Below are 72,089 nucleotides of genomic sequence, written 5' to 3'. Positions count from 1 at the left end.
ATACATTTTATTTCTTTCCCTCATCTAATGGTAATGACTGATATCACTGAACTATGCCCAATAACAGATTACATTTGCTGAGCACTCACTATGTGTCAGGTACTATATTCAACTCTTTGCATGGATTAACTCAGTGGATTCTCAGAATAACCTAAGAAAGTTAACATTGTTATTCCTATTTCTTAGGTAAATGTAGAAAGATAAGGTGATGTACCTACATTGTGACATCTAATAAGTGGTAGAGCCAAAATTTGAACCCACAAAGTCCCTTTTTTTTTTTTTTTGCGGAGCCATGATTTAAGATCTACCTATTCATCTCTATTTGTTTTAATATTTGGCTTTTACAAGCCTAGATGTGATTTTCTTTATATTAATTCTGCTTGGAATTTACTGAATTTCCAAGATTTGTAGGTTGCTGTTTAATTTTGTTTTTATTATTATTATCAAATTCAGAAAAATTTTAGCCAATATTTCTTCAAAGTATTTTGGATCATTTTATTTTGGGGGGGACTCTCAATGCATATATGTTAGACTGTTTGATACTATCCTACTGGTCATTGAGATGCTGTTTATCTATGTTTAAAGCTTTTTCTCTCTGTCATTGGTTTGGATGATTTCTGTTGACCTGTCTTCAAATTCACTAATTATTTATTCTGTTATATCCAATCAACTATTATCCCATTCAATGACTTGAATTCGGCTATCATAATTTTCAGTTCTAGAATTTCCATTTGATTCTTTTTTTTTTGTTACAGTTTCTATATCTCTTCTGAAATTTCCCATATCTTCACCAATTATCTTGATCTTTTCCAATAGTCCTTTAAACATATTTATCATAGTTATTTTAAAATTCTTGTCTGCTAAACCCCACATCTAAATTGTTGAGGGTCCATTTCTGTTGACTGATTACTCTCTTGACTATCGTGTTTCTTTACTTGTCAGGTAATTTTTGATTGGATACTGATACTATGAATATGTTGACACAGTATATATGGGATGCAGTTTCTAGAGTGTTGCATTTACTTACAGCAGGCAGTTACATTACTGACATGTCACCTTGAACTTTTGGATATTTAGTTTTGCATTTTCTTTGCAAGCTGTATTTCAATATTTTCTTAATCCTAGGGCGAATTTTTCTTGAGACATGGTTTTTACTCCCAAGCCATGGCCCTTCTGAGATTATAATGAATAGCCCAAGGCTTTTCTCAAATCCATCTATCTCAGTGACATTTGAACTCTGAATTTTGTCTCCTCCATGTTCTGCTCAGCTCTTTCAGCCTTCCAGACACTGTTTTCTCATTTAGATCTTTGGGGTCTCGCCTGCACACCCACTGTTCAGAGGTTAGTCAAGGATTTGGGGTAAATTTATTTACAGACTTTGGGGTTTCCCTTTCTGTGCCTCTCTCCTTTTAAGGATTTGCCTCTCAATTTCTACCATCTTGGTTGTGCCAAACTATTTTCTTACTTCTCAGTCCAGTAACCCCGAAGCTTTCTGCTTAAATTCTGGTTGCTCAAGGGAAAATCCATGTCGATGTGGAACCTGCTTGTTTGTGGTTGTTTTCCAGGTCTTTAAACCTTTTAAAAAACTATTTTATTTGGACTTTATAATTTTTTTGAGGGAGGATGAGTCTGATACCCATTACTTGATCAATATAAGGTACTCTACAATTGTCAAAACTGTACCTTCCTCACCGTGCACACAACTCTGGGGCCATGCTGTAAACTAGTGGTTTTCAAAAGTTCAACATTAAATTAGGACACATACCCATCACACATCTGAGACCACTCATTATCTGCTGAGAGAGATAACATAATTTTACAAAAAATAATAGTATTTTCTAAAAATATTATAGTAAATAGAATAGCATTGCTTTACATTTTTAAGTAAATCTTTTTAACATTTGGCTTAATCTAAGGCATATCGATTCTTATCTGCTTCTGCATTCAATATATTGTAATATCACATATCATGCAGCTTTTGAAAATTCTACTATACACTTATAAAAGAATGACAGTGGAAAAGACAAATAACGTCTTTGCATTTCTATGAAATTCTCAGGACTTCTAGGGTTCCCCACAAGCACACTTTGAGAACCACTGCTCAAAGCGGCTATTCTCGATATTGTGCCCATGGGCTATAAAACATAGTTTAAAAAAGAATTCTAGTATTTATTTATGGAATGCCAACTTTGTGTCTGCATTGTGCTAGACTCTCTACTTAAATTTTCAGAACAATCCTTCATGGTAGGCATAATTACCTCCTGCACAGCTCCACTCCCCACCCCACCCCCACTGCCCCTGTTTCTCCACATTTTGGGGAGATGCTCGAACTGAGACAGAGAGGCTCAATCATGTCCCCAAGGTCACACTCTAGCAGATAATGGTAGATAATTGGGTTGAATTCAAACTCAAGTTTATCTAACTTCAAAGCTCAAACTCTTTCCATCATCCCTGTCTCCCAAGATGTTTCCCCTCATTAAAAACACTGTATGAAGGAGAATGGGATGGCACCCATTTCTTCGAACTCCTTCCTGAGTGATCTGCTTAAATGCAACATGCTCTCATGGTTCTTTGTGTGGCCAGGAGTTAAACTGCCCTAATCCCTTCCCCGGCCACTATCTGTGCTGGACACTCAAAGTTCGTGCATGGGTTTCACTGCCATTAATTCTGATAAAAAGTTCAGAACATGCTTTTAGCATATTGTGTCACACGCTTTGGCAAAAGGGCGATTACTCTATAATAAATGAAAGGATCGCAGCCTCTCATGAAGAAGGGGCAGCAATGGTAGATCAATTCCTTAAAAAGATTTTCTTTTTATTACTGTCAAGGGGTTAGATCTAGGATAGTGTAGCATACAGATAATAAAGGTGAAATACGGGATACTTTGCAGATAACTACTACCCACTTTCTTTTTCCTGACAGTTATGGAGGGAAAGGGAAACCACAGATGTCTGATAAGACCCAGAGACATCCTTTCATTATGTGTCTTAGGAGATAGGAACAAGTGAGAGTAGAAAGAGACATAAGAAAAAATTAGGAGGATAAAGAAAAAAACCAAACACTCCAATGTTATATGGACGGTTTCTGATTATTGCACATCTGTGGACAATATTTGAGATTTATTTCTTCTCTCTGGGGATTCCTTGCTGGGCTAAAGTTGATGTCTAGAGCTATATATAGCTTCTGTGAAAGGATCCCTTGGCAAATTAAATTCCACAGTTTTGTCTTCATTCATAATGCATACTTTATACATTGCTGCAAATAACCATTGGAATTTAAACTTGAAAGTGACAAAATAGACCAGGACTGAGGTCTAAATAAAATTGGAACATCTGACTACTCTGAAATCATCCCTGATCACTTTCCCTTTAACATTAGACTCATCTTTTCCCGTTGAAATGATTCTTTTTCTTTGAGAATATTTTAGGATTATCCACAGTGAAGAATGAAAACAAAGATGCTATAGCACAATTTCTCAAAATAAGTCTTATGCTAACATCTATATGAAACTAAGAAGACAATCACTATAAAAATGAAAAGAGAAAGGTAAAAGGAAAAAAAAAAACCCAAACGATTCCCCACTCCCTCCCCATACTGTCCTAGCCTTGAGAACACAGTAAAAATCCTTTATCAGTGACCACAGTAATTGTGGGCACAGATTCAACTTTTCCACACAATTATTTCAAGGTCTAACCTTAAGGTTTCTGTAAATACATTTCCAGATCTTGAAGTTTTCCAAAGACCTTCACCCCCATTAAGCAGAAGAACTAAGACACTTCAGTGTCGAGATCACTCACTCAGAATTGTGTCAAGCTGAAATATGGAAGCTAAGATTCCAGCTGCTCGTAATTGATGAACTGACCAACTTCTCAGTCAGTTTGGAGATCTGCAAATTGTCTAGATTCCCTTTAAGCTCAGGGAAAGACTTTTTCTCTGTATTTGTTTATAAATGATCAGCATACTGTTTGAAAGAAAGAGAAGTAGGATATAGATGATGAAGAAATCATGAAACAGAGGACATGACAATATTTTAAAGATGTAAACATAAAGTAAACAGAGAAAAAAGGAAAACAATTATCCATAATCTCACCATCTTAATATTATCATTTGTAGCATTTTAATTTTCCCTTTCTGATCTTTTTTTCTTTGACTCTCTTTGCCTTTTAGAAAAATGGTCATATGCATTTTCTGATATTATTTGTATCTTGTTTTTAAAAATTAATAACATACAAGCATTCACAAAGTTTCTACATAATCCTAACAATCCATTTAGTGGATATACTATAATTGATCATTCCTGTGCGACTGTAAATGCATGTTGTGTCTCAATTTGGATACACGTATGTCTACAGAGTCTCCTCATGCAGACTGCTTGCCTGTTTTCTTGTATCCCAACCTCACTGTTATTCCCCTTCCTGACACAGGAAGCAATCCTAAAGTTTTTATAATAATGTGTTTGTTTTTGTTTGTGTGTGTTCCTGCAAAATGTGCATTCTTGTTTTGTGTGCATGCATTTTTATTTTGCATAAATGGTGTTTGCTTATATATCTCATCTCTATTTCTTACTTTCTTCGTTGAGCACCAAGGTTAAGATCCATCCACATAGCTAAAGGGAGACCTATTGCTTCTAACTGCAGTAAACATTCCAGAAGCCATGTGAACTATCCACTTTCCCAGCGCTGGGATCCCACACTACCTCCAACTACCCACTGCCACTAATAACCACATGTTTGTATCCGTCCCTTTCTGGAACATACTTGTACGTGTCTCTTTTTGGATCTGTCTGGGAATTTCTTGGGGATTTATATACAGGGTGACATTGTGGGATCATAGAGCTCATATATTCTTATTTTGACTAAGAACAGCCAAACTGTTCCCAGAAAGGCTGTGACTTTTTACATTCTTACCAGTAGTGCATGAAAATTGTGCATCTCCACATCCCTTCCAATGCTTGGAGTCAGCCCACTTTCTAATTTTTGCCTGTTTCAATAGATGTAAAGCGATAGCTATCTCACTCCTGGTTTAATCGTCAATCTCTGATTACTAATAAATTTGAGTGTGTTTTTATTTGCCTATTAGCCTTTTGGGGTTCCTCTCCTGTAAATTGCCTGGTAATAGCTTTCTCCCATTTTTCTACTGGGGCTGTCTTTCTCTTTTGATTTTCAGGACTTCCTTGAATATTCTAGATATCTCTTGTTGGTTTTAACGCTGCAAATAACTTCTCCTATTCTATGATCTTTCTCTCGTCTTTGTCCATAGCATCTTTCGTGGACCAGAGATTCTCACTTTTGATGTAATTAAATTTATCCATTTTATGCTTTATGATTTGTGCCATTGAAGTTCCCTTTAGAAAAGTTGTTTCCTTCTGATAGGTCATAAATACACTGTCCTATGCTTTATTGCATTGACTTTATAATTTCATATTTCACAGTTAGGTTTTAATTATGTGGAGTTTAGTTTTGAATACTGTGATAGTTAGGAATCCGACTTTGTTTTTCCCTACAACATATGTCTGGCTTAGCATGTCTTTGAGATTCTTTCACTTATTGCATAAATCAATAGTTAGTTCCCTTTTATTACCAGTAAGTATTCCATTGTATAATTAAAGCCATGGTTTGTTTATTTATTCACTTGTTGATGGACACTTACTTTTCCCCCCGGATCATTATAAATAAATCTGCTAAGAACATTTTTGTATAAATCTTTTTGTAGATACATGTTTCCTTCCTTCCTTCCTTCCTTCCTTCCTTCCTTCCTTCCTTCCTTCCTTCCTTCCTTCCTTCCTTCCTTCCTTCCCTCCCTCCCTCCCTCCCTCTCTCCCTCCCTCCCTCCCACCCTCTCTCCCTCCCTCCCTCTCTTTCTCTCTTTCTTTATGAGTAAATCTCAAGGAACAAAATTACTGAGTCATAAGGCAGACATATGTTGAATTTATAAGAAACTACTAATGTGTTTTCCAGAGCATTTACACCATATTACCCTCCCAGATCCAATGTAGGAGAGTTCCAGTTGCTCCATCTCCTTGTCAACATTTGGTGCTGTCAGTCTTTTCAATTTCAGCCAAACTAATGGGTGTGAGTAGTTTCTTTTTGTGGTTTTAATCTGTATTTCCCTCATAACTAATGATGTTAAACATTTTTATGTGCTTATTGACCATTCATATACATTCTTTTATAAAGTATCTTTTTTTTTTGCCCTTTGTCTCTTTTCAAAATTGGGTTGATTATTTAATATTGAGTTGTAGGAATTAGTTGTACATTCTAGACTCAAGTCCTTTGCCAGATATTTGTATTGAGATTATTTTCTCCTAGTCTGTGGCTTGCCCATTCTTTTTCTTGATGGTATCTTTTCATGATCAAAATATAAAATTTTGATGAAGTGCAATTTATCAACTTTTGCCTGTCATGGTTAGAGCTTTTGGGGTCCCTGCTAACAAATATTTGGGAAGATATTCGCCTGCATTTTTTTTTAAATTAATTTTTGTATATGGTGAATGATAGGAGTGTGGTACATTTTTGTTTACATGTAGTTACTCAGTTGTGCCAGCACCATTTGTTGGAGAGACTTCCCTTTTCCCATTGAATTGCTTTGCTACCTTGCTAAAATTCAATTAACTGTACAGGTATATGTCTCTGGACGTGCTCTTCGGTTTCATTCATCGATTTGTCTGTCCTTACACTAAAACCATACCACTTTGTTTACTATAACCTTTTACTAAGCCTTAAAGTAAGAAAGCTTATGTCTTCCAACCTTGCTTTGGCTACTCTTGGTTCTGTGCATTTCCATATAAACTTTAGAAATCAACTTGACAACTTATGCACACATATATGTATGTATATATACACACACACATCAGCTAAGAGTCTGAATGTGATTCAATCAAATCTGTAGATTAATTTAAGAGCCTTAACAACCTCAAGTCTTTCAATCCACGAACATATTTGTCCATTTAGGTAGGTGTTGTTAAGTTTCCCTCAGTAATATTTTGTAGATTTTAGTATATAAGTCTTGCTCATATTTTGTCATAGTTATCATTAAGTATTTCATGGATTTTGGTGCTATTTTAAGAAGTATTTAAAATTTTTTAATTGATAGTTATTCATTATTGTCATGGAGAAATAAATTGAATTTTAAAAATTTTGACTGTGTATCTTGCAAGCTTGCTGAATTTGCTTATTAATTTTATAGTTTTTTGGGGAAGTTTCCTGTATAGATGATCATGTTGCTTGTGTGTAAAGACAGCTTCTCTTTCCTTTCTGATTTATCTGCCTGTTATAATAATAATAATAATTTATTTCACTGGCTAAGACATTCAGTATAATGCTGAATAGAATAGAAGTGGTGAGAACAATGTTTAGTATTTCATTATTAAGTATGAAATTAGCTGTAGGTTTTTTGTAGATGTCTTTATCAGGTTGAGAAAGTTCCCTTTAATTCTTAGTTGCTAAGACTTTACTTCATGAATGGGTATACAGTGTCCTTAAATGTTTTTTTCTAAATCTACTGGGGTGATCATATGGTTTTCTAATTTATTTGGTTTGGTATACTGGTGAATGGTGAATACTTTGGTTGATTTTTGAATGTTATATCAACTTTGTGTTCCCGGAATAAATCTTTTGTGATAATATGTTATCCTTTTTATATATTATTGAGTTTACTAATATTTTGTTAAGAATTTTTGCATCTATATTAATGAGGGATATATTAACATGTTAGATTTTCATTATCATTCGGTTTGAAATATTTTCTAATTTCTTCTGTGATTATTCCTTTGTCTCATGGATTATTTAGAAGAGTGCCGTTTAATTTCAAAATCTTTGAGCATTTAAAAAAATATCATGTGAGGCCGGGCGCGGTGGCTCACGCCTGTAATCCTAGCTCTCTGGGAGGCCGAGGCGGGCGGATTGCTCAAGGTCAGGAGTTCGAAACCAGCCTGAGCAAGAGCGAGACCCCGTCTCTACTATAAATAGAAAGAAATTAATTGGCCAACTAATATATATAGAAAAAATTAGCCGGGCATAGTGGCACATGCTTGTAGTCCCAGCTACTTGGGAGGCTGAGGCAGAAGGATTACTTGAGCCAGGAGTTTGAGGTTGCTGTGAGCTAGGCTGACGCCATGGCACTCACTCTAGCCTAGGCAACAAAGTGAGACTCTGTCTCAAAAAAAAAAAAAAATATCATGTGTATTAATTTCTAATGTATTTCTATAGTAGTCAAAGAACATACTGTGTATAGTTTCAAATTTAACAAAAATTGTTTTGGTGAATGTCCTATATCCACTTAAAAAGAATTTGTATTTTGCAGTTGCTGGGTGAAGTTTGTTATAAATACCATTAACTTGCATTCATTGTTAGTGCTATTCTCTATTAGTCTGATTTTGGTCTCCTAGTCTATCAGTTACTGAGAGTGAAGTGTTAAAATAACTCACTACGCTTGGGTTTTTTCCCCACTTCTCCCTGAAGTTATTTTATTTTTCAACGTGTTCTTGGGTTTTGTGGTGATTGGGTTCAAACACATTGAGAATTGTTATGTCTTCCTCATTAATGGGCCCTTTTATCATTAAAAATCTTCCTCTTTATCTATTGTAATATTCCTTGTCTTTAATTCTTTATCTGATATTAATAGAGCCACACCAGTTGTTCTATAATTTATAATATATGGTTATGAGTATGGTATATCTTTTTCTGTTTACTTTTTAAAAATTTAAATTTTTTAAATAAAAAAATGTTTATTGACACAATAATTGTACATGTTTATGGGAAACATAGTGATATTCTGATGCATACAATGTATAGTGATCAAATCAGGATAGTTAGTGTATCTATCACCTCAAACATTTATTATTTCTTTGTGTTAGACATATTCAAATTCCTCTCTTCTAGCTATTCGAAAATATAAATTATAGTCACCTTACAGTGCTATAGAACACTAGAACTTATTCCTCCTATCTAGATGTAATTTTGTGAAAACTGTGGAATCTTCACAAATTTGCACTCTATTTGTTAACTTTGAATCTACCAATGCCTTCACAGCTTTTACAGTTAAAGTGAAGCTCTTGTAAAGAGCAAATAGTTCCACTCTTGCTGGGTATTTCAGTTCAGGGAAATTAGGCCAAGAAGAGTCAACTCAGAATAGAGAATGCATTACCCCAAGATGGGTTTGGGAAAAACTAGTAGGAAAATGAGAATTGTTTTAGTTCACCAAGAAGGTGTCTGTTAATTTGCAACGAGGAACATTTTAATCCAACTATCCCGATGGTCTGAATTTACTAAACTATTTCTTAGACTCTAGTATCATGTTTACTTGACAGTCCTGATCTAAGAATACCTTACAGGGTGGAAGTCACTTAATCTCAGCCTCTTGGGGTAAAAACAACAAGCAAAAAACATAAAATGAGAAATATTTGATTATTTCTCTTTACAACTCTTGCTGTCACTGATGATGAGCTCACCGGATAATTAAGGACACTGGCGATAATCAGGGCTTAAGATGCTGGAACAGAAAGACAAGATTTCATTATTTTCTAATAACTTGTAGTCTTTAGGCTGTGGACCTCCTAAGATCGATATTTTTATTTCTGTGAGGGCAGCATACATTCATTTCGTTACACCACTAGCATTTCCAAAGAGGCCACTGTTTCACACAAATAGAGTCCCCTGCACTATATTATAATGAATTCTCCGCCAAGATGCATAAAGTTCTCAGAAAATTGCAAACTCCTATTTTATTCTGTATGATTTCCAGCAGTTTCAGTGAATATTTTTTTTAAAAGAAAAAAAAAATCAGCTTGACAACAGTCGTTTTTATCACCTCTGCCGTAAAACAGTAAAGATCTGACGATGGCTCTTCAGGTAATCAATTTCCACGAACTATTAATTATTGTTGTAAGACCAAGTAAGTCTCCCAAGCCTCAGGAACTCAACAGTTGTGTGTAAACTATAATTTGCATTAAAAATAGTCATCTCAGGTACAAATCCTGAGATCATACAAACTGCTAACGTTTATACAAGATATATGGTTGGTTATGCAAACTGTGTATGTGCTACCCTATAAAGTACTTAATAGTGCAACTAAGGTTAATCATAGAATTCTTATATATCACAATTTTAAATTTCATTTCAGAATTTAGTTTCTAAGTTCTCAACCTAACATGGAAATATGGTTTTCAAAATTCTCAGTTGCAACATAGTACAGATGGACCTTTTTGAAGGAGATTGCTAAATGATTAGAAGAACACTCATTTTAAATTTGGGCTTTTCAGAAACATATTGGATCCTAAGTTAAAGCACTGTTTACGAAACTTTCCCTGAATTGTGCTGCAGTTTTCCAAATGAAAAAGGTTCTCTGCCACACTGTATTTGAAATCTGAAGGAGGAAGATTTTGTTGTTGTCTTCCAGCTATACATTTGCATGCCTCTGACTTTTATTCCCTCTGCTGTCTGAATTTGAACATGAAAAGGTCACATTAATGTGCCACTTGCTAGAACAATGGCCGAAGTCCCCCTTGGTAGCTGAAAATCTAGATCATGAATCTTGATGGAGAAAGATGTCATTCCATAAATATGTAAGATGTCCTTAAACCGAGAGATCTATCATTTTGGCCTTATTTGTCAGATATAGAGGAGCAGGGCCATTCTCCTGGGACCCTGGGGCTCCCAGCTAAATTCCTCTTCCGCAAAGAAGACTTTCACAGGAAGCTGGCCCGAGGGATGTTTATTTCCTGGTTATGTTGCCAAAAGAATGTGCAGTAAAAGTGAAAGACAAAGAGGCATTATTTAAACTGTTGAAGGGAAAAATCCCCGCGATCAATACCGCCTACAACCCTAATCTCTTCGATGGGTGATGCCAAGAAATGTGAGTAGAAGATCGATTTTGATATGTTTTTAGTTTAGGAGCGAACGTACTTTAATTCTACTCTGTGGAATTTCATCTCTTGCTATTAGCTAGGAATACAAATCAGAGGTCAGAGCTGAAAATTTGGGCTTAGAATTAATTTCTTCATTCGTCCAGTGTAATGCCTGCCTCCCAAGCATTTAAGCGTTTTGAGATAACATGTGCGAAATGTGCAGCATAAAATTTTAAAGCCCACCTTCTATGAAAATGATTACACATAATACCAAATAACTACAATTTATGGTTCTCTGGGAAAACAGGAGGAATCAAATTATTCATGAAGTCAGATTTAACATGGTTATCAATGAGCTGTAGGAGGCTAACTGACAGGTAAAAATGCTACCCGTCAACACCAAGTAGATATTGTGACCTAAGACCCTTTATACGATGTGCCCCTCCAGTAATCGAGCCTGCCTTCTAAACTCTACAGTCGAAAGGCCATGAGAATACGCAGTGCCCAGAACGTGGTTATATTTAGGGAAATGATACTCTTGGCCACCACTTGCATTTGCAAATGTGTAGCAGAATATTTATCAGGGAGGCAAAATTAGGGTGGAAGGAATCTCTTGAAAAATTCAGTTGCAGAGGGGAAAAAACAAGTTGTTGCCCCCACTTTCCTTTATGACCATGAAGACGCTTGGAGACACTTTCCTCTTCCGCTGTTCGGAACTTCAGCCCTGAAGTTCATTCACAGCAAGGGGGAGCAGGCTGCCAAGCCTTGCCCGCCGGCACGGGGTCCCCTCCCGATCGGGGACAGAGGCCACGTCCGACAGAGGCCTGTTATGCTGCCCAGACGTTGACCGTGAAATGCCCCCGTGCACTTCCTTCTGGTCTGCAGACAGCCCGGGGCCACGCGATCGGGGCCACGGGGCTGAGCATGATGCGTGGGTCCGAGAAACAGAAACAGCCAGGCCTGTTGGAGAGACTCTGAGGGGACACCCCCGTGTTTCCTTTTACGGGCTGGTCCCGGCCTCACCCCACACCCGGCGCACTTAGGACATTGCAGTGGGGCCACCAGCCGGAAAATGGAGCAACTTGTCTTCGCAAAATCTGTCCCAGAACATTTGAGGGAAATTAATGAAGCACTTAACACTTGAACATGTAGCTGTTTGCTTTTTTTGAGCAACTTATTGGCAGGAGCCCACGGGAGGGCATGACCTGTGGGGTACAGGTGGGTTCCAGGTGAGTCTGGGGCAGGATGCTGCCCACCCACAGCACGTGGCCTCGTGCATGTGGCACACGAGGTCAGCGCTGCCACCGGCTGCCTTGGTCCCGCTCACTGCTCTCCTGCAGGTGTCAGCTGAGGCTGCGACTCAGGACTGGTTCTAGGTGCAGGGCTCAGCCTCGGGACCTCACACGGCAAAGCCAGCTCTTCTGACTGGCCACGACTGGCCACGCTGGGCACGCTGCCTGGCCTCTGCACAGATGGGACTATTCCACCCTGCCCCTGGGGCTCCATGATGACCGGAGAGGTGGCTGAGTGTGACGTGGGAAGCTACTGAGATGACTTTGGGTGGCACAGTGATAGGCCATAGCTCCTGGCAACTTACACAGGGCAAAGTTACTTCCTTTCCAATCCCCTTCAAATCATTCTGACTTTAGCCAGGACCAAAGTCCCAGTAGGGTCTTAGACTTTGACACTTTTGTAATGCCAACCTCAGCTCAGAGGCTTCGACAGATGACAACATCACTCCAGCTGTTAATAAAACATTGTTTTGTGTCCGTGGTATTTGTTTTTATAGCTATTTTTTTCCCTATTTGTGTCAAGTGATATTTACCTTCCATTTACGCGGTGATATGAAACTTTAAAATCAATGCATTGTTTCACGAAAGGTAATCGATCAAAAGAAAGATATTAATTAATTGCTTGGACAGGTGCCGCACGGAATTCACAAAGGTTTGGAAAACACCGGTGCAAGACCAACGGTGCAGACTTGGCTTTGAACCCTGGCTCTGCCATTCCCTAATCATGCAGTCTTGTGCAGGCCACTTAATTATTGTTAATCGCATGTGCTGTGCAGGAGTTCTCTTTGACCTGGGAGATAATAGTCGATGATTACGTATTGTTACTGTTATTGAATCGCTGTGCTAGAAAGTGCCGCGTCTCAGTCATGCTCATAGTTTCCCTCGTTGCCATGACCACTGCGGTAGACGAGGGTGCAGAGAGCCGCCAGCGCCCAGGCACTGGTGAGGAGTTTTGGGTGGAGATCCCAGGGCGAAGGTCAGGGCAGGAGCTTCTGAGCTATCACCACACCACTGGCTTCCTGACCGTGTCACAAAGACGACTGGTTGTCTGTTAGTTGGGCCAGGGGCACAAGCTCCTGGTCTCCAACCCTACAGAAGGGCAGAGTTTCTGACAGCAGAGGATCCGGAGAGGGGTCTCCGAGAACCCAAGAGCTGGAGGCCCAGCCCCCTGGTGCAGATGCCAGCCACAGCTGGGGCAGTGCCCTGAGCCCTCCCTCCCTCCTGGGAAGGTCTTTTGCTACAGGAATTACACTCAGAGGAGGGGAACTGCTTCTCCCAGGCTCACACCCACTGCCCTGTGAAGCCATATCTAAGGCTTGATGCTCAGGAAACCAAGGCCGAGCACCCTCATGCCAACTCGGGACACGCCTGCAGGGCCCTCTGTGGTGACAGCAGCTCTGCAGGTGACGTCCCCCTGCCAAGTTCTGCTTCTTCATCCCCCAGGTGCGTGGCTGGGAGCTCTCCCCCTGTGACTTCTTGCATTCAAATCTCCCCCTCAGAGTCTTTTTCTGCAGAAAGCAACCTGTGACAAGAGGAGCCAGACTTGCTCAAGGCCACCTGCATGCTGCTGGCAGAATGGGGCCCTGAGCCTGGCCCCTTTGGCAGCATCTTGCAGCCCTAGGCTGCGTCTTAGGATGAGAAGCAGTGTGCTTTTAGGAGTCACCATTGTTAAACTTGTGTGTGTTCAGATTCCAGGTGCCCGAGTAACATTTCATAGCTCATGGCAAAGAAGGAGGGAAATAACCAAAGCAAATACAAACGCTTTGGAAAAACATCATAGTTTCAAAGTGTAGTCTCGTGATTTACTTATTTTAACATTTACTGTGGGCCAGGCACCACTCTGGGTATAAAAGAGAACAGTGAACAAAATGGACAAAGCCCTAGCCTCCGAAGGCTTGTCTTCTAATGCAAACAGTAAACAAGGTAGAGAAGTTGCCTTCTTAGGGAGTTAGGGAATGATGTGTGTGTGTGTGTGTGTGTGTGTGTGTGTGTGTGTGTGTGTGTGTGTGAGTGCAGTTACAGGAGGGGGTTGAGGATGTGACATTTGAATAGAGACTCAAGGAGGGAGTGGGGGAAGGATGTTTCAGCAGAGTGACACACTTGCAAAAGTGCCAGGGAGGATGGAGGCAGGGGTTGAAGGGAGAACAGCAGGGTAGCTGGAACTTCTGAGAGGGTGGTCAGGGAAGGCCCCTCTAAGGACGGGGCATTCAAACTCAGGAACAATGGCTAACACAGTGCATCTGTCAGGGATGTGGGGGCATGAAGCCAGAGAGGGGAAAGTATTAAAGGCAGAAGGAATGCTAAGTGCAAAGGCCCTGAGGTTGGAAGGAGGTCCTTGGAATCTAAACTAGAAGCCTTGTTGTGGCTGGAGTGAGGAACACAGCACTCACTAGGCTCCTGGGTCCAAGGCGAAGACCACCTCTCTCAGCTATTAAGAAATATACTTGATTTCTTGAATTGCAGGGACTGGCCCAGTGGGTGACCTGACAGCCCCCAACTAGGGGCCATGACTGATACTAATTTTGGGCCATGTCCTGGGGCCATGATTGACACTGCTTTTCTCAATTATCCAGCCACTGCTCTGGTTTGTTTTTGGGCAAACCTCTAACCCTTGCTAGGGAAAGGCAAAGATATAAAATGCAACCAAAATGTTGCATTGCATGCATTGCATGAGAGTACAAAATGTACTCTCATATTTTCTTGAAATAAAAAAAAAAACAACACCCAGCTTTATAGAAGTATAATTGACACAAATTACACACATTCAAAGCATATAATTTGATGGTTTGGTGGCATGTGTGTGCACCCGTGAAACTATCGACCACACTCAAGACGATGAACAGAATCGTCTCCCCCTAAAGTTTTCTCGTGTCCCTCTCTAATCCGTTCCTCGCTGCCTTTGCTGTCCCCGGGCGGATCTGCTTTCTGTCATGACACATGAGCGCACATCTCACAAGATTTTGCACAGACAGACGCACTCAGCATGTGCTCTCTTCCTGTCCCGCTTCTTGCACTCAGCAGAGTTATTCTGAGATTCGTCTGTGTGGTTCCGTGTATGAGGGTTCACTCCATCATAGTGCTGAGTAGCAGGCAGTCCATATACGGACATGCCACCGTTTCTGTCACCTGTTGATGGGCATTTCTATTTTTTTCCCCTAGCTTTTTGGCTAGTACAAGCAAAGCTGCTATGAACATTTGTGTACAGTCTTTGTGTGAACATATGCTTTCATTTCTTATGAATAAATACTATAAAATGCAATGGCTGGGTCATACAACAAGTCTGTGTTTAACTTTTTAAGAAACTGCCAAAATGTTTTCAGAGGTAGTCGTATCATTTTAGGTTTCTACTAATAGCATAGAAGGATTTATTCTCGTGTCTCCAAATCCTCCCCAGCATTTGGTATGGTCACTCTTTTTCATTTTAGTCATTCTGGTGGGTGTGGAGTTATACCGCACTACGGTTTCTATTGATATTTTCCTAACTGGGTAACAACGCTAATAACTTTCTCGTGTGCGTCTTTGTCATCTGCACGTCTTCCTTGGTAAGGTCTTTGTGTGCGTATTTTTCCCATTTTTAAATTGCGTTGTTTTCCCTCTTATTACTTAGTGATAAAAGTTCTTTACATAGTCTAGATACACGTGCTTTGTCAGGTAAATTTTTACAAATATTTTCTAGGAGCCCGTGGCTTGCCTTTTCATTTTCAAAGCAGTGCCTTTTGCAGAGGAAGAGTTTTACATTTTAATAAAGTCAATGTACTGATTGTTTTTATTTTATAGCTCATGCATTTTAAAATTTGCTTTTGTGACATTGAAATCTTTGTTCTACCCATGTTGTTAGGATTTTCACCTATGTTTTCTCTAGGAGTTTTATAATTTCGCCTCTTACATTCAGACCTATGATCCATCTAATGTCAATTCTTGTGTACGATGTGAGGTAAGGGTTGAGGGCTTTTTTTTTTTTTTTTTTGCATATGGAAATACAATTGTTTAAACATCTTTTGTTAAAAAGATTATCCTTTTCCCATCAAATTGTTTTGGTCTTTTATTTGGAAAAAAATTGGGTATGGGTTGATTTCCGGATTCTATTCTGTTCCATGGATCTCTGTGTCTATCTTTACGACAATGCTACCCTGTCTTGCTCACGCAGCTTTTCAATAAATCCTGTAATCAGATAGTTTAAGTCTTCCAACCTTTTCCTTCTTTTTCAAAGTTGTTTTGGATATTCTAGGTCCCTCGCACTTCCGTATAAATTATAGAGTCAGCTCTCCACTTTCAACTCACCATCCTGAACGGTGCCGGGTCCAGGCAGGTTTGGTTCACCTGGACATCTCCCACAGGTAGCAGGTGCAGCCCCTACTATGAAAAACATCAGGCGGTGCAAGATGTCTCATGTCTCTGTCTCTCTTTCCCTGCCCCCCTTACCCCTAACTTGTGGAATCATTCAAGGAATACTTTAGCAATTAAAGTTCTTATTATATAATCATCATCCATGTCAAGCATATCTTCATGGTTGAGTCTCTTTCTCCCATCTAGATAGCAGCAATCAGGATTTGCACTGCAGATGAAGACCGTGGAACACTTAATTTAATGGGCTAGAAGGCTTCCTGGCACGTTTTGAGTAAATTGTGCTACAATCATGCAGAACTGGATTAATGTCTGTTTTATAAATAAGACCCAAAGGGTAATCACTTTGTCTGCAAAGTGTAACCGCCAGTGTCACCCGGTCACATCTCCGTCTGCTGTGTTGGGAAGCATTCTTGGCCTTACTGTGTTAGTTTTCCCTCTGAAGTGTTAAAAATAAAAAAAAGGACTTTATGTGACTGGGTCCAAGAAAGCCTTGTGTCATATCCTGGAGCTGACAAACACAGAATCCAGCCCCCCTGGCCACACCAGGACACAGAGGGACTAGGGTCAGAGCTGCGAGGTGCCCAGGGATGAAATTTACTAGCCAGTAAGTGGTAAGTTTTGTATCCCAGGTACTGTACGCTCTTTGCTCTACTCCTGGCCCCGCTGGGACTGCTGGTGGTGGAATGTTCAAAGACTGCAGGGTACCTTAGTGCTCAAGAACTCTCATGTTGGCCGGGCGCGGTGGCTCGTACCTGTAATCCTAGCTCTCTGGGAGGCCGAGGCTGGTGGATTGCTCAAGGTCAGGAGTTCGAAACCAGCCTGAGCAAGTGCAAGACCCCGTCTCTACTATAAATAGAAAGAAATTAATTGGCCAACTAATATATATAGAAAAAATTAGCCAGGCATGGTGGCGCATGCCTGTAGTCCCAGCTACTCGGGAGGCTGAGGCAGGAGGATTGCTTGAGCCCAGGAGTTTGAGGTTGCTGTGGGCTAGGCTGATGCCACGGCACTCACTCTAGCCTAGGCAACAAAGCGAGACTCTGTCTCAAAAAAAAAAAAGAACTCTCATGTTCAGCCTGGTGTCATGCATTCCCTAAATTCTTTTAAGTGGACTTAAAAAAATTATCTTGGCTTTCCTATGCTACTCTCATCCTCAAATCAAACCAACACAATAATAATTTTAAAAACCCTCATTTCCCGAATTGAGTTCACATAGTGGGTTTTCATTAATTGAAATTTTCATAAATCAAACTTTTCTTTCGGGAGGTCCCTACTCTGTGTCAGGCCCTGGGCGGTGATAGGACAGCGTGGCCTTACAGCGAGGAGGACAAGCCCGGAAATCATTAAAGGGTGAGTGGAGCTAGAAGATGCTGAAAGGGCAGGGAGACACCCCTCCGAGCTGCAGGGAAGAGGAGGCATTTGAGCTGCGTCTGAAGGTTATGAGCCGCACATTTTTATCAACGTGTTATGACAAACAGTAACAACATCACATAGCAGGGGCCGCTTTATGGGGACCAGGCATTGGCTGGGTGCGTATCCCCAAAACGATCCAGCGCGTGTATATGGTGTATTCATTGTCTATGGATATTACCCCACTTCACAGATAAGAAAACCGAGGCTCAGAGAGGGGCTACATAGCTTTGCTGAGGTCTTGCAGCTAAGAAGCTGAAGGGCCAAGATCTATCTGCACCCAGGCAGGCTCATTTCACAGCCCGGACATCAGCCCAGAAAAATCCCTTTCCTTATGTCAAATGGACTCATGCTAAATGTTGAGTAGAAGCATTGCAGAACCTTCAGGATAGGCTCTTTTCATTGAGACTGTTTCAGTGTAATTATGTTTAAGTGTGTTGAAGAGCCACAGCTCAGTGCGTCCTTCCCGTCGGAAAGTGCGAGCGCAAGTCGGCGAGGACCGGCTGGCGGCCCTCTGCCCTTACATGCATCCGGGACGCTAAATAAGACCTTACGAGCTGCAGTAACACCCGCCAGTTATCTGTGCTGTGGTGTAAACAATGAAATTCTTATTATGTACTCAGAATCCACAAAGCCATTGCCATGGAAACTCTGTTTTCATGTCATATCTTTAATGAATAGGTAATGAAAGAAATGCTGCATTTACAACTTCATTACTAGTTTTTTAAAAAAGAAGAGTGCACGCGCACACACACACACACACACACACACACACACACACACACACCCCTCGCTGTAATTTTGAATTATGGTCATTGTCATGTTCCAGAACACGGTGACCAGCACAGAGAGATTGTCAAGGCTGTCATTTTGGATCGAATGAATGGAGGGAAGACAAAAAATATTGCCCAAACCCTACCCACCATGCCAACAAGGTAGGGTGCTGGTTTCACTCTTTGTCTCATTAGGATTTTAATTATTTTGGCTCGAAATAACTCCCCACCCTTAGAAACAAGCAAGCACGGTCAGGAGTGGAAGGGGGAATTTAAAACGAACTGCTTCTTACATTACATCATATATATGCTACATAAATGCCCCTTATATATATCGAAACGTCACTACGTACCCCATGAATACATGTAATAATCATTTGTCAATTAAAAAATTTTTGTTTAAATCTAAGAAAAGGGAAAAACAGCAACAACAAAAGAATGAACTGCTTGTTCCTTAGGCACTCCTGGCTGACCTGCCTCGGGTTTGTTCTTTTTTGTTTTTGTTTTGAAAGGGTACGTTAAAAACAGATGGCTACCTCACGACTTTCTGATCACAGAAGGTTGGCAAGATAGGAAACTGATTTGCTGTTGAAGGGCTGCTTTAATACAACATAAAAGATCGTCTAATCAAGCGTCTAATCGCTGAGGGGCATCAATTTTAGTGACATCAGTGCAAGCATCCTAAAAAGGGCTTTGACAAGAATTATTAACAAAGAACTACGTCGGCTGCCTCCTGGCTGCTTGATCAAACGCGTGCCAGGTCTGGGGGGACGGCAGGAGAGCCACAGGACAGTGGGGAAGCAGGAAGGGGCTTTGATGCTGTCCCAACACACACGTGCACATTCATGCATACTCACACGCACACACGTGTGTGCACCACCACCACCACCTTCTGGAACATTCCGCCGTGGACAGATGTGCTGTTGCCACTGCCCTCACCCCTCTCCACCCCATGCAGTTGATGGAATGTGCATGTGGGGTAAAAAAAAATCTCAGCTGCAGTTCAAGCTGCACAGAAACAAATGCGAAACCCTATTCTCCCTCTGTCAGTCCATGCTGTCTCCCCACCCTCGCTCCGGTCAAGCTCCTGGTTGCTTGGGAAACGTTATGTGTCTTCCTGTGCAGTTGTTTCTCATGGCGCCACCGAGAAGCAAAATCCAGGTTGCGGGGCAGCGGATCCTACTCACCAGACCCCAGCATTTGGGGGGTTTGTGATAGTCTCAGCAGTGCCCAGGCCCACCCAGGTCCATTCCTAGAGCAGGTGTGCTAAGAAATTCACAGGTAGGAAAGATCTCAGGGGAGACATGCAGATAACTTTCAGGTGCGCTTGGACAGAGGGGCCTGTCTGCCTGCAAAACATATCTGTTCATTGAAGCTCTTCCTCCAGGAGCTCTGGACAGGGGGTGTTTCCAGTGTAGCTCTAAGTACTTGAAAGTGATAAAGTTGCATTTCCTGAATCACACGCTATAGGTGAGCGGCATCCTGCTGCGGAGAAGTGCACAGGTCGGGCTTCCCTGCTAACTTGCTGTGTGGCCGGGAAACCCGCCTCTCTGGGTGTGGTTTCCTTGTCTACACACCGAGTGGCTAGGACAAGACCATCTCTGAGATTCCAGTTTCACAATTTTCTGTTTTTACTGAAACACAGCGGGACCCCACCCCCAATCAGGCTGGTGCGCAGAGTCGCGTTGCAGAAGCAGCCGGACTCGAGTGGACGCTGCCGTTGGGTTGGACCTGACCTCCAGGCTCCTGGCTGGACTCAGGCCCCTTTGTTGTCTCTGTCCCAGTGTCCTTGGATGCCTCAAGGCTCATCTCTCCGGGGGGCGGCTTGTGGGCAGACCTCCGCGAAGCCTCCCTGGGGGAGGTCGCCTGTGTCCTTGAGGCGCCCCTGATGCGAACCTGAGCGAGCTGCACGCCAGCACTTTACATCCGCCTGCGTCTCACATGCTCTGCAAATCAAGAGCCCGTTGCCGGATGTGGTGACAGACACGGAAACGTCATGGGTCGCTGACTGTGCGGGGAGGGGTGAAGGACACGGCAGTGGGCTCAGAGTCCCACCTGCTGGATCTGGGGTCAGCTGTGTGATCCTGGGCAGGTCACGCGAGCCTCGGTCTGCAGGTGAGAACACGAACGCCCCACCCGACCGTCTCGCTGGTGGGGCCGAGGACCGCCCAACATACGAGGTGAAGTTGATTTACAAACTATAACATGCAGTGCAAAAGTGGGAGCTTATTATTCTAGGAAACCAGAGCAGACACATCACCCCCCACCCCCAGGAACTCGACAGTCTTCCCGGGCTCGGTGACGCAAGCCCCCGCCGTCCCCGGCGGCACACACCACACGCGAGATCAGGCGTGGCTGTGCCCTGCCACGCTCCTGCACTCGTCCTCCTTACAGAGTGGCCTTGCCTTCTCTCGTGGCAGAAGCCACTCTCACTTCTCCTCGTTCCCACCACGGCAGCTTCCGCGCTGTTGGGGACAGAGGACTCCATAACACCGTGCACGCCTTGGCGTCCTTTAATAATGAGCAACCATAGAACCCACGCAATACACAAAGTGGTTTTTCCCTAAAGGACAAAAAGTCGTTTTGTCTAATTATTTTTATTTCTGGAACCCAATCCTAAGGACATAATCTAAAAATACATGAAACGTTTTATATGCCAAGATGTTCACTGCAGAGTTATTTTTAATAGGAAAATTTTAACTTAAATGTCCAAAATAGAAAAAAAAGGGTTAAATAAATTTTAGTGTCTTAACTATATAGGCTGTCTGTTCCTCCTGCTATTACAAAGCGCCATAAATTGGACAGTCTACAGGTAACAGAAATGCGCTCCTCACGATTCTGGAGGCTGGAAGTCGGGGGTCAGGGTGTCTGTGAGCTTGGCCAGGCTCCGGCGAGGGTCTTCGTCGGGGTTGCAGGCGGCTGACCTCTCACTGCGTTCTCTCGCGGAGGAAAGGGGGTGGGAGAGCTCTCAGGGCTCTCATTATATTAATATTAATAATAATACAATTATTATTAATCCCATTCTTGGGGACTTCATCTTCATGATCTAATCACCCCCTAAGGGTCTCACCTGATACCAGTATCATCACTTTGAGGGTTAGGATTTCAATGTATGGATTCTGGAGGGACCCCAGCCAGAAGGAAAACTGACCGTGCCTTCATCCTCATCCAACACCTGCCACACACCAGGCGCTCTTGACGGTCTGGGAAAGAGAGTAGCTAGCGCACAAGGCGTGCGTGGTCCGAGCACCAGAGGAGCGCACGCCAGTGGGGGTGGGGTGGGGTGGAGACCGCCAACAAGCAAGCAAATAGGGACACAGGAGAAATGCCAGGTGGTGACGGAGCCACACAGAGGGCACGGGGAGAGAGAGAGGTCCTGGCCGTCAGGGGAAGCCTGTCTGTGGACTGATCCGCAAGCTGAGGTCTGAATTGCCAGACAGGGACATCTGTGAGAATTCCCGTGGGAAGGGGGTTCCGGGCAGGGCAAAGAGCTAGTGCAAATGTCCTGGGGTGGGGACAAGAGGGGCTCTCTTGAGGAGGAGACAGAGGGCAGTGCGGCTCAAGTCCAGGGGCCAGTGGGACAGGAATGAGAGGGGTCGGGCCGGAAAGCGGGTTCCGAGGTCCGACTGGAAGGAGAGTGGGCCGAGGAGGCTGGGGTGGGGACGGAGGGAGCCCAGAGACGGGGAACGGGGAGTGGCGGCAGGCTGGGGCGCTCAGCCGCGCACAGTGCAGCAAGGGGAGGAGCAGGTGAGAGTAGGGAAGACTGGTTGTGGCAACGTGAGGGCTCCAGGGGCACCGTGAGAAACAGGTAGCTCCTGAAGCTGAGTCGGAAGCCCCCGGCGGACTGAGGACACAGAGACGGAGGCTGTAGCCAATTCTTTCAAGACGTCGTGCGGACAGGGGAGCAGGGAGAAGGGCTGAGAGCTAGAGGGGGCCTGGGGTACAGGGAGGCCTTTGTCCCACAAGGTAAGAGCTGGGGTGGCCTTTTTATTAATAAGTTGCTGGGGGAGAAGAGGGAGACACAGGTGACTCAGGAGGAGGAGGAGGAGGAGCAAGGTTCTGAGAAGGCCAGAGAGGACGGAATCGGAGAACAATGGTGCCACGTTCCTTCCGCAGGGGCGGGTCCTCCCTCCACAGGCCACGCGGGGACACAGAAGGTGTGGGGCAGGAGCCCTGGGCTGGTGCCATTGGTCTTGGGACGATGAGGGTGTTCCTCAGATTGCTTCTGTTTTCCCACTGAAGTATGGGGACCAGGGGAGACAGGAGAGCTCAGGTGAGCACAGGTGCGTGAGGTGAGAGGAGTTATGACGTAGGGGAGTATTGGGTGCCCGTTAAGATTCGTAGCTGGGGCCGGGCGCAGGCTCACACCTGTAATCCTAGCAGCCTGGGAGGCTGAGGCGGGAGGATCTCTTGAGCTCAGGAGTTAGAGGAGTTTGAGACCAGCCTGAGCAAGAGCAGACAGATCCCGTCTCCACTAAAAATAGAAAAAATTAGCCAGGCGTGGTGGCACATCCCTGTAGCCCCAGCTACTCGGGAGGCTAAGGCAAGAGGATCACTGGAGCCCAGGAGTTGGAGGTTGCTGTGAGCTAGGCTGATGCCACGCCCTCTAGCCTGGGCAGCAGAGCAAGACTCTGTCTCAAAAAGAAAAAGAAAAATGATTTGTGGCTGGGAGTTTAAATTCTGCTTCCCCCAGCAAGAAGTGAGCTTCTCACTAGCATGTCAGCTGCTCAGGCGGGCACGGCAGTGGGTGAGGACCGTACAGGATGGCCACGCACCTGTACATACAAAGCCAAAGCTGAAAAGGTGGTGGCGAGATACGCCAAAGTGCCCACGGCGGGTGTCCGAGGTGGCCAGACCGTGGGTGATACATTTTTCTCTCCTTTCCATTTCTTATATCTTCCAAATTTCCATATTGAGCTTTCATAATAGTGGAAAAATTAATTATAGCTTTTAAAAAGAACAAAATATGGAAGCTAAAGGCGAGGGTAGTCACAACTCTCTCTTTCTCTATCAGATAGTTTTATCTGCCAAGGTTTCTCAGTGACACTCCGGCAAAATATTCAGATAAGCTGGAGAGTATTTCCAATTAGCTTTTTAAAAATAATCTTTTTATTTTGGATAATTTTTGAGATTAAAAGCAAAGTCACGAAGCCAGTCCAGAGAGTTTCCATACGCTATTCATCCAGGTTCCCCTATTGTCAACGTCCAACAGCGACACGTGACGTGAGTCGAAGTTAATAAACCATCACTGGCACGCTCCTATTAACCAAGTCACAGACGTTAATTGGATTTCGCCAGTTTTTCCACTAATACCTTTTTTCTTCCAGGATCCAATCTGATATATCACATTGCATTTAGCCAATTAGCTCTAAAAGAGTCCTTGGCCCATATGCAAGAATTGTTGATTTTATCTACCTCATAGGGTCATTGTGAGAATGAACTGAAATAATCTGTAGGGAAAAGCTTTATAAACTGTAAAGTGCTATACAATACTGGATGCCGGTGACGCTGGCGATGATGATGATGATGATGATGATGATGATACAATCTTGGCAGCTAGACCCATGGGCTGCACTGGAAGGAAAAACTGCTAATAGAAACTTGCATTTGTATGTCATCTTGAGCTTCTTTAAATTAAGCTTGAAAGTCTCATCTGCTAATGAAAAGCTGTCGTTTACTGAGGGTTTATGTGTCGGGCACTGTGTCAGGTGGGTATACCTGTGTTATTTTCTTGGTGCTGCTGCACCAAAATGTCCCGAGCTGGATGGCTTAAAACAACAGAAATGTGCTGTCCCACAGGTCTGGAAGCCAGAAGCACAAAATGAAGGTGTCAGCAGGGCTGGTTTCCGTTTGGAGGCTCTGAGGGAGGACCGTCCATGCCTCTGTCCGGCTTCCGGGGTTGCCAGTGACCCTTGGCATCCCGTGGATTATGGAAGCTTCTCTCCAACCTGTGCCTCTGTGATCACTTGCTATTCCCTTTGTGTGTGTGTCTCTGTGTCCAAATCCCCACTTCTCATAAGCGCACGTAGACACACCCTAATCCAGTGTGACCTCCTCTTGACTTGATCACATCTGCGAAGACCCTACTTCCAAACAAGGCCACATGTGCAGGTTCTGAATGGATGTGAATTTGGGGGTGGCGGGGATACTATTCAACCCAGTATGGTGTTCCAATTTATTAATTTATTTACTGTGACTCATCAACCTGATGAGGCAGATACTTTTATTAATCCCATTTTGCAGACAGAAAACCCGAGGCTTGGAAAAGCAAATAGCTGGCCCAAAGCCCAGTAGCTTTCGGGGGCCACTCTCAAACCCCGGCCTCTCGAACTCGATATTCTTTGCCACTCTGCCAGCGTTTCTCAAACTGGGATTCAAGGACACATTCTCGGGACCCCTCCGAGTCTCCGTGACAATTTGACATTTTTGTTCTTTTATCCCAGCAATACTCTTCTGAAAGTCAGTGTCAGCGTGTTGGGGAAACTTGACGTGTGACAAAATATTGCGCTGTGACACCTGTCCCTGTCCCTGCGATGTGGCTGGAACCACAAGCAGAGAGCGGAGCAGCGCCTCCGCAAAGGACACATCTCAGGAGAAAGCGCGGGTGACGCGGGACACGCGGGACTCCAGGGGCGTGGACGGGACGGCCAGCCTGAGAGCCGCCGCACGACGGGCCAGTCAGTTCTGGCACGACAGCATCCGTCACGTGAAATTCATGCTTTCAACTGGCCTTTTACAGGTTTTAAAGCTTTGTTTGTATTTAATCTTTAAATTGGCTTTGGTTTTTTTTATAGACGTATAAGCACTGTACACGGAAGGAAGTTATGCCTGATTTATAGTTTGCACGTATTTGAGTAAAAGTGCCATTAAAAGAATTAAGCTCACTATGTGTCAAGTCAGCTAGGCTATGGGGGGAAAAAAAAGTTAAAAATTTATTAAAAAAAAAAAAAAAGAATTAAGCTCAGCATGTCGTGAGGGTTTGTTCTGGTTGGAGAAAACCACCCCCAGCTGTCGTGCCTTCGGACCTTGCTCCTGCCCACAGCTGGCACCCCGCTGGAGGGGAGGACACCTAGTCTGGGAGAAGGCAAGTGACTTCCCAAGGGGTGTCACAGAAGTTCGTGGAAGGGCTCAGGAGACCCACCAATCGGTCAGGACTCCAGGCTGGAAGAAACAGAAAAAGCCATTCAAACTGGCGTAAAACTTAAAGGGACTTTATGGGCATGTGTGTGTGTGTGTGTGTGTGTGTGTGTGTGTGTGTGTGTGTGTTACTAAACAGGTCAGGGGTTATACTTACTTTGGGTTGGTTCTGATCCGGGATCCAAATATGTGACCAGGACCTGGTTTATCTCTTCCTCTTACCCTCCTCCCATGGCCCACGGGGGACAACTCTCAGGTTAGCTCGTCCGCAAGCAGCTTCCCCAGCAGCGCCCAGGACTTTGTGCTTCTGTGCTCAAGTCCGGCCTGGAGGAGGCCCAGGAGTGTCCTGTCCGCTCCAGCTGGGCCGGTGGGTGTCGGGAGCAGCGGGGGCTGTCCCTGTGGCACAATATTCCTGAGGACAGGGACAGAGAACACCACGCAGTGTCGTGTGTCTGCAAAGAGGAGCAGCCTCTGCAGACGCTCTGTTCCGACTCCCTCCAGTGGATCAGAAATCCGACGAGGTGATTTAGACGCCCCAAACATTCTTTTAAAAGTCGTGGCTTTCTAGATAAGGATCTAGCTCAAGCCCGTGTTGACGTTTTAACTAAAAACCACAGACAGGAAATGCAGGGAGTAAGTCAGTGAGGGTGCCGCCCGGGCGAGTCCCCTAACATGGCAGAGCCCCTCGGACAGGCGTCTGAGCGTTTGCGGCACGGAGGGTTGACATCCTCTTTGAAGATGAAGCTGCAAAGAAGAAACGTGTGGTGACGCCTTCTCAGAACCGCCTGACTCGCAACCGTGGAAATGGAAGGGTGCAATCCATGATGTGAACCGACACTTACGCACAGGGATGCTTATCTATGTGTGTTCATAGCTCCAAACATTAGGGAACAATCTAACCACAGAAAGTAGAGAAATGGTTAAATTGTATCACTTTCACATGCTGGACTTTAATGTTGTTATTGAAAATCAAAGCCCTCAGCCTGCCGATCAGAGAGAGGCTCTGCCATTTTAAAAGAAAATCAATGCACTCACATGAACGGCACCCTCTCTGATTTGTTCCCCAGGGTTCCTTTTTATGGCTTTTAATTAAATTTGCAAAAATATTTAATAAATGACAAATACCCGTCGCTCAACGCTAAGCTTTAAAAAGCGGAGTTCAAAACTCTATATATTGCACCAGCCCAATGTTATGTTAAAAATGCAAAGAGAAGGCCGGGCGCGGTGGCTCATGCCTATAATCCCAGCACTCTGGGAGGCCGAGGCAGGAGGATGGCTTGAGCTCAGGAGTTCAAGACCAGCCTGAGCAAAAGCAAGACCCTATCTCTACTAAAAGAAGAATTAGCTGGCTGTGGTGGTGCATGCCTATAGTCCCAGCTACTTGGGAGGCTGAGGCAGGAGGATCACTTGAGCCCAGGAGTTTGAGGCCACAGTGAGCTGTGATGATGCCACCGCACTCTATCCAGGGTGACAGAGTCAGAGTCTGTCTCAATAAAAAAAAAAAAAAGAAAGAAAAAGAAAGAAAAAACCATGCCAGGACAGATTAGTGAAAAGAAAATCATGCAAATCTTTTAAAATAAAAAAGAATGCAAAGAGAAAAGACTAGAAGGAAATTCAAATGGTAACCATAACAGTGATGTCTTCCCTGCTAGGCGGTGAGGTTGGTGGTGTGTTTTACTTTCTCTTTTATATATTTTTTTACTTTATAAACCTCTTGCAAATGAATGTGTATCACATTTATACTCAGAAAGCAATTTTAAAGATATTTAGAATAATAGGAAATATTCTTCGAGGCTATAGTACATATTGTCAGTAGATTAAAAGCCTGGGCAGTTATCTTGAGAGCTCTCACCGAGTTGCAGGAAAATAAGATCAGCCCTTCCCTGTAGGGAATATCTTTCCTTCACGCTACCTCTCCCTAATGTCTCCAAACTCTTGCCTGCTTTCCTCCTTTCTCACCCAGCCTTCTGGAGTGTTCCACCTGCACCTCTTCCCTGGGCTCCACGCCACCCCTCAGCCCCACAACATAGCCCACTGAAGGCCTCCTGGGATCTGAATCCAGCAGCCACGCTGACCCTGCCTGTCTCCGTCCCGGGGGGAACCATAGCAGGACACAGATGGCTGAAACGACAGGCATGTTCTCACAGCCCTGGAGGCTGGAAGTCCAAGATCAAGGTGCTGGCGGGGTTGGTCTCTGGTGGAGCCTCTCTTCCCGGCATGCAGACAGCCGCGTCCCTGCTGCGTCCTCATGCGACCTCCTCCGTGCGTGCACGCTCTTGGCGTCTCTTCCTCTCCTCGTGAGGACACCAGTCCTACCGGGTTAGGGCCCACCCCTCAAACCCCCTTTAACCTTAGAGGCCCTATCTCCACATACAGTCACACTGGGGGTTGGGGCTGCGGCAATGGGTTTTGGCGTGGGGCACAATTCAGTCCCTAACACCCTCCTGCCCATGCGACAACTTGACGTCCACCAGTCCCCACGCAGCTGCCGGGCCCCGAGCTGCCCCGTTCCGTGCCTGCCCCCCGTGGTATTTGCTCTCCAGCTCACCCACTGCACCTGTTCAGCTCTTCTCTCAAATGTCCCGGGTCCCAGGCCTGCCTCTGTCCACCTGCTGTCTTATCCTGAGTGATGATCTCACCGGTCTCCGGGGACCCGTGTGCTGGTGGATCCCAAATCTCTGCCTCTCGCCCGCCACTCCCGTCCCCAGCTCAGCCCCCCACTCCTCATTGCTACGCCGCTTACTCTTAACCGTGGGTACTTCTGCCTCCCGGGGGGACGTTTGGCAGTGCCTGGAGATGCTTGTGGTTGTCACGACAGGGGTCGGGGGTGCTCCGGGTCATGCTGAACATCCCGCAGTGCACAGGACAGCCCCACAACGAACAGTCACCCAGCCCCAAAAGCCAGCAGTGCAAAGGCTGAAGAGCCCTGGGCGTCTCCTGGCTGGCAGTGTCCCCGTCTCCTCTGCCTCCCAAGCAAGGCCTGCTCACGTTGTGCCCCTCACACTGGGGCATCTAAACAGGTCTGAGCCCTCTTCAGCCCCACGGGCATAGCTGGGGCTGCCTTTGGGTCTCCCTCCTGACCACATGGCGGTCACAGCCATCTGTCTGTGATGTGTGTCTCACCACCGAGCCCCTCCCACTCTAGACGCCTGGGGCTCAGGACACCGTGCTGCCCACAGCCTGCACGCGGCCTGGGCTCCTAGAACGACGAGCCTCTGGTCACGCCCTGGACGTGCCAAGTGGTGTGTGACTCTGAGCCTCTGCGCACTCCATCTCCGGGCCCAGGTGCCCTCCTCTGCCCCCCTCTCACCCGACAAGGTCCGACTAATCTCGAAGGCCCAGTGAAGTCGCCGCTTCCTCAGTGGAGCCTTCCCCACCTGACCCGGATGGGCATTCCGTCCGTCTTCCTAACCGCCACAGCCCCACCTCTCCTCCCTGTCACAGGTGTGACCATGGGTTGTCCCCCTCCCCGGGAGGGCAGACCCCACCGTCCAAAGACTCAGAAGTCCGGCAGCGGCGTTCAGCGTGGAACAGGCACTCGAAGCAGGCGTGTTGGAGAAACGTCCGACTCAGTGCCCAGGCTCTGTGTGTGTTTGCTGGTTCGGGCAGAGCCAAACATCCGGGGAAGCGGATAACCAGAGACACAGAGAGGCGCCTGGGTGGCCAGGCACACCTGGGTGTCAAGTCGCAGGAAAACACAGGTGAGGGCAGCAAATTCTTTGGGCTCGTGGCTCCTTCCTTCTCATTGTTTTTCTTCTTCCAGAAGAACTTTTTTTAAAATTTGAAAAATACATAAAAAATACACACTAAAAAGAAAAAGAAACCCCCCAATTCCACACTTGGTATATAAAGTAAAAAGTGAACATTTTTGCCATTTCAGTGGCTTTAATTTCATAACCTGAGAGAGAACCACGGATATCAATTTGGAGCACACCCCTCCAGCTATTTTTCTGAAAGGATATGAATATATAGCACATATTCTTTAGAAAAAGGTAAAATATAGATAAAATAGGATTATGCTATCTATACTGTTCTGCAAATATCTTTTGTCCCTTAAAAATATATCATTTTCCCAGTCACCATGTATAGCTCTTCCTCATCCTTTTAGATAGTTGCATAATATTTCATTATATGAATGTCCTGTTATGTTCTTGTAATGCTATAAACTTTTGCAATGTAAAATGTTTACAATTAGTACTAATAAGTTATTTTGAAGAAACTAAACCCCAATAAAAAGCTATGGGCCTAGACTATTGGCTAAGTCAAAAAAAGTGTTAATATGCATTATCATTTGCAGTAGCTGCCCTGCAATTGAAAATAAAGCCTTCTCCTCTCCCCTTTCCAAGCCCACGTGCTTCCTGTCGGAAGAAAGTTTACAAAAGCTCCGAATAAGAAATTCTCTTCCTAAGAAAGCCTGTTGAAGAGGAGGTGGGCCTGGTGCATTCTGGTCCCTCCTCTCTCTCCCACCTGCCCACCCTCCCGCTCCCTCTTTCTCAGCCCAGGGAAACTAAGCATGATCCTGCCTTCAATGCACCACAGAGCAGGTCATTTCAACACAGTTGAGAAGACTCAGTTGGTGGCCTTCTGAATTGTTTGGGAATTTTTGAGCTCTGAGTCCCTGACATGGACAAACGCACAAATAAACGATCACCCAAGCGAGAAGTGCTCAGAGTCGCTTGCCTTCAGGTATATTTGTTTATAAACAATTAGATTCAACAGAACTACAGAAAGATATTTTCATCTTAGTCTATTGATTGCAACAATGAAGTCTGGTGGGATAGAGGAGTCCTTGCTCCATATAGCAATACAAAATCCCAGTGTACCATAGCACTGTGTTTGCAGGATTCCTGGAATTTGCATTGTTTATGATAAGAATATACAGCTCTCGGTTCGCTTGTGAAGCTGACTGACCAGCAGCCATGAGAAAAACAGTTACATACAGAATTTCAAGGCTGAATTTCTTTTGTGGAAGGTGTGTGTGGTTGTTTTTGAATATCAGAGACCAAAATCAACAGATTAACTTACATAGCATACATTACATGGCACACACAGCCCAGATGGAATATATCCAAGGAATTTGGATTATGTGTTCAAACCTAAAGGATCTTTCAGGCCAATCTCTTTGTCTCACTTCAGTATGCTTTTTAATCTATCTGGGTAATTTAAATACCATGCATTTTGACTATGAGCAGTCTGAAAACAAAGTTCCAACAAGTAAGGATCCTTCAGTCCCTGTGTAGGGTCAGGCTGTCTCTAAGATGTCAGGTAATAACATGAGATCTTCCCTGATCCTGGGGGCATACATGTTAATTTAGAGTGTATCTAGGGCTTACTTAGAGCTGGAAAGGCATCAGAGGACCATGGCCTACTGGCTCAGGGTGGCAGACACAGAGACCAGAGCAGCAGGACATCTCAGGGGGAAGTTTAGAAGTGAAAGACCCAGAGAAGGGCTGAGTTCTAGACTCCGCCAAAGTCCCTAGATGATGACTAAAGTCTCTGTGTGTGTAGGGACCTCAAAAAGCCAAGCCAAAAAGCAGCAGCCCTAGGGGTCAGGGCCTACCTTGAAAGACAGACTTGTTCTGATAACGTTTGCTGTGTCTTTGAATGAGTGTCCCAGGCCCACTCAGAGCTTGGGCAGCAGCAAGCAGAAGCCTTACTGGTTTGGACTAATCAGGACCTATCATCAGCAACTCAGTGAGTGTGGCAGCTTAGATGCAAATATAAGTTTCTTGAAAAACACATATCGTTAAAATGAACTCAATAAGAAATAAAAACATGAATGGTCCTATAGTAAGTTTAGAAGTTGAATTCTCAATTGAAATCCTTCCTGCAAAGAAAATTCTATACATATATGACTTCACTGGCGACTTGTGTCAAGTATTTGAGGAAAAAAATAATATCAATTCTGTACAAAATCTTTCAGAAAATAGAAGAAGAGAGAACACTCTCCATTTATTTTATGAGCCCAGTATTACCCTGATATCAATGCCAAATAAAGACATCAAAAGAGAAAAGAGAATGTATGGACCAATATCATGAATGAATCCAGAAGCAAAAATCCTTAATAAAGTATATAGTCTACTTTTGAACAACACGGGTTTGAACCGCACAGATCCACTTCCATGTGGATTTTCTTTTGCCTCAACCACCCTGGAGTCAGCAAGACCAACCCCTCCTCTCCTTCATCCTCCTCAGCCTACTCAGCATGTGAGGATGATGAGAATGAAGATCTCTATGGTGACCTACTTCCACTTAATGACTAGTAAATATATTTTCTCTTCCTTAAGATGCTCTTAATAACATTTTCCTTTCTCTAGTTTACTTTATTGTTAGAACACAGTATATAAGACATAGAACATACAAAATATGTGTTAATAAACTGCTTAAGCTATTGGTAAGGCTTCTGATCAACAGTAGGTCACTAGCTAAATTTGGGGGGAGTCAAAAGTTATACATGCATTTTTGGCCGCTTGGGGTGTTGGTGCCCCTAACTCCCGTGTTGTTCGAGGGTTATCTGTATTATAAAAATCAAATCCAGTATAAAAAAGTGCACATACTAGGAATGCAAGGTTGGTTTATTGTTAGAAAATTAATCACCAAAAGTTATAATGTTAATAGAATGAGGAGAAGACCATACGATCATCTCAATGGAAGCAGAAAAAGCGTTTGATAAAATTAAACATCTGTTCCTGAAAACTCTCTGCAAACCAGGAATAGAATGAAACCTCCGTAAGCTGGTAAGGGGGATTTATGAAAAACCTGCAGCTAACATCCTATTTGATGAAATAGTGAACACTTTCCTCACTAGTATCACAAGTAGATCAAGGATGTCCACTTGCTTGACTTCTATTCAACATTGTACAGAAAATCCTAAAAATTGCAATGAGGTATCCAAAAAAGGCATACAGATTAGAAAGAAAGAAGTAAAACCGTCTTCATTCTCAGAAGACATGACTGTGTACATAGAAAATCCCAAGGAATCTTCGTGAAGGTACTAGAACTAATTAGTGATTTTAGCAAGATCCCCAAATACAAAGTCAGTATACAAGAGTCAATGGCATTGTTATCCACTAGCAATGAACAATTGGAAAATGAAATTTTAAAATACCATTTATAGAGGCATCAAAAATATCAAGTATTAATTTAACAAAATATGTAAAAGACGTGTATACCATAAAATATTGGTAAGATAAATTTTAAAATATAAAGAAAAGGACAGATACAATATGCACAGGGTTTGAAAGATTCAATATTGTGAAGTTGTCAGTTTTCCCCAAATTGATCTATAGAGTAATGTAATTCTGATCAAACCCTTAGCAATCCTTTTTCATGGAAATTGACAGGCTGATTCTAGAATTTATATGAAAGTTCAAAGGACCTAGACTAACCAAAATAGTTTTTTAAATAAGCACAATGTTGGAGGACTTACATTACTTGATTCGAGGCTTACTAAAGAGTCACAGTAATCAAGATAGAATGGTATTGGCATCAGGATAGACATATACACTAAGACTCTTATTTATATGATTGATTTTCCATAAAGGAGCCAAAGTAATTCAATATGAAATTTTAGTCTTTTCAATAATTGGTCCTGGAACAATTGGATCGTCATATAGAAAAAAATGAAGTTCAATCTTTACCTCCCACCTTACATAAAAGTTAATTTAACATGGATCATAGACCTAACAGTATGAGCTTAAAACTATAACACTTTTGTAAGTCAACATCAGAGAAAGCCTTTGTGACTTTCAGCTAAAAAAGATTTCTTAGAACACACACACACACACACAAAAAAAAACTTTTGCTCTTCAACAGACAAAGTTATGAAAATTAACAGGTGAGCCATGGTCTGGGAGAATATATATGTAAAACATACATCTAACAAAGGACTGGTGTCCAAAATATATAAAGAACTCTTACAACCAAATAAGTTGAAAATAAGAAAGCAACCCAATTAAAAAAAAAGAGCAAAAGATTTGAATAGACATGTCACAAAAGGAGATCTACAAATGGCCAATAATCAAATGAAAAGATGCTCAGTGAAACAAATTAAAACACAGTGAGATACCATAAACATTTCAATGTCAAAACAGCAGCAGCAGCAAACTGATGACATTAAGTAGTGTTGGGGAAGACATGGAGCAAGGAGAACTTTAACAAACTGCTGATGAAAATGCAACATGGTGCAGCCACTGGGGAAAACACTCTGGCAGTTTTATGGAGTTTAAACATATCCTTGCCATATGACGCTACCGATACCATTTCTAGGTATACTCTTCTACCCAAGAGAAATGAAATACGTCTGCACAAAAACTTGTGCATGTCTGAAGTTAGGCATCAGGGGAAAAAAAAAAAAAAAAAAAAAAAAAAAAAAAACCACAAAAACTTGTGCATGACTGTCCACAGCAGCATTATTCACAACAGCTCCAAACTAAGAATGACCCAAATGTCATTATTTATTGAATAGAATACTACTCAGCGATGAAAAGGAACAAACTATGGATATACAAAACAACACGTATAAATCTCAAAAATATGTTAAATGCAAGTATCCAGGCACAGAAGACTGTGTGCTGTACGATTCCGTTTATGAAATTCAAAAAAGGAAAACTATAGCAACAAAAAGTAGGTTGCCAGAGGCCAGGGTCAGGGGGAGGGGTCAGAGCATGCAGGAGGGTTCAGAGTGATGAAATGTCCCATGTGATGAAATCTCCACAACTGCGGCGGAGATTACGTGACTGTGTACATGTGCCAAAACTCATAGAACTTAACACGGGTGGATTTTATTGTATGCAAGGTATACCTCAATTGTGTACCCAGAAAGCAAGAATAGTTACTTGACAAACAGGGACTCAAGCAGCACCTTATATGTACCTGGAAAGGGATAGGTCGATTCTGGCTTAAGATCAAGAGACCTGAGTCGGCATCTGTTAATCCCACCATGACTTTGAGATGTCAGAGGGGTTTTTCCCAAGGGGCTCTCATAATCACGTGTAGCAATGGTGGTTACTCTTTCCTTGCTCCCACCAAGAGCTGCAGCCTTATCAACCTCGGCTTGGAATGTGTTGTACACCGGCGTCTTTTCCCTCTTGTCTAGCATGACCGCTTCAGGCAGGAGCCGCCCAATGAGACTACTTTATGTTAGCAGCCTACGGAGGGGCACGGGAACTCCCCATGGGACAGAGTCCCCAGCCGTCCACCACCGTCGTCTACAGATTCCTCTGTGTCCAACCCAAACCCCCCATACTCCCCCCTTCTCGCCCTCCCTTCCTTGACTCCCCTGCAAGTCAGCGAAGCAAAGCTCATAACCATCTTCCGTACACGAACCTTTCACGCCCTCGAGGAGACCCAGTAAATCATTCTCCATTCTTGCACACTGAGATACAGACTCCTCGTATTTGTCTTCGGTATTTCTCTATATTTCTCCCCAGAGAACGGCTCCCGGGGCTTCTGAACGAGAGTGCGCTGCGGGAAAAGGCGTCGTTTGCCAGAAGCGTAGGACCTGGTGTGCCAGGAAGTGGGAAATAAGTTCAACTTTTGTTTCTGCTACGTAGTCACCGTATAACCTGGGGGCAAGTGGCCTCCCTGAGCCTCGGTCTCTTCATCTGATTCCTGGGTTTCACGATATCTACGAGAGGTGCTGACTACGAGCAGATGCTCACTCACTCACCTCCTCCACTCTCGCTCCCCAAGCCAGAAATCTGCGGACTCCCCTCATCCCTTGGCAAGTGCCCCTCGGAGAGTGCCATGCCTGAATTCTTCCTAGATGGGTGATTAAGGTATTGCTTAGACACTGTATTTTTGAAAATTAATGAAGCAAGATAATAATACCTAGTATTGATATAGTCTTTGGTCTGTTATCTTAATTATGCCTTATGAAGCTACTATAAAACTATTAAGTAGATTACTGCAAATTAATTAATATTTATTATACTCCTGGAAGCAAAGTAGAGCCTCTATAAATCAAGTACAGTGAACTAAAGAAAACTCTTCCTGAATTTGCAGGATCCAGCGTCACTGAGGCTGTTGGCGTGCAGCTAAGTCAACCCTCGGTTTGGGCCAATCCTGCTGGCATCAGCAGGGACCCTCTCGTGCAAGGCAGGAGGGAAGGATGGGAAGAAAGAGCTGAGAATCCACCGAGGACGAGCTGCCCACTGAAAAGGGCAGTGTTGCAACCATGCCTACAGGATGACAGGAACTGTCCTTTCCCCTTTCATTTCCTTACTTTTCTTTCAGTCCTGTCACTGGCTTCCTACTTTGCTGTCCTGTCCTTTCAGGGGAAGGAAAAGGAGGGGTGGCCTGCCAGGGAGGGAGTGGATGATGGGACAGTGCCGGCTAAAAGCATCTGTCCACGTATCGGACGTTCATGTCCTGTAGCCACGTCCCACTTACCTGTCCCTGCCGGGTACTAGGTGGCCCCGTGGTGTCCGTAATTGGGTGACTCAATAATAAACAAGTAATGATATTTGCTGTCTGCACATACTTTAATTTATGTGGTCTTATAGATGCCTTCAACAAAGCCTGAATATGCTTTACACACAGCCTCTTTCTCACTTATTTTTGCAGATTTTCTATTTGAGTTCGTTTCAGAATGGGTTTACGTGTAATTGCCTAATGCATATCTTGACCAATGCAGGGAGGGACGGGTTGGTTACTTTATATCTAAAAGCCTACCCTGGGCCAAGAATAGGCATGTGTGTGTGCATATGTGTGTGTGTGTACTCACATGCACACATAAGTCATGCATAAATATTTACATAGTACCATATGTACAAACCATATTTCTAAGGTTTGTTTAGAGGTTGAGACGTAACTACAGTGAGATAGAGGAGGAGGAACGTGACATTCTGCGGAACAGCCCGGAGAACACATCCTAACTCTAACGCTGACGAGCTGTGTCGTGTCCAGAAATTATTGTGGGCACTCACTGCCTCAGTTTCCCCATCTTCAAAATGAGAACAATAACAACAACAGCAACAATAATTCCACCCCTCTCTCCAATCTTACACCTTATTGTATTTTCCGCGCATACAAACCATACATTCGGAAATGCTTTGTAAACTGTGAAATTCTGCCCAATGCCAGCTATTGCTTCTAGAGTTCCTGGTAACTTGAATATCCAGACTCTCACACTGGAATTGAATGTGATACAATCTGAATTAAAAAATTCTCTAATGATTTTAGAAGACATAAATTCATGCTTTTCTACAATGAGTTACCACTTCACACCCATTGGATGGTTATTATTAAAACAAACAAAACAAGTAAACAAAAAAACCCAGAAAACAAAGAGTGCTGGTGAGGATGTGGAGAAATTACAGCCCTTGAGCATTGCTGATGGGAACATAGGAACGTAGTGTAGCCGCAGAGCAGAATAGACGTTACCAGGGACAGGGGAAGGCGGGTGTGCAGTCACCTTTTAATGGGGACAGAGTTTCAGTTCGGGGTGATGAAAAGTTCTGGAGACAGGTAATGATGCTGGCTGCGTAGCAATATGAATGTACTGAGTACCGCTGAGCGGTATGCCTAAAATTGGTTACAATGGAATATTTTATGTTTTGAATCTTTTACCAGAATAAAAAAATTTTTTTTTCCATGCTATTCTTTCTGTCTTAGCTACTTTGATTTAACCTTCGCTCTTTTAAATATCAATCTCAAAGTCTCCCAGCTCAAAAGGCCCAGCAGCAAACTGGTTGACAGGCTCCAGGTTCTAACCTCATGTCCCCACTTCCTGGGGTGTGACCTTGGTCACCATCCTCATCCCTCCGCTAAGTGTGAGCCGCTCAGCTGTAGTAGCTCTTATTTCAAAGCAAAATCATGAATTCAAGTTTTCTTCCATGTATATCTTGTGCCATAACATTATTTTATATCTTTTTAAAGGGGGCCATTCTCACGTTTGGTTTGGTTGGGGTGGTGGCAGCTTTTATGTCTTGCTGTCCACCTCATTCTTCTAGGCACGGTCACATCTGGATTGCGAGCTTGTTCTCCCCTTTCGCGTGTGTTGTATCTTGGCGTCTGAGTCAATGTATGTGCATCAGTTAAAACACAACCCTTCTCCCGAGCCACATTTTCTGACAGTCCTCGGATCTGTCCGATTCCCTGGCCGACCATGTCTCGTTGCGCTGCCCTTCTCTCCTCTCCTACCGGGAAGCTCTGTCTTCCCTAATGCGGACTGTCTCCCACAACAGATCCCTATTCGCCCTGGGTAGTGGAATCTTTTCTCACTTCTTGGTACTTTTTTCTCCAATTCTGCCCCTGCCCTGGGACTAAACGCCGTTCCAGCACTGTTCTGTCGGGTGAACACACGGCGACTAGCGGTGCCCAGGCTCGGCCACTTTCCTCTCCTTCGCGTCTCTGCCTCATCCCCGCCTCTTCTCACATTCATTTTCCTTTCCCTGTGTTGGTGCTGACCCTTCACATAATGCTTCTAAATAGGAAACATATGCATGTTTTCTATGTTCTTCTTTTCCCAATGAACACTGTAGCATGGAAAGCATCTGATGCCGAAGAAAACTGCTTTATGTCCTGACAGTTCTTCTCCATTGCTGAGCTGAATTCACTGTCTTTTCATTAACTTGGCTTTTTTTTTTTTTTTTTTTTTGATACAGAGTCTCACTCTGTTGCCTGGTCTAGAGTGCCGTGGCGTCAGCCTAGCTCACAGCAGCCTCAGACTCCTGGGCTCAAGCAATCCTCCTGCCTCAGCCTCCCGAGTAGCTGGGACCACAGGCATGCGCCACCATGCCTGGCTAATGTTTTCTATATATTTTTAGTTGTCCAACTATTTCTATTTTTAGTAGAGATAAGGTCTCGCTCTTGCTCAGGCTGGTTTCTAACTCCTGACCTTGAGCGATCCTCCGGCCTCGGCCTCCCATAGTGCTAGGATTACAGGCGTGAGCCACCGCGCCCGGCCTAACTTGGCATTTCATCACATCAGATGTCTTGTTCCGTAAGATGATTTCAACCTCCGCCTTGCCCTCTTCTTGGCTGTGGTGTCCAGCCGCCTTCGTGGGGCCGTGGGCTTGACCGTGGTGGTCTGCGGCTCTCCGGGCAGGCAGGCAGCTCAGCCTGGCAGTGCAAAGTGGGCTCTAAACCAGATGTGCGGGTTTGGACACTACGTCCTCCTGCCGCTGGACCGTTGTTAGCAGGCACCTCGGCCTCTGCGAGCCTCTGTTTCCCGGTGTGCAGCGTCTCACCCACTTGCGGGAACTGCTAAGCCGACGTGCAGAAGTGCTCGTACCGCAGCTTTGCCGCACCGTGACAGTCATTCAGGGTTTGGACGGCACCGTCCACCTGGGCAGGGCCTCACCTCCCCTGCCTTGCTCTCCGCGGTACCCCCGAGTCGAGCACGGGTGGAGACGGGTTGCAGGGTCAGCTGATGATGCTCACGGTCTCTTGTGTGCCCCGGGAGACTCCAGCACCCCGGCTCCCAGCCCTTCTCTTCCTCCCCCTGGCTCGCTGCACTGCTCATTCTTGTGCGAAACCTAATCCCCTCCCCTCCCGGCCTCCTCCCTGCGCCTCTGGCCCGATCTGCGAGTTCAGAGACTTCTCGAGTTTCTCCTCGACTTGGATGCCCTCGCGCTTCCCTATTGCCTCATGCAGAGAAAACACGCCTTGTCCTGCCCGCACCCCAGCCCTGCCCCTGTGCAGGCTCACCCAGTGACCTAACTCTTCTTTCACCTTTTCTCTGCCCTGGGCCCCTCTCCAGGAAAGGAAATCTGTGATCTGTCTGCCTTTGCTTACATTTTTTGGGAAGCACATCAGCCTTTCTAATGAAAGCCCAATGTATTGCTCTAACCTGATTTTAATAACACTGGGGCTCCCAGTCTGGGCGGGAAGCCTTTTCCCATTTTAAAACATGCCTGAGCTGCTGCCCTGCCCAACCCACCACAGTGCAGCCTGGGTTTGAGTCCAGCTATCCTATTTCCTAGCTGGGTAACCGTGGGCAGCTCACTTAACCTCCCTGAGCCTCACAGTGGGGACAGCAAAAGCTTCTGCAGCTCACAGAGTTGTTGCGAGGATTAAATGATCTGATGCTTGCAAAAAGTTTAGTGTCTAGAATGTACTAATGTTCACAGTGAATATTTTTAGTATAATCCTACTATGAGCAGCCACCCTTTCCACGTTCTCTTGTTTCTGCTTTTGCTGAGCTGAGCCACCCGGAAACCCTAGGAGAAGTGGCTCTGGGCAGAGCTCACTTTTGGCTCCTGCTCTGGTCTTCCCACATTCCTCCTCCCCACCTGCCATTGCTCTCCCTGGACGGTGGGCCTCGCTCCAGCCGCCATCCCTGCGGCCACTTGCCACCACCCCTGCACCCCGGATTCCTCCTGGGCTTTGCAAGTCTCCTGACTGGGACGTGCTGCACCCACTTTCCCTCCTGAGCACCCCGCAGAGCTCGGCTCACGAGGAACCCCTTCTGGGAAGCTTTCCCTGCCCCGAGGCTGGGCCCGTTCTGGGCGACAGGTTCTTAGAGCTCCCTGTTCCATTCTGGTTTGTGACTCTCCAGCCCGGGCAATCGTTCTCTCTTTCACAAGACCGCGGGTTCCCCGAGGAGTGTTTTGACTCACTCCCGTCTCTCCCCGGCCTAGGACAGTAGTAGAAACGCAATATAAATTAATGAATTCCTCATTATTAATTTAGAGCCAGCAGGCACTGCCCTACCAATGGGCTCCCTCGGTGTGGAACCGTACGCCAAGTTCCTATGAAATTTTAAACAGTTCTTTTACTAAAATCTAGGGAGAAGTGTCGTAATGAGAGCCACACAGGGGTACATTTTGCATATATTTGCAGAAGTGGAGATGTATGTAAAATGACATTCTCTGGGAAAATTCCCAGACTATTAATATTAACCCAAGGTTAATACTAAAAGCCATTTCCTCGGCGAGCTGCGCCACGCTGTGAAGTAACGCCGGAGGGTGTGCCATCGTGCCGGCCACGCGGAGCTTCCGTGGCTTAGGAAGAAGAGGGAGCAGCAACTTCCCAAAGCAGGTAAGAGTGGGACAGTCAGCAGCTGAGACAGTTGTTTTCAGCAAATGCTCTGGCAAATTCGTGTTTGATGCTAAGATGGTGCAATCCTGACGTGCAGCTCATGGCATCCATCATTAGGGCGCTAATGAGAAAACACCGGGCACAGATCACCCGAGAGCTGCAAATGAAAGAATGGCCGTAGCGCTGGAAGAAGCTAGAAAAAATGGGGTAATCAACATCAACAGAATCCATTGTTCCCAGGCTGGGAAATTGAGGGATTATTTCTACTGCAAGTCGGAATGGAACCTGTTTGCATCTGTCAGCGAAATGGTCACATTTTACACCATTAACATTTGGCAAGACGGAGCCCCATCCATTAGCTAATCTGCGGACGCCCCAACTGCAGCTCCGGGAACACAAAGAGCAGCGCGGCACTGCCCCGTCCGCGCCGAGCCAGCGCGATGAGCTAAGCCTGTGTCTCGGTTATAACTCAGGTGAGGTGGGTGAAACGAAACGGTTCATTAAAACAATTCAGGAGCTGCTGGCTGCTGGGGGAAAAAAATGTCACCAGCGTGCACTGAATGTCAGGAGGTACTCGGCAGGGACGGCTGGCACATTAAGATATGCACGGGGTGGCCAGAAAAGGCTTGGGACATAGCAGTAAATAAAATAAAACACCCCTCATTAACTCGCCATCCCTGGGTAACATCCTCTCTTTCGTCCCCAGTACCGACTGCTGCACGGGACCCAGGCCCCGTTCTCTGACCTGGCTTTCTCCCGGGGATGTGGCGACTTTACCAAGTCCTCTAGTTGTAACCCTTCTCGGCAGAATCCAGCAATTGACGTTCCCAGCTTAACCTGCTCTCAACCCCGAGCTCTCCTTCCTGGCTCAAAAATGGGTTAGCGGCCTGGGAGCCATGATTCACGGGTACCGCCCAACCCCTGGCCACTGAGCACTGTCCCCAGAGCACCTGTCCCTCACAGTGGGCTGCAAAGCCAAACCTGCCTGCACGGGAATGGATGTAGCCCCACGCCGAGCAGTGAAGCCCTGAGCCCGGAGGACGCTTGCTCCTAATGACTTCTTGGGGATGGTCCGGCAGACCCATCAGAGCCTGGTCAGATGAAACACCAGCAGTCGGCCCCCAGATTTGTCTTGATGAATGGGTTTGTGGAGGTTCATAAATAGGAATCCAAGAAAATATTTTAAAGTATAACCACAGTAAGATTTATTAAGAAAGAACCATAGTTCAGAATTTGTCTTGACATGGGATGTGTGCTCAAGTATTTATTGAATGAATGAAGGCAGGAATCCTGACCCCAAGAACAGACATGCCACCACGGACTGACGTAAAGCATCCCATCTTAATACTCAAGCTGTCCTCAGCAGAACCATGGCAAAAGCCAGTCTACACGAAGCAAAGGACCGCAGAGCTCTGGGAGCACAGCTGCTGCAAATGTTTGTTTTATGCATAAGATTAGTGATTGTGGAAACTGAGAACCGTCCCTGTGAACGCCCCTCAGTCGGATAACGAGGCAATTTAACACGTACCAGTAGGACAACTTACAACGATCGTGGCGAGGCTAGACTCCAAACTGGACTCTTCTACCCCGAAGCCTACACTAACGTACTCGGCCATCGTGATGCGGGGCTACAATGAAACGCCGGATTCACGTGAGCTGCGGACAAGGGCAGCGCAGCCTTGCCCTTCTAGAGCGCCTTGTGCGCGTACGGACCCGGGTTTCGCCGGCACACGTGGAGCCCCTGGGAGGAGAGCAGGGCAGAGACTGTGCTCCGTGGTGAAGACGGAAAACCCAAGCTCCAACAAGCTCCAGGCTTGCCCTTGGTGGCGAGGGCGCAGGGTGAGCTCGGCAGAGCCCCCACCCTCCTCAGCCCGTCTGAACCCCCTGCAGAACTGGCGCCACCCGACACCAAACTGCCCACCTCCGCCACCTCCCGCGATGTTCCCTCTGCTTGGACGGCCACCCTTAGACAGTCACCACGGCCACGCTTGTCCTCACCTCCTCTAGGTGGGCTCTTGGTGTCACGCTTCACGCCCAGATTTAACGTCGTGGAGACCCCTCCCCAGGTCTCCCCGTCCAAATTTGTCCCACCATTCATGTTCTTCTCAGAACTACCCAAGTTTTTAAGTACATATTAATCGCTGTGTTTTTCCCTGTCTGCCTGCCTCAGTGGCCCCAAAGTGCATGAGGGTGAAGGCCTTTTCTTTTCTTTTTTTTTATTTCAGCATATTATGGGGGTACAAATTTTAAGGTTTCAATAAATGCCCTTTCCCCCCCTCCCCCCACAAGTCTGAGTTTCCAGCATGACCATCTCCCAGATGGTGCACATCTCACTCATTATGTATGTATATACTGGACCCCCGCCCCGCTCCCCCCTGCCCAATACCCTATTACTGTAGTACCTATGTGTCCACTTAGGTGCTGCACAGTTAATACCAATTTGCTGGTGAGTATATGTGGTGCTTGTTTTTCCATTCTTGGGATACTTGACTTAGTAGTATGGGTTCCAGCTCTAACCAGGAAAATATAAGATGTGCTATATCACCATTGTTTCTTAGAGCTGAATAGTACTCCATGGCATACATATACCACATTTTATTAATCCATTCTTGGATTGATGGGCACTTGGGCTGTTTCCACAGCCTTGCAATTATGAATTGTGCTGCTATAAACATTCGAGTGCAGGTGTCTTTTTTGTAGAGTGTCATTGGATCTTTTGGGTAGATGCCCAGCAATGGGATTGCTGGATCAAATGGTAGATTCACTTGTATCGCTTTAAGGTATCTCCATATTGCTTTCCACAGAGGTTGAACTAGTTTGCAGTCCCACCAGCAGTGTAGGAGTGTTCCTCTCTCTCCACATCCACACCAGCATTTATTGTTTGGAGACTTTTTGATAAAGGCCATTGCCACTGGAGTTAAGTGATATCTCATTGTGGTTTCGATTTGCATTTCCCTGATGATTAGAGATGTTGAGCATTTTTTCATATGTTTGTTGGCCATTCTTCTGTCTTCTTTAGAAAAGTTTCTGTTCAAGCCCTTTGCCCACTTTTTAATAGGGTTATTTGATTTTTTCTTGCTGATTTTGGTGAGTTCTAAGTATATTCTAGTTATCAGCCCCTTATCGGATGCGTAGGATGCAAAAATTTTCTCCCATTCTGTAGGTTGTCTGTTTACTTTCATGATTGTTTCTTTGGCTGTGCAGAAGCTTTTCTGGCGTGTTCCCTGCTATGCCCTCTTCTCTGTCACCACCCCCACCCACACCCCAAACCCGGCCTCCTGTGCTCTGCTCTGAGATGGGGCGACCCAAACTTCAGCTGTCCTTTGTCAGCGGACCCCAGAGGACCGCTGCAGGGGGACCGGGCAGCGGGGTTTTGCGCCTTTCTTTTTGCCAGCCCATCCTAGCAGAGTTCCCTCAGCAAGGTTTTTGGTTTTTCCCTAACAGTTTCCAGGTTGCTTTTTCTTCCCACATTTCCAGAAGTTCTCCTCATGCCCCCTCAGGGCCCAAAAGTTTGAGTCTCAGCTCTGTGGGGTCTCTCCCAAGGGCCCAGGTGATAGAATATATAATGATTCAGTGCAGCGTAACATGACATATAGCAATACGATAATGCACGATAATCTCAGTGTCCTCCCAGCCCTCGCTGGATTGCGGTTGCTTCCTTCGGTTACTGTCTGTGTCACCTCCAGCTTCCTTTTTCTGTTCTCCAGCTTGTTTAACCAGCTTCTTACAGAGAGTTCTCTCTGTTAAGGTAACTGGTACAGCTCTGTTTCCCAGACTGGAGCCCCATGCATACAGTCACCATGGTTAACATGTACTGAGTGTTTATTACGCCCAAGCTCTGTTCCAATGTTTTACAGGAATTCATCCAACTGTCCCAGCCCTTTGAGGTAGGTTTTACTCTCAATTTACAAAAAGAAATGGAAAAACAAAGAGATTCAGTAAGTAGCCTAAGACTTCACAGCTACAGAGTAGCAGGGCTAGGACACCTCTGAATGAATCGATGAATTGCCCCATCTAGAAATGAGCCCTTTCATATAGACTAGAACTAATTTGGACAGGTGCATGACAAACTGTTATGCAATGGTATTTTATTTTATTTTATTTTAGTTTAGTTTTTTGAGACAGAGACTCACTCTGTCGTCCAGGCTAGAGTGCAGTGGCATCATCATAGCTCACAGCAACCTCCAACTCCTGGGCTCAAGCAATGCTTCTCCTGCCTCAGCCTCCCAAGTATCTGGGACTACAAGTGCATACTATATACCATGCTTGGCTAATTTTTCTATTTTTTTTTTGTAGAGACAGGATCTCACTCTTACTCAGGCAAGTTTCTAACTCCTGACCTCAAGCAATCCTCCCACTTTGGCCTCCTCAAATTCTAGTTTTACAGACTGACCCACTGCACCCAGCCTGCAGTGGGCTTTTCTTGGGTCCATTTTGCCTGGCTTAGAAGCTCTTTAGTTTGGTTAGATCTCCAGTCCGAATATTTCTGGGGCCTGCTCTTCAGCACTTTCTTAGAATGGAACAAGAAAATGGGACAAGAAAAGCTCGTTTCCCTAAATCTCAGTGAAGTCTCTGTCTCTGGACAATGTGCCCATCCAACAGGAAGTGGTGGGTGTCGGGGAGGGCTGAGGGGTGTGGCCAGGGAGTAGCTTGGGTGGCTCTGCAGCGAGGTGGGCGCCCGTCACGTAAACCCCTGTGCGGACAGGAAAGGGGAGCGCTCTCGGGGTGTGATTTAAAGAGATGAAGCCTCAACGTGTTGGCGAATGCCTAGCGCTTAAGTGGAGTTATGATTTTGGAGTAACGGTTATTATGCTATGCTCTCTGTCTGAGGGTACTCTGGAATAGAAGAGGTTTTTCCTCTATTCTGCAAGATAATTACTTCAATTCGCTCACATGGATGTTTAATTTTATAACGTTGCTATTGGGCCCGGAAAAAAAAAAAAGTCCCTCCAGAGCCCATTATTAGCATCCTGAAAATGGAAAGCATAATCTCCGAACAAATAGCTGGAATAATATTTTGCCAGGGTTTTATTTTTGCATTGTGAAGGAGGAACTCTATGCAGTTGTTCTCTCTCTCTCTCTCTCTCTTTTTTTCCTTTACTTTTGGAATTTGGCATGCTAGAACAAAAAAACACTTTAGCAACAAAGGAAACCAGACTGAATGGAGTGGAAGAGGGTGGGAGGCCTCGTTCCTAAAACAGTCTCGGAGCTCAGCGGTCATGCCATTGGTAGACAGGTGCCAGGCGCCTGCAGAGGTGAGGCCTGTCTCCAAGGAGAGCCCAACCTCCTGCACCTGGCCTAGTGGCTCCTGTGTGGTGGTTTGGACCCCAGATTGCACCATCCCCCACCCCCATTGATTTTGTCCCTTGCATCTGTGAGCTCAGGGTGTGGCATCTCTCAGGGGCGCCCTCAAATGACCAGCTCTTGTAGCACACTGCACTGTCGGCCACAGCTGGGCTGAATGCTCCACCCTCGCCCTTCTGCTCTCTGGGCTTTGGGTGGCAGGTGGTTTTGGACCCGAGTTTCCCGGCCCCCAGCCTGAGGGTTTGGATCATGCTATCCCAGGACCAGAGGGGGCCCAGTTCAAACATCACCCTGATACTGGAGGAAACGACAGTGGCTTTCCTCTTGCCTGAGTTCTCTCACTATCTGCAGGCAATTGGTGCCAACATAACCCACACTCACTGATGTGCGGGTCACCGTGGATTTGCGCTGGGGCTTCCTGCGCCCATGTCTGGCCCCGGGAGAGTGTGCAAGAGCTCCACGCCCTGTCTGGCAGCCGTAGCCCCTCGGAGCAAGTCACAGGTGCTCGAGGCCTCACTGACCTGAAGCAAGCTGGGCTGGACAGTTGTCTTTAGTGATTTATTAAAATATGTGATTTTCATGGTAAGTGATTATATTTAATAAGTGACTATAATAAAGTGATTTATAAAATACACTTATTAATTTATTGGTACAGGGAGCCCTCACTTATTCGGAAACATGCTTTAAAACTGTAATTTAGGAATGCAACTTAACTTTTGAAAGAATACACTGAACAGTGCCATCTGAACGACGCGATGACGTGGTACACTGAGGACTTGATGCTGGCGTGCATCTTAGAATCCCGGTTCCCGTCCCCACATCCTGGGATTGTGGGCTGCACGAATGGGAGGTTGTGCAGGAACCTTCCGGATGTGGCCGATTTTCCCTGGATGCAGAGGTGGAGAGGAGGGACTGGGCTGACTGTGCCACAAGAACAAGTGCACTAATGCGGATGATCCTTTTAATTATATCTTCCGTGTTACATGCTAATACGTTAGCCAGTTAGACCTCCCTTCCCCCTCCTCCCCTCCAGAGAACTCCCCCCTCTCCTTTCCCTGTGCCTCCTCTCCACCTCCCCTCCCCCTCATGCCCTCCCCCTCATGCCCTCCCCCTCATCCCCTCCTCTCCCCCTCATCCCCTCCCCTCCCCCCTCCCCCTCTCCCCTCCCCACTGCCTCCTCCACACACACTTCAAGCTTTATTTCATCCACTTAATGCACTCTGCTCTGTGCTCAGGTACTTAAAATCTCCCATTACTATCACTCTGGCTCTTTTACGGCTTTTTTATTTGCTCTATCATTTCACAGTCCAGTTGTTCTTTTCGGTCAGGTGGACTATAAAATACCCTGATAACAAGTTCACACTAGGAGCCGGCGGTGGGCTCCATCTGCAACGGCCGCAGCCTCTCCGTCCCGTGTGTCCCAACTCAGCGCCTTCTCCTGCCGCTGCCGCCCGGGGACGGATTTCCGTGCTCCTCTGTCGGCTGCTCCGAGGAGATCTGCCTTCACACGCACGATTTTTCTTTTAAATAATCCAGGCTTCTTCACCCTTGCTCCTTAATTACCTGTCTTCTCTAAATGCATAGGGCTATGCGTTAACACTGTTTCTCCCCACACAGCGTCGGCACACGTGGGAGGGAATCGGTCTCCGGGAGAGTGTCACTGGCACGTGGCCTTCCTCTGTGTCTTCACGGGCTCAGGTGGGAGGGTCACCGGCTGACAGCCTCACCCCCTCCCGGGGTCCACCGCACGTTGCCACTTACCTGTTCTGTGACCTTGAGCCCGTCTGAGCCTTAGTTTCCCCTCGTTTCTGGGATAGGGGGATGACCAGGCTGCCTCCCTCTTCCCTCGGGAGTTATCCTGAGGGAAGAACGAGATGACCACGGAGGCACCTGGCCACACTGGCTTTCGCCCCGTGGGTCGGCGGGGCTCTTGTCTCCCCAGGGACAGTGTCTCACGCAGGAGCCCCGCCCTTGCCTCTCCCGTCCCGCTCGTCCTGATCTCAAGAAAGAACGGTCCTGCGGCCACAGTCCGAACCCCGACGCCGCTACTGCCCGCTCTGAGACCGGCCTGCGCCAACCAGACTCAGCCGGTCCTCAGTGGCCGCCCCCTGCATGAGGACGCGTGGGCGTAGACCCGCCGGATCAGATCCAAGACCACATTTAGGCTCACATCGACCGATAACGGGTCAACTTTTCCACTCGTTTTACTGATCCAAACTCTCTTCAGGGTTTATCTTCCAAAAACACATCCATGGCTTGTAATGTCATCGATTAGAATCTGGTATCAACTGAGCCAAAGCCAAGGGTACGATCATGGCTATTTTTCTTTTAAAAAATAATAAAAAACTCATTACACAGTAACTGTATGCCGGGCTAAGTCTGAGTGAGGCTAAGTGCCAGGCTACGTGCTCAACAAACACCGAGAACTTGAAAAGCTCTGTGACGTGGGCATTATATTCACCCATTTTACAGATAAGGAAACTGAGTCCGAGCGAGGCTAAAAGTCTTTGCAAGGTCACGCAGGTAGAAAGTAAGTGGCAGAGGGGATGCAAGCCACTGTCGGATACCGGCCCCCAAATTCGAGATCTGGGAGGGGCTGCGTCTCTCAGTCCCTCACCACCCACAGCCACCATCTCTAGTCAAAACCTGCCAGCGGACCAAACTGCTGAAGGATGGAGAACATCAGCTCCGTGTTGAAGGATGGAGAATCGATCACCTGCAATCATTCTTCACATTGAACTCCTGCCATGCCCATTACCGGCTGGAGCATAATAGGGCTGTTCCTAACGGCAGCAGTCCGTTCATAGCACATCAATCTGATTTTGCATAAAATCTCCGAACTTTTTCTTCTCAATTTATCCAGCTAAGAATAATAATCTAAAACTGAGATTCTTCTCTCCTCCATCTTATTTCTCTCCGAGGTACTTTATCCTTTTCTGAATAGAAAGCACCTTGAAAATAGGATGAATGGATCAATTTGTCTGTAGGACATGAAATCTGCTTATTATTCCCGATAACTATATTTATCTATAACGTACCCCTATCCATTTCTAAAAATTATTTGAATTGACTTAGAGTAACAAATATACAGGTGCCGAGAGCATTAAGACAAAGTGAAAAAAATGAAAGACCAGAGGCGTGGAGGGGAATGTAGGATATTCAGCCAAGTGAGAGCTTCATGAAAGTGCTATGTCTAGCGCACATTAATTATAATAGTAATGATCATTACATCTGCCATTTGTCAGCACATACTCTGTTCCAGTTGCTTTATAGACACTATTTCATTAAAGCCTCCCGACTGGCCTGCAGATAGGTACTTTGGTTTCTGGTTTCAAGATGGAGTGACAGTCCAGTGGTTATGGTAATTTGCTAAACGCCCCAACTTCTGCAGGTCCCAAAGTACACTACTTGCCTGCAAGATCGTCTTGTACAAGCTGCATAGAACTCTACCCCACAGCCTCCTGGCCCTGCTACATTTCCTCTTAGACCACTTGCTCCCTGTTTTCCAGACTATCATGCCTTCTGGACTAGCCCGATGCAAAGAGACTTTAGCCACGGGGCAGCTCTGCCTCCCAGCCCTCTCTCTGAGGAGTGCAACCTCCCAGCACAGCAGTGCTACCTCCCGTTGGCCCCATTATCCTGAGCAGGCCTTGATCTAGTCCTTAACCCACTGCATGGCACTGCCTGCCCACCCATCCTCCTTTCTTCAAGGGCACCAGCTCTCCCCAGTTGCCCCTGAGTGATTTGTGTATTGCAAGGGCCCAGTGAGTATATCTTGAATAACTGAATGAACCACTAAGTGATGGAGAGATGAATGGATATGGTCAGAAGCCATGGGTATGTCAAGCCTGTCGGTCTCCAAAGTTTGGCTCTTGTGACTTACTGAGCTGTGCACAAACATACTGCAGCTCGGAGTGTATTGTCCAACCTCAGGCCACCATCCATCCTGGGTTCTAAGAGGATGTCGCCCCCTGGAGTTGTGCAATGGTGCAGCTCTGTGCTCCCTCTGCCACTTCCACATTTTGCAAAGGCTCCTTGGCAGCAGAAAAGTCTAATCACTGCAATTCCAGAAGGCTGGATATGCCCTAGTGTCTTCAGCAAGGAATCTTGCTATGGCACTGCAGGCCCATCCTTGATGGAAGGCCACAGGGCTTGGAGTAGGACCAAACTTGACTGCCTTCACAAGTTGTGGCAGCTCTCTACCCTGGAAAGCAATGCTAGAATATTTCATGAGAGTCACACTTGGCTTCCTCATAATGCCCATTGAATAGATTGTTTTGATGGAAACATCACACATCCATTTTGTGAAAAGCCAATGATATTTGCACCCAGGAATTCAATAATAGGACATGAAACTCAGGGAAAGAAATAATCAAATTGTCCACCCAGAGTGGAGTTAAAATTGTCATAAACATTGATCCTTCATTGCAGGGAACAGAAATAATAAACAGTTGCTGAAATTGCATAGCTGCAGAGAGATTTCATTCTCTAATTGTCAAAAAGCATTAAACATCAACTATTTATTTTGCAGCAGAGGAAGCAAAAACAGACTTCAGTGCATCCCTTCACCAGAGGTTGTCCCTAATTGTCATGCATAGATTGCAGCAGAGGTTACTGAGAAAAATTGTTTGCATTTATTAATCAAAAGGAGTCAAAGGCACACAAAGATATCATCAAGACTCCCTTGTGCTAGGGGGAGGCTGACAACTAACATTCCTGATGAAGTGTTTGCGGAGTGTTTGCAATCTGTTCAAAGCCTTTTTTCTTTGCAGGTGCAAACCTTTCTATCTGAAACATCAAAGAAACAATTGAAAATTAAACAGAGTAAACATCGAGATACAGGTTTCAATCTTCCATTTTTTAAGACAATGGGAGAGGTATAATTAATTTCAAAGCAATATTTGTGTTCTTTCAAAACTCATTTGTGCACATTAGCATTTCATTAGTTGTGTATTAAGCACTGTTGCTCCTTTCCCCCCCTCTCTTTTGCCCCCTTTGTTTTTTAAAAATTAGAAAGTTGAACTACTCCTGAGATGTCTTTTACTCCAAAGCATCCATGCATAGATAATTATCTTGCTCAGCCTGTTTGATCAGTAGAATAAGTCAGAACTGCTTGGGTAAAGTCATGCAGCGAAAAATAGATTAAGGGAGAAAGAATTCCTTTCTGGTGATAGTAAGAACTTCAGAAGCAAATATAACCTCCCTAAATTTTGCTATTGAGTAGTGTATTTTAATATACTCATAGTAGGTACTTTTTACTATGTTGATTTTCTTTCATTGCTTTTCTCTGTTTAGTTTTAAATTTAACTCCACTCAAAATAAACTAAATAAAAATACAATCGGCACATATTATTTTGTCTGTCACCTGAATGTTAGTAGCATGTTTTTTATGTTTTGTTTTTAAACCATATCTGGTTTTTGGACATTATATTCAACCGGCCTGCATTATCTGAGTTAGATACTAATAACTTTCTGCCTTAAGGTATATTAATTTTATACATCCTGGGCAGGAGATTAGCTTTGTCAAGCAGTATACAAGGTCACCCATGTGAATAAAAATACAGCCTTTTATTATGCTCCATAAAATGGCACAATTTAACACAAATTCTGTGGTCATTAATGTTTTTTAGTAAATAAGAGTACTATCAGAGATTTCGATTAGAAATATTTATTGAGATAACAAATCATTCCGTTAATTTGTCCATCATTCAATTATAATGTGTACAATTATCCTATTAGTGTTTAAAAATCCTTAATTTTGGTAGCTCCAGCAGGTGGGGACTATTTGCTGGAGGAAAATTCAGGATGGGAGACCAGCTGGGCTTTACCCCTGATGTGGGGGGGTTGCCCCAAGCCCACTCCTGGGACAGCTGCATTTGAAGCTTGCTCTGTGCACACCAGGTGCAACAGGACATGACTGGGCCCACCGTCTATCTAATCAGAGCAGATTTTGCAAGTGCTTATCGAAGGCGTGTTCTGTGTCCAGCATCAGCCTTGTAACAAGCTGTGATGCCGTGGGATTCCACAGCATTAGAATGTGCTCACGGATACCACGCCACCCCCGCTTCCTGGGGTGGCACTTCCTTCCAAAACTAAGACTGTTTGAACAATGATTTATTTTTAGATTGCCCTTGACCATTACAGAGTGTTTTGAAGTGCTATAACCGGAAAGTCATAAATGTTTTATTTGAGTGACTTTAAAGCCATGATACAGGACTGCTCCAGTGTCCCCTCAACTCAGAGCTGAAAATGTAGGAGGAATTAATATCACAAATGACAAAGTGTTTTAAAACCAAGAACCATCAAAATAGCCATAGATTGCCTGGTCCAGTGGTCGTAGCCTTGGAGGGACACGGCTGAGCATGAGTAGCTCTTTGACTTCCTCTCTTGCATGGGAGATGTGCTGTTATCCTTCTGATGGTGCCCCCTTTGCTGGGTCTCCACTAGGGGAGTCCTAAAACACGACAAGAGGGGTTACTTAGCAGCCTGGCAGATCTGTATTTTAACCTTGTATCCCAAGGGAAAGAGAAGAAAGGCTCAGTTCATGATGAGTCCATCTTATCCTTGTTTTAAATCTAATCGGTTTCTTTAGGTTGAAAATTGCTCGTTCAACCCAAATGGGAAATGAAGGTGTTTTGGTCCCTAAGCCGGAATGAGAACTTTCGGGTTTCCCCACCTCTCTGAGACGGGCAATGAGTATGAGGATTTTTCTTTTCAAAATCAGAAACAAGGTTAGACTTTTCCCAGGAGCGGCATGAAAACACTCTCCCCGTGTGATCTCTGAAGTCGAGTCCCGCGGTGAGAAAACGGGCAGCAGCCCTGGGGAGTCATTTCTGTCCCCAAGCTAGCTTCATCCCCTTGCGATATAGCTTCTGCCCAGGAGCAGCGCTAACTTCCCAGGTGAGGCAAAGCCAGCTGGGGCTCTGCAAAATCGCAGAGAAACCTAAAGGGGAAATCTTCAGAGGACTCGTTTTCTGTGCCTGTGGGGCTCCCTTCAGGTGCGCGTCAACTCCCTGTCGCCTCGCCACTGCCCCGGCGCCCCCGCGCTCCCTGTGCCGGCTGCGCCGCTTAGATCTTCCTCCGCTGTCATGCCGGAACATCTGACAAGGTCACTCGGAAGTGCACCAGCTCACAACTGTCAGCCTCTCTCAAGCAAGTGGTGGTTAAAGAGCGCGCTGAAGTTCCCGGTAATTTACTCCTTCAACATGTCCCGGAGGCCGTGTCTCGACGCTGGAGTGGGTCGGCAGAGGACACGGTTTTGCAGCTGAAGAAGGGCCTGCGCCCGGGGGGACTCGCAGCTGGAAGGACAGTCACGTCCTGGGAGGCTTCCCAGACAACAGGGGGTGCACGCCTCATGCTCCCGGTAATGAGGGTTAAGTCTAGGGTAGCTTTGTTTATCTGCGAGGTCACTAATTTCAATGACTTCTTTTCAAAGACTTCCTCCGGAGAGGAGAGGAACAGTTCCGCTCAGATGTGGAGTTATGGTGTCTTCAGTGTGAAACACTGTGGTTTTCTTTTGAGAGCCTGAGGCCACATACTGATCAAGAAATACAAATTCCATCTTACGCGGAGCACAGTGATTCGAACTGTGGTGAAAACTCAGAGCGCGTGGCTTCCCCGAATTTCATATGCCTACCGAGACTCGAAAACTATTAAATTCTGGGGAGATTAAGATTTTCGATTGGAGTCAACTGAAAGCACACACAGGATTATGTCATTCCTTTCTCACGGTTCTGCACGACTCGCCGTGTGAGCCAAGGGGGAGGCGCTGGCGCACTCATTTCTGTGTCAGATGTTTGGTGAGCGCGTGCTATGTGAGACAAGGTCCCTCGGCTCGGGGCATGTGCCCCGGGCGGTTCAGTTGCAACAGCACCTACGGGTGGGCTTTCGTCACTGCCTGGTTGTGCTGGGTGCTGGGGACAGAGTAAGCGAGATAGGCCATTTCTGTCCTCCCCAGGCACAAGCGCCACGAGATGCTGACGGGAAACAGAGGACTGTATCGTTATTTAATCACCATGTGGCCGGTGCTGCCAGCCCTCGGAACCGGGCGCCCGTCCACGGGCAAGGAGCTGAGGGAGGCTTCGCGGGGAAGTGATGCAGGTGCCGGCAACACAAGGCCATCCCAGAGAAAACATTTTTTTTTTTAAGAATTATATTTGCGATCGTTTCTTTTTAAAGCATCGAAGTGGTCACTGTGTGAAAAACCAGAATTTGCATTTGTCGTGTGGTTTGCTGCCGTCTTTGCGCTTCATCGCATTTTGCAGGGAGGGGCGATCGTCGCTCCTGCGCGTCAGCTTCTACGAGCCTCACCCTGGTTCCGGTCTGGTTCTAGGCGGGGAGCGGAGGAGGCTCGGCCCCGGGGACCAGACGGAGGATGCCGGGCGTAAGGGCGAGGGGAAGCCCCGGTGGGGTGATCGGGTTTGCCTCCAGGATCCTTCTCTCTCCTGTGGGTTTAGGGGAGGAGGGTGGCAGGGGCGAGGCAGCTCCAGGCTACGCCTCCTCCCGCAGCCTGGCTCCTGTGGCCCATCCCACCTGCTCACCTGCCTCTCTCCCCCTTCTCAGCTGCCGGCCGATCCCAGACACAGACCCTGGAGACACTCGGTCACCCGCCCATCCCCAAACAGCTCAAACGCGCCAGAGAACTGGCCTCCATCCTCAAAATCAGCACACAACACTACCTGACGGTCCTTCTAACCGCCCTTGGCGTATTACCTTCCTCGTCTTCAGAATAACCATTTCGCACTTCCCTTGTCTTCTCGCTCCCCAACGCTGCTTCTCCACCACCGCCAGCTACTCCCTCCGCACCACCGGGGTCCTCTGACCTCAGACGCCATCGCTGCCCGCTGGAGGACCGCACTCAGCCGTGCTGCTTTTCCTTCTGTTCCCCAGATGCGCCAAGCTCCTACTCGCCTCCTATAACCCAGAGGAAAAGACACTGTCATCTTCCCACCAACCAGCGCCCGGCTGCCGCGCCCACACCTGTGCTCAGCCTCCCCTCTCTCTGCGTGCGGCCGGGGACACAGCCTGGGACAAGGCCCTGCCTCCCGGAAAGCAGCCCTTCCTCCCAGTGTCCTGGCCCCAGCCCCTCGCGCCCAGCACGCGGCGACCGCACTCTCATTTCTGCAGCACCAGTCTCTCTCCCTCTCCACTGGATCCTCTCCTCGAGCATTTAAGCGTGTTCGAATATGTCCCACGGGGCTCACCGCCACCAAAAAGCCCCCCGTGACTCTGCAGACCCACCGCCCTGCTCCTACCCCGTTCAAGCTCCCTGGACGTGTTGAGGCACATCTGTTTCTGCCCACGCCGGCCTCCCCCCAGCTGTCCCCCATCCACCGACGCTGTGCTCGTCAAGGTCACCAATGACCCACAAACTGTCCTCCGCGGTGATCCTTTTCTGTTCACGTCTCATTTGACCTCATTTGAGAATTAACCGCTCTCCCCTTGAATGCACGTCCTTTGTCTCATCCTGGTTTCGAGGTCGCCTCGCTCCCCAGCGGCTTCCCCTCACCTCCCTGGCCGGCTCCTCCTGCTCTGCGGAACCTACATGTCTGTGGCCCCAGTGCTGGCAGGCCCCCGTGTCGCTCTGTCTCCCTCCCTCGTAGATTTCATCTAGTCCCACGGCTTTAACTACGACCTGTGCGTGCTGAGACGCCAGGTGCAGACGTCCAGCCCTGACCCCCCCGCTGGGCTCCCGACCCCTGCATCGAGCCGCCTACCCGGCCACTCTGGGCACCTCGGACTGAACACAGCCGAACAAAACTCTTGACTTTGCACCCAGCCTTCCCCCACGGACGCACCCGATCACACACTAGGGCAAAAGCACGTGGGCCTCTTCGCCAGCCTTTGGCACTGCGGGGATTCCTCTACCACCCGCCACTCACCCAAGCCACACCCAAGCTCTGTCCCTCCTTTGCCCGCCTGTCCCACACAACCGGCTCCAAACCGTCTCCTCAGTCCCTCCACGTCTCCCCATCTCGCTGCTCCCACCGCGTCCAGGCTACCTTGTTCTTGCCTAGCTGAGGGCAGCAGCCTCCTGACGGGTCCTCCTGTGTCCGCCCGTGCCCCTGGCAGTACACGGGGACACAGCGGCTGGAGTGATCTCTGAAAACCACCAATCTTCCTGGGCCATTGATGTGTGTGTTACACCCTCCACCAAACTAAGCTCCAGAGCACTGGTAGCAAAATCTGGGCCCTTTAATCCAACCTGTAAGTCCCTACCCAGGCTGCCACCCTCGCCCCCCATGGCTCTGACCTTAGCTACCAACACCCTCCCCGTCGCTGACCGTAGTCTGGTCACTCTGGTCTTTCTTCTGTCCCTCGCATTTGTCAGGCTCTGTGCTGTCTCAGGGCCCCTGCACCTGCAGTTCCCTCTGCTGGGGTGCTCAGCCGGGACTGTGTGGCTGGCTCCTCCCTGCGGCTCCCAACAGCCCCCTCTTCCCCAGGTCTGTCCCCGATCAACTTTCCTGCTCCCGCCTCCCACTAACCACTGGAATGCATTTCCCGATTGCACTTACCCCCGTCTGACACCCTCTTGTTGGTTTGCTCTGTGTGTGTGTTTGCTGTCTGTCTCGCCCCTCCTCCACTAGAACCCATGCTGCCGAGGGTGGGGATCTGGTTCCTTTTGTTCACAAGGTCCCCAGCCCAGAACAGTGCCTGGCATACAGCATGTGCTCAAAAGCTCTTTGTTTACTAACAAGTGAGCTCAACGGAAACCTCCATAAATGCTGCATAAACTATGACTTAAATAACTGCCACATGGGCAGGGCACAGCCCATGCCCTGTGCCCTGACAAGGACGAAATGGTGCTCGGATATTCGTATTCCAGCTCTGAATTTCAGCCCGGAGCTAGTTCTCTTACATAAGGTTCTCAATGACTCTGGGATGTAGGTCTTGGTATTCCCATTTTACAGATGAAGAAACTGAGGCTCACAGAGATCGAGTGACTTGCCCAGGGTCACGCAGGGAACAGGAGAGACGGGCACTGGCCCAGCTACACTGGTTGTTTATGGCCCAAGTTTTCAATGCTGACTTGAGAGGCAGGACCCAGATGTGTGGCCAAACATTATTCTGCATGTTCCTGTGAAGATGCGTTTTGGATGAGGTCAACATTTAAGTTGGTGGACTCTGGGGAGAGCGGATTGCCCTTCATGAAGTGGGGGGCTTCATGCCATCAGCTGAAGTCCCGCGCAGGAAGGAGTTCTGCCAGCAGCCGCCTTGGCCCTGCCCCGAGACGACGCCTCCCCGCCCAGCCCGCCAAACTGGTCGTTTCTCTGCAGAACCTTTGAAAGGAAATAAGATTTAAACTCTGCTTTGTAGGACTTCAAAGCCGATATTCTTTCCGCTGTGCTGTGGTGCTTCCCAGATGAAAAGGGAAGAAGCAGGCGTGTTGGGGAGCGAGAGATAAAGATGTGCAGAGGCCCGAAGAGCGAGTGCACCTGCCTGTCTGCCGCCGCGCAGGGCGGCCCAGCCCGTCCATGGGCCCGATAAGCGGGGTCAGCTCCAGACACGAGAATCCCTGGGCCATCTGAGACCTCATGGTGACAAGACAAGGATGATGTCTGGCAGGCGTGCAAGTGGGTAAAAAAGAATCCTGCCCAAACCTTGAATGTTTTACAACTCCAAATTACAAGCTGGCGAAACCTAACATCAAGATACCTTATGATTCCCCGGGGCAACGCGTGAAGTCTCCATCTCGGGATGCTAACAACAAGATAACGCCTGGTCCTAAGACAGCCAAACAGGGGCTTTGACGAGACCGTTGTTGCTCAAACTCCCACAATGTGTCTGTGACAATACAGCCAAAAAAGGCACTTTGTTGAGAAGTTCGCAGAATTTAATCCAATTAGTAATTCAAGCCCTTAATGTGCTATTATGTCCAAAAATGCTTTTAAATTGCCGTGTTTTTAATGGAAAGATGAAAAACAGGGATATTTTATTAAATATTTATCTCATTAATAAACACAAGATAATCATTGCTTTTTATTCTGAATTAACTTTTCCATTTGGGTTCAATGCACATTTCACAGGCGTATTCTTTCCTCGTGATGTGAGGGGACTTAATCACAAAAGCACAATTGGACTTCTACTCCGTATGAAAACGAAGCAAATGAAATTGCTTTTCCCTCCGACGGTTGTCGTTACCAAGACGCACAATTGAGTATGACAGTTTTCTGCTACTCAGGAATTGTTTTGGGATGAAGTTTGGAGATTATATGCAATTATACAACAGTAAAATTTCCATGACCATTCATGTTCAAGGACTTATTTTAAAAAATATAAAAGAAAGCCTAACTACAGAATAAATGGAACTTCCATAACAAATGTTCTTTATACCTCTGTTACATCGGTATAACAGAGATGGTGTTATGTCAGAAATCAGCACAGTATAGCGAAAATGTATAGCAGGAAGCAAACAGACCTACCTGTCCATTCGGTCTGCAGTAAATGTCTGCACAGCATGCCATCTTTTTGTACCTCCTTTTCTATCCCTCGAATATTTACCGTCCTTCCTCCCCATACAGCTCTTTCTTCTCTGCTACACGTAGGATGAAATGGAAGCTGGGGAACAGGGTGTCCAGGATGTTCCTGGCAGTGAGGTCTGCGGACGGTTTCTCCCGGCAAGAACCAAGGCCCCGGATGCTGCCTGGAGCCTGCAGGCTGCGCCCGGTAACAGCGCAGGGGCGGGTGTGGGAGAGGTGTGCAAACCCGCACAGCCTGCAGTGGTGTAACGTGGTGGCACGCCCCACTTTCCAAAGCACGCCCCTCAGAGGCAGGGGTGTATGCGGCCCCTGGCTGGCTGGACTCTGGGTCCTGGCCTTGCATCTCTTTACGGCCACTGACCCCACAGTACAAAGGGTGCATCATGGCGCCCGACTGAACCCTGGACTCATGCAGCAGCCGAGCTACCGCGCTCCTCACCGTGGTTGGCTCAGAGCTCTCTGCTCCGGCTTCTGCTCGGTTCTCCCTACCTCGCTACAGCCAGGTGCCTGGCTCCGTAGTCCTCACTCTGGGGTGGAAAGTCAGTCCATTTGCCCATCTACCTCCTGCTACACTCCTTCTGCAGGGGCCTGCATCCTGCCCTAACCCAACCCCAACTTCAAACAGTCAGATCTTCTGGAACAAATGACTGTCGCCTGCCAGACATCTGATGTGTCTCTGCTGGACCCTGTCACCTTGGCTGGATACTCAAAGCTGCCAGGATCTGAGCTGGGCTGGACGCCCCTTAGGTACACCGCACAGGGTTGCCCGATGGTTCTCTTAAAGTGTCCCCTCCCTTCCCGTAGTGATGACTGGGACCCGGCTTCTACCTCCCTCTAGGATGTGAGCGAGTTCCCGGCCCCTCGTCCTGTCTCTGATGAGTGTCCCTGGAGAAATATTTCAGGAAAGGATTTTTTCTGATCACTACAGGCAGTGATCAAAGAAAACTAATTCCATTGTGTTTGTTACAACAACATCAGTGAAAGAGTCAAGAGCATAGTCTCAGAAGGAGCATAAAGTGTGCAATAAAGGCCAATACATAATTAATGAATATCACATCTCTTACACAGTGCTCTTCAGAACCAAGCACATGATGTGTAATTATGCCTCACATCATCATAAAATAGGGAGTAGGCAGATGCTAGTTGCTTCTTATAAATAAGGAAACAAGAAAAAAGCCAAACAATTTTTCCAAAGGAAACCACCACTAGAAAGTAGAATGAGAACCCGATAATCTAAAAACCTGGTTGTGATGCCGTTAAAACGTCAATATAAATCTCCATTTCAAATTTCCACTCATCTAAGACAATCACTTGGTGTATCTGTTTTACAGTTTATGGCGCTGAGAATCCCAGCGCTTTCCCAAGTTCAAACCAGTTTATGAGTCACACGAGAAAACCGGTCTAATGACTTACAAATGGCAACGTGGCCCAGTGGGTAAGAAAGAGCACAGAACCAGTGTCCTGTGGCTTCTGTCCAATCCCAGTCCTGCTGCTACTGACCTTGCACTTTGGAAGAGTAAGTTAGCAGACAGATAAATAACTGCCAAGGTATTTGTGCTCTGTATACGCTGAGCGCTGTGTAAGCAACTCTTACTATTAATACGACATTACATTCACATCTCATTTTCACCCCAAAGTGGAATGAGTTACCCATCTTGATCACCCTTGTTGTTTATCACAATTGATTTCAAAGATCTATCTTTTTTTTAAAAAGTCAGGTGTATCCTCAAAGTTAGGTAAGTTGAATATTTGTAGCTGAATGGTCAAGCAAATTCTGAAAGCAATGGAATATTCTGAAGGGGTCACAGGCTCAAATGTCTCCAGACAGGTAATAGGAATGTGAGAAGTGGCCTGGTATAAGGTAATAGGAAAACAAGATTTTTTAAGTGATATTGGCTAAACAAAGCATGCCTTTAAGGCGGTGTTCAGTGGGTGCCAGTTTATGACGAATTAGTTCTAATATATTTATTTGCACCTTTTTAGTATCTTTATCAAATCACTGCCTCTCTTCCACACTCATAGAAAAAGTTTTAAATGATATACTTATAAATTGCATTCTATGTGCGGGCTTTCTTTCATTTTTATATTTCAAAAGAACCTAAAACTGATTCTAGGTTGCAGGTGAGTTTACCGAATCAACCCGCTTTCGTTTAGGTGATTTCAGTTATGCTAACAACTCCTCAGCCTGCAATGGGTGAGATATATTTGTGCCTATTTATGTAAATCTAATTTGTGTTCTTGGGAATTTGGGTTTTCATTTGTTCTCTTTTCTCAATTAGAGTAGAAATTCCTCAAGTGTAAGAACCATATTTCTACTCAGCCTAGTAATCAAACACATCTATTAAGTGCCTAATTGTATCCAGTGCTGAGCTAGGCAGATAGGAAGAGATTTGGAAGCTCAGCCTCGCCTCTCATCCTTGAAGTCTGGGGAAACCTCCCTCTCGTGGAAATGCTCCGTTGTACTGCGGATGTCTCTATCGAATAGTGGTGTGCTCTGTGTCTGTTATTGCATTGAATCCTACCAAAACCCTGTGAGGCCATTCCTATGGGGCTATGTCCATTTTACAGATGGGAAACCAAGCAGAGAGAGAGAAATGTCTCCTTGCCCAGGTGACAGAGCTGCTAAATGCAGACTTAGGATAAGAACCATGCTCTGTACCCTGCAGTCTGCCCTCTGCAGATCACGCTGTGTGCACAGTGGCTCTTCCGTGGCTGTAGCACTCCCGGGATTCCTGCCCCGACTTCCTCTGTCTCCAACGCACGTACTTCCGTCGTCCCAAATTCCCAGTTTTTTGGACACATGTAATAATGATAGCAGGGCAGGGCCAATTGGGCTTAGGTATCTAACCCTTTCTCCTGACCCTAAGCCCTAGACATAGTAGGAAAAATTTTTTTTAAAGATTGACTCCATAGCACTGGGAAGAAAAAGAAATGTTAGGGGTTTCCTGGGTGAAAGGAAGCAGGGGGAATAGGGTGTGTGGAGAAACGGGATTGGGGGGAATCATGGCAGGAAGAGACGCTTTTGAGAAATCTGCAGATGAAGCGGACGGGAGCGTAAGTCAGGCCGTGAGACGTTGGAGTGGCACAAGTTAGAAGCTTGATCTAATAATTCTAACACAGAATTTTCTGAACCAGAATAGAGAATAAACATTCTCTTCAAACATCCATAAAGCGGTCACGAAAACAAAACGTGAATGATGCCAAAAATAAAATCTCCACAAATTCTGAAAAGCAGAAAATCTTAGTGTGTACCTCTGCTGCCCGTACTGCTGCATTAAAATTTAAAACTAGCAATAAAGGATAAAAAAAAGGAAAAACTTTGGAAATGGGGGCAAACACACATTCTTTTACTTTGCTCAATATTATTTCTGATTATTATTTAGGAATGCATGAGGAGTGCCAAGTATAGAAACAACAGCAAAGATGTAAGGAGGGCGATTTTACTAGAGAGTGAGCAGGGACGGAAAGGTCAGAACGGACGTGGCACCGTTGAGAAGGCAGAAGCAGCGAACTCGGGGATGGAGCTGACTGGTCCCCTGCCCTCGGTCACTGCCCGGGGTCCAGCTTTGCCTGAGCAGGGCCTTGCCTGTCTTGTTCCCCACTGGGTCCCAGCGCCTGGCACAGACCCATACCCAAGTCAAGGGATTAATGTTTTTGGTGAAAAACAGGTATTTAGTCCTGTCCACTGAGCATCTGATCCCACCCAACGAGGCCATTGACATTTAGTGACAATGCTTTCCTGTCTCTAGCAAATATGCCTGGCCAAGCTTTGAGAGATAATTACCATCTTACATTCATGTCTACTCTGCAGTTGACAAAACCCTTCAGTGTAAGTCATCTAGCTTTGATTCTTAAGACAAGGTTATTGTTCCCATTTTTGGGATGGTGAAACTGAGGCCCAGCTCATCTAAGGTCACAGCTGGCAAGTGGCAGAGCTAAGATTTGGACTCAGCTACTTCCTCAAAATGGAAATTAAAGAGTCTATCAAACGAAGTAAATAAGTGAGCATTTATTGAGTGCCTGCTACATGCTAAGCCCTGTGCTAGGTGCTTTTAAAATAAGTATTACTGTATTTTGTCCTCACAAGAACTTCGTGAGGATGCTTATAATCTATACCAGTGAGGAAACCAGATGGGAATCTGCTCCAGGCCACATGGCCAACCAGTCGAGGAGCCAGTTGAAGCCAGGTCCTGGGTCAAGGCTCATGCTCCTTCCCTGGGCACACTGTCCCCCCAGGGTTCCCACTTTACCGCCATCAAAGCATTGATAAATAAAAATTTCAATGCAGTTTAATTCTAACCTGGATCTCCTCTTCAGGAGGACGCTGCTTTTGTCATTTAAATGTGATACTTCATGAAACTAACTAAGCTAAGGACCTATTTGAGAAAGTGAAATGCTATTGATTGCTTAATAGCTGCTGCATAAATAAATCACCCTGGGACACAAATCGTCCGTGCTGTTTAAAGAGCCGGAGCCCAATATCTGGAAGAAGCCAAAGGAATGACTACACAATGCATATTAGAATCCAGTAGGAAAGACCCACAATGAAGGTGGTTTATAAATATTTCATAGGCTCGATAGTTATTTGTCCCGTAGTTCTAGCTTTTATAAGCATTGCAATCAGTTATTTTTAAGAGAATATCCTAGAAAAGAATCTTAAATTCTGATCAGTAACTACAACAACGTTATGAAAGCACAAACCATCTGGATTAATTTTATGTGAACCGTAGTCTAAAAAATATCAATTTATTGATTTAAGAAATAGGTTTGAAGACAGAAGCAATTCTTGGATACCTCCGTACAGCAAAATGAATAGCTCTAATTATTGAGTGCGACACCCACCCTGTGTTTGCTACAAATCTTATAGCTATAAATTTAAAAGCTGCTTCGTGCTCTATATTTTAAAAGTGTTCTGAAATTAGGATCAATTTCCACCCACACAGGAAATAAAGAATAAACTCCGTGCTCCCATTTTTCAGAGAGAAATGAAGATACTGAGGAATTTATGCTGGGACGTGTAACAGGTTGGTGAGTGGGCTCACTCACTCATTCTTTTACTCAGTCACAAGTTCAAGGAGCATTTATGGTATAGCTACTAGGTACCTTTAGATTAATAGTTTGGGGAAGGTTTTGGGATGTAGGTACGCTAGAGGTAGTATAAGTTGTTGATTAGTTAAGTTTAAAGAACTTTATTTAGGTATAATTGGCATACAATGAACTGTACGTGTTTAATATATACAATTTGATAAATTTTGCAATATATATATATATATATATACACCTGTGAATCCATCATCACAATTAAGATAACAAACATATCCATCATCCCTGAAAGTCTCCTCATGCTCCTTGATAATCCTGCTCTGCCCCTCTCAGCCCACTTCCCCCTCCCCCGCAATCCCCCAGGCCACCGCTGATCTATTTCTGTCATTGTAGATTAGTGTGTATTTTGTAGAATTTCATATAATTGGAATCATGTGATACGTTCTTTTTTGTCTGGCTTCTTCAACTCAGGGTGATTATTTTATGATTCATCCATTGTTGCATGTGTCAATAGTTTATTCCTTTTATTTCTGAGCAGTCATCCATTGTGAGGCTATACTGCAATTTATTTACCCGTTGACTTGTAGATAAGACATCTGTGATTCCAGTTTGGGTCTATGACAAATAGAGCTGTGGTGAACATTTGTGCACAGGTCTTTGTGCGGATTTAAGTTCTCATTTCTTTTGGGCAAACCGCTAGCAGTATTGCAATGGTGAATTGTAGGTGTCAGCCTGACCCGATTAAGGAATGCCTAGAAACCTGGCGAAGCGCTCTTTCTGCAAATGTCTGCGAGGTGTTTCCGGAGGAGATTAGCACGTGGGTCTGAAGCAGCTGGGGAAGACCCGCCTCAGCGCGGGCGGGCACCGGCATCTGCAGGGGGCCCGGAGAGGACAAAAACAGAGAGAAGCGAGTGTGTCCAGCGGCTTGAGCTAGGATGCTCTCGTGCTCTCCTGTCCTTGGACAGCGACTCCAGGCTTCCCAATGTTTGGACGCCGGGACTGAAAGCAGCGGAGTCTTGCCCCCCAGTCTGAGGAGAACCGGCTCAGGCTTTTGACCCTGGATGGGGAGTTACACCATCCACTGCCCTGGTTCTGGGGACTTCAGACTTGGACTGAGCCACTCTGCCAGCATCTCGGTGTCTCCAGCGTGCAGTCAAGCTGTTTCAGGGCTCCTTGGCCTCCGTAATCGTGTGAGCCAATTCCCCTAGTAAATCCCCTCTCATCCATCCACCCCTCCCTCCATCCATCCGTCTATCTCCTTCTGGTTCTGTCTCTCTGGAGAACCCTAATACAAGAGCTGACTCGTAAAGTAGGTGTGTGTTTAGCCGTGTTCCAAACAGGTTGTACCATGTTACATTGCCCCGGCAGTGAGTTCCAGTTGCTCCTCATTCTCCATTACTTCTTATGCTCAGTCTTCTACATGTTGGCCACGTGTGATCTGCAAATATTTTCTTCAAGTCGTAGCCCATCTTTTCTTTCTCTTAACAGTGTCTTTTGAAGAACAGAAAGATGCATACGGTTGGATCTCGTTTTAGTTTTCTCAATCCAGTCAGATAATCTTTGCTTTTAGGAATGTTTAATGGAGCCGCATTGAAGTAACGATTGATGTGCTTGGATTTACATCTGCCATTTTGCTATTTGTTTTTTATATGTCTTGTGGCTTTTTTGTCCCTTTGTTACTTCTTTGCTGCATTTTCCCATGTTAAATGGATATTTTCTAGTGTACCCCACTCATTCTTTTGTTGGTTTTTAAACTGCTTTTGAGTTTTCTTATTTGTTGCTCTGAGGATTGCAATGTACATCTTAATTTATCATAATCTGCTTCGTATTAATACTAAATTTCATGAAAATAGAGAAACTTTCCCCCAATATAGTTCCCTGCCCTCTTCCCCTTCTGTGCTACGCTTGTCACATACATTTCATCTGAATATGTTATGGACCCAACAGTACACTTTTGTAATTTTTGCTTTTTATAATTTATGTCTCTGAAAAAAGTTAAGAGAAGAAAGAAGGCAAATGTATGTATGGAGTCTTTTATTTTAACCCCTATGTTTATCACGCTAGTACTCTTCATCTTGTCCTGTGGATTGGAGTTACCATCCAGGGTCATTACCTTGCTCCAATATACATGCATTCCCTCCCTCTTTCCCTTTGCTATTATTATGTCAAGTTAACAGAAAAAAAAAAAAGTTCTGTACAATAATCTAAAGAGGTTTATTCTGCACTAATATGAGTGTCCATGGCCCAGGGATCAACAAATCCAAGAAGTCTTGAGTAAGCGGTTTCAAGGTGGTCTGGTTACAGTTTGGTTTTACACATTTTAGTGAGATAGGACTTGCAGATAAAATCATAAATCAATACATGAAAGGTAGATAGTGGTGTGGCCCAAAACGGTGAGACATGTCAAAGTAGAGGCTTACAGGTCACAGGTGGGTTCAGAGATTTTTCAGATTTTTAATTGGTTAAAGAAATAAAGCTTTGTCTAAAGACTTGGAGTCAGCAGAAATGAATGCTTGAGCTAAGATAAGGGGGTGTGCTAATCAGAAAGAAGTCACAAGGTACGGATTCAAAGTGATCTGCTGAGCAAGTTGACTGTCTGCAGGCATGACTTAACCTTTGCCTTGTGTGGCCTTAGGTCCACTTTGCAACTAGTCTAAACTGCAAAAGGGAGCGGGTAGAAGGAGGTGGATCAGACCTCCCTTGCCTTCATCTACCCTTCGTGGCCAGGAACTCAGTTTTAAGGTGTTCTGGGGTCCCCTTGGTGAAGAGGGGATCTGTTCATTTGTGGGGGGGGGGAGGATTAGGATTTTCTTTTCAGTTTATAGTCATACATGTCACATATTAATACTATGTTGTCAGCTCAGTAGTACAGTTTTATCATTGTTGTTTATGCAATTGCCACTGATCAATTACAGAAGAAAAGACAAAATATGTGTTTGTACTGTCTTTTAGGATTACCTATGTAATTACCTTTACTGGTACTCTTTATTTCTTTGTGAGAATGTGAGCTACAGTCTGTTGTCATTTCCTTTCAGCCTGAAGAACTTCCTTTAGTATTTCCTGGGCATAGAGTTTTCTGTGCTCTGCTCAAATACAGTCAGCCCTTCTGCTATTCCCCGTAGACCTGCCTCCCCGCGGAGCTGCAGGAGGGTGTGGGGGTGGTGTGGCTCACATTCCACGGCCCCCACGGTTCCTTCCACGCCCCGGGATATTGCAAAAATTAACCGCTTCTCAATTTGTTGTCTGCCTTTGGTCATACTCTAGAGTCATTCTGAAATGATTATTTTTGACCAGTTTATCTAGTTTTATGTTGCTCTTCTGGAGAGAGGATTTGGTGCTGTTTTTCAATTGTCCCGTGTGTTCCCAAGTCTCCATGCACACAGGACAAATGAGAAGCTTGGTGCCAGGATGGAAGGATGACAGGCAAGGGCTGGCCCGGCAGTGGCAGGGGGGTGATCTCGTGGGACCTCGACTGGGGACAGGAAAGTGCAACACTGTTCAGAATCCGCAGTGCTCGGGCGCTCTGTGGGATGGCGGGCAGACGTCCCTTAAAGACCCAACTTAAAAATATCAGACTGGTGATTTTAAAGTAGTTTTATTTATTTATTTATTTATTTATTTATTTTGCTGTGACTTTTCTTCATCCACTGATAGGAGGACAGAGATGGCAGCCAGCTCTTGTGATACAGCAGACTTGATTTTCAAGTGAACAGCTCAAACCCAGCATCTTTGAAGATCTGAAATGTTCCACTTTCCCTGCCAAGAAAAGGCATCACATTAAAAAAAAAAAAATCAACATTTTCAGAACATCTTTTTAGTTTTCCCATCAGGACAAAGAGTTCTGAAGAGACAGAGGCAAGCCTCTTTAGGCATGACATAAAGCAAACCGTGCTCGAGGGACAACGGCGAATGAACTAAGGAAGCCGCAGCCAAATGTAAGGCGACAGACAACCGTCATATTCCGAATGGTCAATCAACAGCCTGAACAACTTGAATGTAACGGAATCTATTATGGTGGAAATAATGATCTCAGCACAAGGGATACTTAGCGATTTGCAAATTTAAGTACAAAATAAATATTCACCCATGTCCAACTGGTAACTTTCAAGTTCTGACCATTTTGTATGGCTGAGAATATTACCTGGAGCAGTGGGGACACTTCTAAAGCGAAAGGGGAAACAAATAATTCATCTTCATTTAAATTTCAATACCATTGCAGAATACAGTGGTACACTAGAAATGGGAATGACACACTGAGGGTATCTTTTTTACATTCCAGAGCATCTCACTGTTTGGGCAGAATGGTTCTCTTACTGGAATTGTTCACAAAGCAACCTATTATATGGTGAGAGGTACCCTCCGGGCACCATTGAAATTAATATGAAAGGAACAATCAAGAATGCCAAGTGCGGTGCATAAAACGCAGGTAGGTGGTGGAAGACAGATAAGCAGCCTAGGAGGTTTAAGTTGCAGAATCTGAAGCTGCAGAAAGATGTGTTATACAATTTACATTACAACCAGTCACGATTTTGGAATGGGTAATGAAAAGCTCATATAGTTAAGTATTGAGTCCATAAAGAAAACACAAAAAGCGTCGCGGCACAAGGGAGCTAAATGATGGGTAAATAGACAAAGAAGATAATCAGAGAGCAGGAGGAGAAAGCTGGACTTGCTTTCACAAATCCATCTGGTTTTGGCAACTTCACCTGCACACAGCAATGTCTCTACAGTTGGATTATTTCGAGAGTGGGGTTTATCCACTACTGACAGTTTGGGTCGGATAATTCCAAGTCGTGGGGGCATCTTGTGCATCGCAGGGTGTTTAGGAGTGCCCCCCGGCTGGATGCCAATAGCACCTGCTCCCCCAGTTGTGACAAACGAAATTGTCTCCAGGCAATGCCAAGTATCCCCTGGAGGGTGAAATCGCCCCCGTTTGAGAACCGTCTCCTTAAAGGAAAGCAACAATATAAACTACGCCAGTGAATTATTTCACCTCGTAAATATGAGCACTTCACCCTTTAAAGAGCATTAGCTATAATAAAATGTTAATTTTGGCCAAAAAGTCCTAATGCACACCAAATTAATCTGGAGGTAAACTAATGGTAAGTTAAAAAAAATTAATGTGCATGAGTTCTAGAAAATCTTTTTGCTGCTTTCTCCCCTAGTCTGTCTTAAAACAAGTGGGAAAGTGGTTGGTCCTCCATCCACTCAGGTGGTGAGCGATGCTATTTCACACAACGGAAGCACGGTCCAGCGCCCCCCTAAGGCAGAGCGGCAGAATGGGAGCTCAGCACTTCCTACACGTGAGGATATGTAAAAAGAAAGCCAGGTACTTTGTAAATGAGAGAGAGGAAGAAGGAAGAAGAGGAGAGGGAGTGGGGAAGAAGAGAAGGAGGAAGAAGAGAGGAGGGAGAGAGAGAGAAAGACAGAGAGAGAGAGGCAGATTCACATTTACAATGAGACACTGAAGCAGCAGGGACGGTTTTGTTACCGAAAGCTCAGCACTTATCCTCGGGGCCACATCAGAAGAATAAGGCCAAGTGGGTTAAGAAGAAGGAAAGAGAAGTTTATTACTTTGCCAGCAAAGGAGGAAAAATGGCAAACTCTGGTCTCAAAATCCAAATTCCTGTCCACAAGCAGAAATGCAGAGATTTTAAAGGGAGGACCCTCAGTTCTAGGCTATTGTCCTTAATGATTCTAACTTCCCATCTCTGCTGAAGACAAAGCCTGTGACCTCTGCCCGCCTGGGAGGCCCACCCAGACCTCCTTGGGCCAGGTACCGGGCCTGGGATGGAGCCAAGTTCAGCTGAGCCATCTCCTGTAACACAAAGAACAAAAGACATTCCTCTGCCCCTCCTGACCACCTGCCTACCTCTCTGAGAGGCAAGGACTGCAGGCCTCGGGTCCCCAAAAGAGTGGGGGAAGTTTTAAAGAGACAGAAAACACTTTTTGCCATTTTTCCCCCAAGCCATTCCCTCCTTCACAGTCTTACATTCATTAGGCCATCAGAAGTATGAAGGAACCATTTGGAGTCTTCCCTAGTAAGTCACTCTTCAAAATTGCATGCTGGCGGCAAGGTTATTGCTGTAAGTTATGCTAGTTTCTGTTGTGTCTTATTCTACTTGGAAATAGGACTCTACTATTGACTCCATGAGGGCAGGGCTGATGTTTTGGCTGCCTGTGCACTTTCCCATCCATGACACCTAGCCCAGTGCCTGGTCTACAGCAATCACCCAATAAATGCTTCTTGAATGAATGAGGACAGAAATGCCAATTTTCAAGCAGATAGGAATATCAGCTCCTTAGCAACGGGGCCTTTTCTTATACAAATGTTTGTGGAACTCATCTGAATGTGAGGTCTCTGACTATATTGTTTGGGTAACAAAGTCCATCTGGTTGAGGCCAGGCGGGTGAGCTGCTGGAATCCTTTGTTCAAAGGTCCAGAACATGGTCACCACTGGGTTTTAGGTTCTGTTCTGATGGAACAAAGGTTATAATATCCCACCATGAAGATGCAAAATTAAGATATCTTATGTGGAAAGATGTCAGTACATGCTTTTCGAAAGGATATTGTCAAGGCCGAGGTGGGCGGATTGCTCAAGATCAGGAGTTCGAAACCAGCCTGAGCAAGAGTGAGACCCCGTCTCTACTATAAATAGAAAGTAATTAATTGACCAACTAATATATAGAGAAAAAATCAGCCGGGCATGGTGGCGCATGCCTGTGGTCCCAGCTACTCGGGAGGCTGAGGCAGGAGGATTGCTTGAGCCCAGGAGTCTGAGGTTGCTGTGAGCTAGGCTGAAGCCACAGCACTCTAGCCCGGGAAACAGAGTGAGACTCTGTCTCAACAAAAATATATTGTCACCCCATTTGACAGATGAGCAAAGGCTGTGCAAATTAAATCATCTGAAGCAACAAGGGGTTTAGCCTCATCTTAAATAGCATTATCTCTCATATTGAAACTTTAACAACTCGTCTAAAACGCAAACTTGAAAGTGTGCCAAAAAGCAGAGCTGCCGGAGGAATAACAGCATGGCTCTTGGGGAAGACACCGAGATTCTAAGAACAGAGGGACCAGCAAGAGGCACACCGGGACATGAGTTCAGCTGGTGGAACGACAGTGCCCAGAATCTACCGTGGACGGTAATGACCGGCAATAAAATACCCCGTTTAAAAATCGAGTGAAAGATAAAGACAGTAGATTGTAGCAATGCTGCAAAAACCAACCGTTAGTGGATTAGCACAGGCACAGCGAGAAAACACAACTAAAAATTATTCAATCATACCAAATGCTTGCAGGGAAACTAGGCCAAGAAAGCAATCAAAATCAAATAGAAGCAAGGTGTGTTTATATAATTCAGCAGTTAAAAAAACTGAGAAATGTATTGCAAAGATACTTCAAGGGTTTCTAGCCCCAGTTTAAGGGAGAAAAAATTAAGGAAAGCTCCATTAACATGAAGAAAGAATAACACAGTTTTCCCCCATTTCCCACCACCACTGGTGTTACTAGGAGACGTCACATCTGCACGAATTCCAGGATGCAACCGTAAAACACAACACACACACACACAATTCACACTGAGTTTGATTACATAACATATGTGGCAGACCTCTTCAATTAATTGCATTAAATGTTTTCAGTTATAGAAAGAAGATTCATGACTCATAGAGGCCATAAATGAAACATGGCATACAGGTAGTAATTACCTCAAATTGCATTCCTGAGTCTTTGAAGATAAATTAACCAACAATGAGAATTTGATAGCTAATGTTGCAATTAGTTACAAGCACAGCACAGTGACCTATATAACTTACTATTTTTAAAAAATCTAAAATTTACACAGGTTAATAGCATAAAAGATTCTCCGCTGTTATTCATGGCAGAAATGCAGTTCTATAAATGCACTAGCATGGCCTTCTTATAATAATTGCTTACCTCTTCATAAAGAGGTAGAATTACTCATGTTAATGCTCTGGCTATGAATAGGAAAGGCTCTGATTAAACTAACAGTCACTGATCACTAACTGTGTCCTACCCACCTGCACAAGTGACACCTCGATCCATCTTCCCATCGGTCTTATGTGGTTAGAGACCCTCCCATTCCACAAACGAGGGAATGGCAGGGTGGGTGGTGTGATGTGGTTTTCCCAGGCCCACATGTAGCTGTTTCTCATCATGTAGCTGTTTCTCATCATGGGGCAAGGGTTGGATTGTGTCTAAATGACCTGCCTGTCAAAGCAGTCTTGGTGAGCCAATAGGTAGGGTCAGTTCACAGAGTAGGTGTTTCTGTCTACCAAGCATCCCTTCTGCTGGCGAGCCAGCTCTCTTGCAGCCCAGAATAGTCTTGCTGGTTCCCTGGGGTTTGAGTGGAGCTGAGTTCTGAGTCCAGGAAGGGACCCATGGCCCTGGCTGGCCATGCAGGGCACAGGCTGAGCACACTCAGAGAACCTGTTCCCTGAGTTCTCAAGCTCTAAG

General features: G+C 45.6%; 1 long non-coding RNA gene across 1 annotated transcript; it reads right to left on the bottom strand.

Moving 5' to 3' along the window:
- Window positions 1-51,300: 51,300 nt before the first annotated feature.
- LOC105880368 (uncharacterized) lies at window positions 51,301-58,752 on the bottom strand. The gene is made up of 3 exons (XR_001158163.3): window positions 58,514-58,752; window positions 54,804-55,004; window positions 51,301-54,535 (listed from the first exon to the last, which is right to left on the bottom strand). It is a non-coding gene; the product is annotated as an uncharacterized LOC105880368 (long non-coding RNA).
- Between the last annotated feature and the right edge of the window lie 13,337 nt (window positions 58,753-72,089).

This window comes from Microcebus murinus, chromosome 14 (assembly GCF_040939455.1).
Source record: "Microcebus murinus isolate Inina chromosome 14, M.murinus_Inina_mat1.0, whole genome shotgun sequence".
Lineage (NCBI taxonomy): Eukaryota > Metazoa > Chordata > Mammalia > Primates > Cheirogaleidae > Microcebus > Microcebus murinus.
The sequence above is the reverse complement of the archived record's forward strand: the minus strand, read 5'-3'. Positions and strand labels throughout refer to the sequence as shown.